The sequence below is a fragment of the Homalodisca vitripennis genome, chromosome 6 (assembly GCF_021130785.1).
Source record: "Homalodisca vitripennis isolate AUS2020 chromosome 6, UT_GWSS_2.1, whole genome shotgun sequence".
Taxonomy (NCBI): Eukaryota; Metazoa; Arthropoda; class Insecta; order Hemiptera; family Cicadellidae; genus Homalodisca; species Homalodisca vitripennis.
In genome coordinates, this window is record NC_060212.1 from 19,141,438 (window position 1) to 19,213,526 (window position 72,089).

Consider the following 72,089-nt stretch of genomic DNA (forward strand, 5'->3'; position numbering starts at 1 on the left):
CCTATGTGTGTGTATTCACAGAAACACTAAATTTGCAGTCAAACACAAACACGATAAAGTTAAGTTTGCTACAAGTTTAAAATATTACTTCGAGTGAATAAAACTGTTTTTATCTCCTCTCTATTAAAAATTGAATAGGGCCAATACTTAGTCAATGAGACGCACGTTTTAGCTGGAGAAATATTTTATTGTTGCATTACCTGCAGTCTTTGAATCAAGCACGGTCCGGGAAGGCTTGGGTTTTGTATGACTGGCAATATTTGCAACCCGTTTGTACTGAGTGAACAAAACCAAATCAAGATTCTTATCGCGAGCTTTCCCAGTAGAAGAGGTTCTCCGGGAGTTTTTGGACGTTTACGCTCTATTTATAAAACGCTGCTGCCGATCTCGAAGTAAAAGTTTTCCCGACTTTTACTCCGATCGGTGGAGATTCAAATCTCGTTGTCTTTGACGGGCAGACTGAGTGGGCCATCAAACTTGGATGTGAGAACAGCGACTTTATCGGAATAGAAACTATTTTGGTTGTATTTCATAATTTATCTCACATATACCAGTCAAGTATGCAAAGTATAGACTCAGTATAGAGTAATTACAAAGAGACAGTGAAGACGCTGTGTTCTTCAATAACTGGCCTTGTCATAAACATTTGAGCCAAATTTGGTATAATTTAATTTATTGGTTTTTAAGATATTAATCGTTTAGTAAAAAAACACATACAGACAGACAGATGGCAAACTAACCATGTTCATATGGTGAAATATGTTTGTCAACCCGAGAAATAATGAGAAATTATACCTTGGTCCAGAGAGTTACGGGACAATATATTATATATTAAGGCTTACTTATATTTGAATACTTAATATTATGCCTTTTTTTATAACTTAAGAGGACTCTTAACTATCAAAACTAAGTGTCCGTACGGATCAGCCGTATTCAATAATAAGCCTTATACGAAGAACCTTTAGTCACCAATCCATATTACAATGTTTGGTCGTGGAATATTCAAATGTTGTATTATTCACCACAGGAAGCCAGCTGGACACTCGCAACATATTGACAGATCAGTGAAACAGCCCATACAACAGTCCGGCATTTCCAGGAATTCCAGGCATATATCAGACATTCAGAGGAAACTTTTAGCATTGTACGAGAAATTTGAGAGCATTAATTAATATAAGCAGATATTTATGCTTCAGTGAATGTATCTCTTCCTGTTAAATATATAAAAAATGTAATGTAAAAAACATATTGTATAATGCGTGTGTATCATTTATATTGCTTTCACGAAGAATTGCGTTTCGTACACATTTAAAATAAAAAATAAATTTTCCCAGTAATTAAATATTTAAAAATAAAATCTGTGTTGATAATGATTACCACTGAGGCACAAGTAACAGTTAATTTTCAATGGTCGTAACTGGAAATTAACCCTCTCATTTCAGTAAACAGTCGTTTAACAGAAACTGTGACTGTGTTAAAATGAGCTATGTAATAGGATTGGTTTAACTTGTTTGTAATTTTGACAGAGTCATAATTTATTTTTTGTTTCTTATTTCTTGGATTGAAGGTAGTTGAGCATTACACAAAAAGGTCAGTTAAACTATCAATTTAAATACGGATTAAATGAGACAGAACCGTTTAATTTGTTCCATCCACTTTCAAGAAACAGGAAATTGGGAAAAATTCACGAAGGGCGTTATGGAGTGATAGCAATTAAATTATGCGTCATACATTCAGTATGGTGGTCAAAAATTTATAGTAACATAGAGAATAAGATGGAATCTTGTTTACCTTGGCAAATTCAACTTATCACAAAATATTAATCATAAACAACATAACATGAATAGAAGAAACATACAAAGTTAAACGAAATAATGAGAGATCAATTTGTTTAGTACAATTGAAATACATTTTGTGTGGGAGGTGTTTAACAAATGTATTTTAGATTATGATAATACTGCAAACTCGAGGATATTATACTGATACAAATAATACTATATAAATTATGTATACGAACATATTTCATCATCAATTTAGTGACTCAGGTACATATTTTGTGACTAGTGCAACTCAAATTCCTAGGAAGGACATTATTCTCTAAGAACCATTTTGTTCAAGAGAGCACTTTCAAAACGTTATTCAGGATAAAGGTTACCTAAACAATCTTGAGCTCTAAAGAACAAGTTAATTTGTAATTTTCCTTTAAAAAGACCCCATTATAAACAAAGTTAATGAGGTAAGGAGGCAGATTTCAAGATGCTGAAAGGGATTCCCTTTGCAAGTGAGCTCTTTTGTACTCGTGTAGGCAGTATGACTTAATAGAGAATGAAATGAGACAAGCTTTTTAATCTTACCTCAGGCTTAAAAGCATGAAATGCAGTTTAATACAGGTGGCATGCTGTTTGACATGCCAGGGCTACAGATATTAACAAGTCAGCCGCACACTGTGACATTTTTAATAAATAATATCATCTAAGGATAATAGTAAAAATTCAAAAAATAAATAAACAACTGATTTACTTCACTAAATCTACGAAATGTCTTCTCCAAGTTATAAACACTATATACAAAAACTTAAATAAAAATATTACGTGTATATACAATTTATTTTTGAAACCTAAAAGTAACTCTTGTCCAGGAAAAACATTACGCTCTTAGTCTGAAAACAAAAAGGTAGAAAAATACACCAACCATATACTCTAAGATTCGTTTCACTAGGTGTTCTTGCTATTAAAAATCGTAAAAATAATTTGAAGAAAAAAAATTAACTTTTAACTTTTTTAACGTTTTAACTTACAACAAGTGTTGGAAATTTGTTGACTCTTTTAGGAGTTCAAAAACTCAAAACAAGTAGTAAGTTTTATAAGTGTCTAGACTTATAATAACACGTGCGTTGATCCTTTTAATAATTTCATTCTCACAGGATTGAAAACATTGTAAATTAAATATAATATATAGACTACTTTGGCATTGATGATGAAAGTAAAGAATACAAAGGTATAAAAAAGTTATAAAACTCTAAGATCTATCGTAACAAAATACAACTCATAAGTAAATGCAAATGTTGAGTTTAGCTCTAGTTCACCTTCCTCTTACGTGCAACAACTGCTGTTAAACTCAACATTCACATTGAATCAAACCTTCCCACTACAGCTGCGTCCTAAGTAAGAGTTTCAAATCTTATTTTAGTGTGAGAAATATCATTGATCTTACTCATAATTGAATTTTTTTTACGCCACTGAATGCCAACGTCATTCAGTACGTTTTATGTAAAGCTGGACTCTTTGCTTTAATGTATTATACTTTATATAATTATTGTTTAAACTCTTAATACTTATACATTTTGTTCTATTCTTACTTGTCCATATACTGGATGATTGGGCAGTATATTTGCCTAAGAGGTATTATACTAAAGCCTTGTAAAATAAATAAATCATTATTATAACTTGAGTATAAAATGCCTTTTCTCTTAATAAATCGTAACTACTTGATCTAAAGTTTATCGAGCTAAAAGAGTAAAACGTTGAAGTATTATTTTGTACCTATATAACTCCTTTCTAATTGAGGAAACTTGCAATGCTGATGATTAACATAACTCAACGCGCTTTCAGATGAAGGACCCTTAAAGCGCCAAACAAGAATTTTCAGCACGTAATGTCTATCCTGGTAAGCCTCTAGCATATGCAAGGATCTTATCAAATATAATGCGGGAATTTACATCCTATAACACATTCATCTTCGTATATACTGTGGTCAGACAAACAAACGAGTAGAAAAGATATTATGACACCCCTCATATAGGAGGACTAACAGATAGAAGATATATTTGGAAAGCTACCCAAATCAAAATATCTGCTGGTGCTGATCCAAATTCGATAGGGGGAACATTTACCATCATCAATTAGTTCACTTAATATCCTAATAGGACAGACAGAAGGGAAATTTTCAAGGCTGACTTTCAGATACAATTTGCCAGAAAAGATCAGGTCATTTACAATTATTTAATTAACAGACAGGATGATCATTTTCTTTTAATAACTTCCATAATCCGAAAACTTAGACCGGGCGGCCATCGGATCTCGTTATGATATGTGTAAATAATATCGCTATTTTAAATTACTTAAACGGGGTTTTCATGTGTTGTATTTGAATAGTATTTCTTGACGTTGTAATCTAAAGATTATAATTCCGGTCTCTACAGCCATGTCGACAAACATTTCAAACCGTTTGCGACCAGTGCTTGTTAACCCCATCATCGGTTTATAAGAAGCTATTGTGCATTGACAAAAGATTTCTGGTAAACCGCCGTTGTGCCTGTGACTTCGACGTGTATTATAATCATTGAGCATTATCCAGAAAGTAAATTGGGCCAAGGGTTCTCGAGTCGATAAGTTTACAAGACAGCTAAGGATATGAACATGTTTATGGTCCACTAACTTTGCTGAGTTTCATTTCAAGTATACCTGTATAACTAATTTCATTACAATATTGTGTTACTGTTTTCGCATTTTCGCCAATTTGTTATCAAATTTATTTATTCCCGATTCGGTATACTTTACACGGTATATATAAAAACATAAAACCAATGTAAAAATGTTCGCTAATGCTTAGCCAAATCCAATTGACAGAAGTGCACCATTATATAACTCTAATAAAGATATCATAAATACATACAGATAGGGATTAAATATTTTCAGCCCGTCAATGAACATGCTTAGCTAACACACAGCTGATAATATTTTAGTGTATATTTGTAATCAAGAACAAAGATGATCTTTTTATTGTTGGGCATAGACTGTTTTGTTTTTTAATTTTTTATTTTAACAAGAAGCAGAAACTATTAAAAAGAGTTACCTTGGATTTATACATGCTAAGTAAGACTAATGTACTTTTATTTCCACAGCATCCAAAAGGTTATAAGATGCACCCTATTTAACGTAACTCTAGAAAATTCAGTCTTTTGAATTTTTTTGTAAAATCATGAGAACTTTGATTAATCAATTTCCTCACATAGTCCTCTAACGTTGTTTCTGAAAAAATATTGACATTAATTTTGAACACAATTCATTTTATCAGTTACATATACCATTAAAAAATAAAGTAATAGTTGTAGTTCAAGAATAATTAAGTGTTCTCCTTATTTAATAAATTACTAAGTATTGGTACGAAAATGTGGGAGAATGTTCGAGATAAACAGGCCAATCTCTAATAGAAGGGTATGTGACCGAAAATTCGAGATCCCTGACAATAAAAAAGGCATAATAGATGAATAGGTTCGTTGGAGAGAGAGCGCTCCGTGGGTTGGGTCAGTTCCTTCGATCGGGCTCGTCACCGCCCATGCAACATGAGTTGTGGGTGGGCAGTGTTTACCTTCCAGTACTTGACTAGTAAGTTCTCTAATTTTGAATGTCCTTTAAGTGCCAATATAAGGGATTTTAGAAACGCAGCGAGTGAGTTTGAGCTCCAGAAGTGAACATGATAGCAGCGACAGAATTAGTGGTAATACTCGAGATCAAGACAGTGAAAAGTGTGCTAATAATTTTTTTACTATAGTTTTTATAATTTTTTATACTATATATTTTTTATATTGTTTTTATTTTTTAAATAGACTCGTATAAATAGACATACTATATAGTTTAATAGTAGTATTGTGAACGTGTAAATTAGTGACAGATTTATATATAAATTATTGTTTTAAAGCCAGACTAGGTTTAAGTTTGTACATTTTAATGTTTATATGTATTTAATAATATAAATAAATATTTAGTGAATTCAATATTCACTGAGAGTTTAATTTAGGTAAACTTTTAACAGTATAGTATTGGAAAGTTTCAAACCCCATATGAATACTCACAGATTGTGCAAAGTTCAATATGTTCATTCCATTTCACAGAATCTAATCGTAATTAATACTATCCAATTTAAAACAAATTTCACAAATAATGCATGAGGTGGCATACCGTCCTAGAATGTAATTAATTTCAATATACTTTCAACCAAAAGCTCTTTAATCTACATAACATTTTAGAGTGTTTCTATCTTTTATACGAGAAATAAACTTTTAATTGTGGTAGGCAATTCGTGTAGGCATGTTTATTGGGGATTTAAATCCTTGAATTCCTACTATTAGAGTCTAGTTATTTCATAATATACAACTTCATTAGCTGGAGTGGGTAGCAAACTATGTGGTACCAGAACTGGAAATATGACTAGTCTTTTCCATATATGATCTCAGATGATTAAACAGCCATTTAGAATGAGAATTTAATTCTTGACATGATATTGTTTTGAACACATTACAATGTGACGGTAAAAAAGTATTTTTGTAATTGCCTATTAGCCCATGCGCTCGCTCATGTTGGGTTATGTACTAAAAAAAAGTAGAAAATTCGACTTTTTGTTTATTGTTAAGAAGCCGCCAGTGAGGGTAAAATCATTTACGTTAATTTATTAATCTAATTAAAAATCACGAGGACTGATAGTTCTTATAGAGTTTAAAAAGTAAAATTAATTACATTGTGTCTATCTGTAAGCTATACGAATAGTATGGAAAGCTGTGCAGTTAAAAAAATGTTAAAAGCTCTGAAATTGATTTGGTTAATATTTACTCAGTATACTAGTGATGAGATTACAAAGACTTATTCCAGCTTGTGTAAGGCAAACATCAAGAATGCACACGACAATAAAAAAGAACAGCTACGTAAAAGGAAATCCAATTTCTTGAATGCGTTCCATATAGTAAAATTGTAGCAAAAATTGGGCCATGACTAGACCCTTTTTTCGAATCAGGCAAGAACTTCTACCTAATATTTGTAAGCGGATCGTTCGCTGGATCGTATAATTATAGTCAATGTGTAACGTAAGTCTTTGATTCCGGGAGAGCGTTGTAATTAATTTTTTTTAACCTTTTAATTTTAAACGTTTTGGATCTTTTCGGTTTTGAATTCGTTGAACTTTTAAAACGTTTACATTTGACCTTTTGAGTGAATTTTATAGTTTTATAAAATAATGTTGTTAACATTTTCACAAGTATTTTAATTTTGAATAAATTTAAATTTTATTATATTATCTTTTGAAAGCAAATTTAAATAGAAATTACAGTCTTTTATCAAGATTTGTAAAGGATTTGAAGTAATTTGTCAGTATTGTTGAATGTTTTTATTTTTTATTTTGGAATATAGCCAGACGCTTTATACTTTTTTTATGTGTGAATAAATTTTATATTTAAAACTTGAAGAATTGTAAACATTTGTATATTTGGTAAATAAGTCAGAAATAAATACAAAATTAAAGTAAATTTAGAATGGATTTAATCTCCGGAATTTGTAATTATATTTGAATTAAATCAAAATTCCTGTTTAACGTAATCAATGAAGAACGCGGTACAAAGGAATACCTATCGTTGGCGAACTTACAGTTTATTTTGAAATAGCAAGTTGTTACACGCAAGGCCATTATCGTCGGGAACTGTTACAACGCTAGGTCACTGTCGTCGGGCACTGTTACACGCTAGGTCACTGCCGTCGGGCAATGTTACACGCTAGTTCACTGCCGTCGGGCACGGTTACACGCTAGGTCACTGCCGTCGGGCAATGTTACACGCTAGGCCACTGCCGATGGGCAATGTTACACGCTAGGCCACTGCCGTCGGGCAATGTTACACGCTACTTCACTGCCGTCGGGCAATGTTACACGCTAGGCCACTGCCGTCGGGCAATGTTACACGCTAAGCCACTGCCGTCGGGCAATGTTACACGCTAACTTCACTGTCGTCGGGCAATGTTACACGCTAGGCCCACTGCCGTCGGGCAATGTTTACACGCTAGGCCACTGCCGTCGGGCAATGTTACACGCTAGGCCGCTGCCGTCAGGGAATGTTACACGCTAGTTCACTGCCGTCGGGCAATGTTACAACGCTAGGCCACTGCCGTCGGGGAATGTTACACGCTAGGCCACTGCAGTCGGGCAATGTTACACGCTAGGCCACTGCCGTCGGGGAATGTTACACGCTAGGCCACTGCCGTCGGGCAATGTTACACGCTTGGCCACTGCCGTCTGGCAATGTTACACGCTAGGCCACTGCCGTCGGGCAATGTTACAACGCTAGGCCACTGCCGTCGGGGAATGTTACACGCTAGGCCACTGCCGTCGGGGAATGTTACACGCTAGGCCACTGCCGTCGGGGAATGTTACACGCTAGGCCACTGCCGTCGGGGAATGTTACACGCTAGGCCACTGCCGTCGGGCAATGTTACACGCTACTTCACTGTCGTCGGGCAATGTTACACGCTAGTTCACTGCCGTCAGGCAATGTTACACGCTACTTCACTGTCGTCGGGCAATTTTACACGCTAGTTCACTGCTATCGGACATTGTAACACACAAGTTCACTGCTGCCGGGTTGTAACACGCAAGGCCATTTATCGTCGGGAACTGTTACACGCTAGGTCACTGTCGTCGGGCACTGTTACAACGCTAGGTCACTGCCATCGGACAATGTTACACGCTAGTTCACTGCCGTCGGGCAATGTTACACGTTAGGGCCACTGCCGTCGGGCAATGTTATACGCTAGGCCACTGCTGTCGGGCAATGTTAACACGCTAGGCCACTGCAGTCGGGCAATGTTACACGCTAGTTCACTGCCGTCGGGCAATGTTACACGCTAGTTCACTGTCGTCAGGCAATGTTACACGCTAGTTCACTGCTATCGGACATTGTAACACACAAGTTCACTGCTGCCGGGTTGTAACACGCAAGGCCATTATCGTCGGGAACTGTTACACGCTAGGTCACTGTCGTCGGGCACTGTTACACGCTAGGTCACTGCCATCGGGCAATGTTACACGCTAGTCCAATTCCGTCGGGCAATTTTACACGCTAGTTCACTGCCGTCGGGCAATGTTACACGCTATGTCACTGCCATCGGGCAATGTTACACGCTAGGCCACTGCCGTCGGGCAATGTTACACGCTAGGTCACTGCCATCGGGCAATGTTACATGCTAGTTCACTGCCGTCGGGCAATGTTACACGCTAGGCCACTGCCGTCGGGCAATGTTACACGCTAGGTCACTGCCATCGGGCAATGTTACATGCTAGTTCACTGCCGTCGGGCAATGTTACACGCTAGGCCACTGCCGTCGGGCAATGTTACAACGCTAGGCCACTGCCGTCGGGGAATGTTACACGCTAGGCCACTGCCGTCGGGGAATGTTACACGCTAGGCCACTGCCGTCGGGGAATGTTACACGCTAGGCCACTGCCGTCGGGGAATGTTACACGCTAGGCCACTGCCGTCGGGCAATGTTACACGCTAGGCCACTGCCGTCGGGCAATGTTACACGCTACTTCACTGTCGTCGGGCAATGTTACACGCTAGTTCACTGCCGTCAGGCAATGTTACACGCTACTTCACTGTCGTCGGGCAATTTTACACGCTAGTTCACTGCTATCGGACATTGTAACACACAAGTTCACTGCTGCCGGGTTGTAACACGCAAGGCCATTATCGTCGGAACTGTTACACGCTAGGTCACTGTCGTCGGGCACTGTTACACGCTAGGTCACTGCCATCGGACAATGTTACACGCTAGTTCACTGCCGTCGGGCAATGTTACACGTTAGGCCACTGCCGTCGGGCAATGTTATACGCTAGGCCACTGCTGTCGGGCAATGTTACACGCTAGGCCACTGCAGTCGGGCAATGTTACACGCTAGTTCACTGCCGTCGGGCAATGTTACACGCTAGTTCACTGTCGTCAGGCAATGTTACACGCTAGTTCACTGCTATCGGACATTGTAACACACAAGTTCACTGCTGCCGGGTTGTAACACGCAAGGCCATTATCGTCGGGAACTGTTACACGCTAGGTCACTGTCGTCGGGCACTGTTACACGCTAGGTCACTGCCATCGGGCAATGTTACACACGCTAGTCCAATTCCGTCGGGCAATTTTACACGCTAGTTCACTGCCGTCGGGCAATGTTACACGCTATGTCACTGCCATCGGGCAATGTTACACGCTAGGCCACTGCCGTCGGGCAATGTTACACGCTAGGTCACTGCCATCGGGCAATGTTACATGCTAGTTCACTGCCGTCGGGCAATGTTACACGCTAGGCCACTGCCGTCGGGCAATGTTACACGCTAGGCCACTGCCGTCGGGCACTGTTACACGCTAGGTCACTGCCATCGGGCAATGTTACACGCTAGTTTCAATTCCGTCGGGCAATGTTACACGCTAGTTCACTGCCATCGGGGACTGTTACACGCTAGGCCACTGCCGACGGGCAATGTTACACGCTAGTTCAATTCCGTCGGGCAATGTTACACGCTAGTTCACTGCCGTCGGGCACTGTTACACGCTAGGTCACTGTCATCGGGCAATGTTACACGCTAGTTCAATTCCGTCGGGCAATGTTACATGCTAGTTCACTGCCGTCGGGCACTGTTACACGCTAGATCACTGCCATCGGGCAATGTTACACGCTAGTTCAATTCTGTCGGGCAATGTTACACGCTAGTTCACTGCCGTCGGGCAATGTTACATGCTAGTTCACTGCCGTCGGGCAATGTTACACGCTAGGCCACTGCCGTCGGGCAATGTTACACGCTAGGCCACTGCCGTCGGGCAATGTTACACGCTAGGCCACTGCCGTCGGGCAATGTTACACGCTAGGCCACTGCCGTCGGGCAATGTTACACGCTACTTCACTGCTATCGGGCAATGTTACACGCTATTTCACTGCCATCGGGCAATGTTACACGCTAGTTCACTGCAGTCGGGCAATGTTACACGCTAGTTCACTGCAGTCGGGCAATGTTACACGCTAGTTCACTGCCGTCGGGCAATGTTACACAGTAATGACATATCTATTTTAAAAGGTAAGAAAGTATTTTAAAATTGCTTACTAATGGTCGGTAGCGATAAAAACACTTTCCTGTAGTAGGATTTGTTGTAAATCAAAAGGTTCTGTATTATTTTATTAGGGTTTATATATGTATAAAAGAGGTTAAGATGTGAAAATGTGTGTTTTTTTAAGTAATTTAATTATATTTTTAATTTAGTACTAACGTATTATAATAAAATTTTGCCATCGAACATTTCTGAAAGTCCAAATATGTATACATTATAAAATATTTAAACTCGATTCTTGTCAAAATAAATACTGAGACACCAGCAGTTGCGATACAATCAAATTAATTAAATGAAAACAACAAGAAGTGAATAAAAACGAATATAAAGTGGATGAAAAACCCTCTCTGTAATATTTTTATAGACTTTAATAATAACAAAACTGACCTAAAACGTATTTAATTTGTCCATTTTATTTACATGAAGCATTTATTGCTATTCACCTAATTCTAAACAATATGCACAAAACCTTGATATAATCAATATAATCAATATATTCAAATTTCAATAATTTGATGTACCAGAAGTACAAGATTCTCAGTTAAAATAATTACATGACATATACGTAAACATACTGCCAATGTTTCAGTGAGCCTCTCTGAAATACAAAATATATTGGATATAGTAATTCCATTACAGACAACTCAACTGTCATGTTAGGAGCAAGTTGTGTAAATTTAATAAACTGTTTTCCTTGAGACAGTAATGGTCCTCAATTTACAGTCACTTTGAGTCGAGTCCTAAACACATTTCAACAAACAGTCTAGTGTAAGTAATATTTAGTTTATTGTCGTTTCGCATTGAACAGCACAGACAATTTAATTAACATCAATATACCTGTAATTTAGACTGAAACTGTTGTTAATTCTAGTCTGTACTTAAAAATATGTTGATCAATGCGTGTTTCTCAATGTTAGTAAATAGAGTTTCTCTTAGCATATAATAAACTAGCTCTAGCTTTGTCACGTGATCCTCTTTGCAATACATTGATCACTTGTACCGAATGACTATAACACATGGAGGTAGTGACTTCTGAGGTCGTAGTAATAAATACTCGAATTGCAAAGTTTACTTATAAGTTTAATTTATTCCATGAAACTTACAAGCACCACTTTTAGTTGGTAAATTAAATGTATGCCTTGCCACGTTGCTGCCAATTAGAGTACAAGAACTAAAAATGTATATCTGATAGGTGGGCCTAAAATATTCAATGTTCTGTGGAATTATGCCTATGATGTTTTACTTTATAAAACATTAAGATTTTACTTCCCTTCGCAATGTGTAGACTCTCAACCCGGGTGTCGGCGTCTTGGCTCGATACATTGAAGCTGTAGTCTAGGAACGGTTATTTCTAGTCGGTGATTACTAGAAGAGGAGTAGAAGTTATGAAACTGGTAGCCATCTACTCAAATAATACGTGAGAACGTGAGACACGTGAGATACGTGAGATATGTGAGATCCGTGAGATCACCTAAAACAAATTCGCGACTGTATTAGCCATTTAATGATACAAAAAAACTTATTACAACAACGTGCTCATCAGAAGGGACAACGCCACAACTTGTATCTTTTTAAATTAAGCAAATAAAAGATCTTCAACGGTAAGTTACTTTACTAATTACAACTTTACTTTACGTTACATTCATTTTTATATGTTTGGCATCAAAGGGTTAATTTAATAATACGAAAAGATAAATTTTACTTACGGACAAAGCGCGAGGTCTAATCGGTCACATAGTTGGGCTGCTACAAAGGGTTAGAATAAAATATTCATACGCGTGCCAATTAGGTAGTTATTCCGCCGATAATTTAGTTCCGGAACATTGGATAAAAAAATAATATTAAATTATACTGGCTGACTAGGTTGTGAAATTTACATTATATAAAATCTAATTAACTAATTACCGGTACACACTGTATTGCAGCCCCTTTCGTTCAGTCTCGCTTCCTCCTAATCCCTTTGTGTTCTACAAAGCTTACGTCTGCTTTCTGAGAATTCAATCACAATCAATGGTCTGATTCAATCACAATCAGAGGATTGATCCATCACAATTCAGACAATTCTCACACTGCTTACAATTGTCAAGTCCTAAAGCAAGCTGTTCAATACTCGGAACATTAATCTGGTCCTTACAAGGATTATCTTTATCCTGCTTTTAAATCATAACAACTTACTCAAGTCCATACTTCCACTTCTTAGAACCTGGAAAGCCAATTAAGGTTTTCTCGTTATTTTTATACTTCCCATTGTTATGCCACCAATTTTCACAAACACTCGAACAAGTCTGCACTAACCACAAACACTTCTAGTCTTCCACTTCCTTTTCTCTCAACATCCCTCGAATTTCCCCCCGAATTTCCTCCTGCGTCTCTGTACACCACGACACATGTCCAGAGCTCTCTTCCTTACTGCACCACGAACATTCAATTTCCTTGCTCAACCCATATTTCGCCAATTCCAAACTGATATTGCCATGGCCAGAGATCTCTTCATCCCTCAAATAAGGCCGAAATTCAGATTTTCATCTACCCTGCCTCTCTTCCAGGATTCCCCGACGTCTCCTTTCCTGTACCATACTCATTTTATCTTGCCAAAAACTATCTCTTTTTTAAGTCCCATGAAATGTCTTCAACCTCCATTCTGATCGCACTATGCGACATAACTAAGTAAGTCTTGTCCACACTGAGAAGTATTGTGCTCTGCACAGCTATTTTCACCCTCTCTCTTTTTAACACAACTCCACACAACTCGGACACAAGCTGCAATATTGGCATCATTACTCAGTTTTGTGCTAACATTGCAAACTTGTCCGGTACAATTTTCTTCTTGACGTCAGAAACACCGACTAGAGACGTTCATTTTGGTGTGCTAATATTGGAAACTTGTCTCGTAAAGTGTTCTTCTTGACATCAGAAACACCGACTAGTGACATTCAGTTGCGTTCTAACATTGCAAACTTGTCTGGTAAAGTGTTCTTCTTGACCTCATAAACACCGACTAGAGACATTTAGTTGTGTACTAACATTGCAAACTTGTCTGGTAAAGTGTTCTTCTTGACATCTGAATCACCGACTGTAGCAATACTGTAGGAATCTATCTGATCCAATACTGTATTTACATTTGGTTAAAATGTATTTCATAACAAATAAACATGAATATGTAAAAAATAATATTAGACTATGTAGTATATTTTCAAAGTGTTCAATATATTTTGAAAACACTACTTGCTGGCTGAAAATTCATTATATCAATTTCGAATGATTTGTAACATGCATTAATGATATCCGAAGGTGGTTTAATTTTGATTGATAATTGGTTTGGTCCAGTATAATAAACGTGCCCTCAGCCACACATAAACAATTATAAACTGCAAATGACGCACTGAAAACACGTAAAAAACATGTACTGATGTATGATAGTTATATTCTGGAGTGTTTCATTGCAAATTGTTTGAATAACTATCACATCACCGATGAGACTAGACCTCTTGTGTACATCGTCCTGTCTTATCTGATTGCTTGTTTCGGCCTGCTCAGTTGAAGTTAAACCTGCCGTAAATATATTTTTATATTGAGATCTTTATAAACCTTTTTTATTACAATTTCGGAAAGGAGTGAAACAGTTTTCCTTGCTAATTACATTATTCGTTAGCGTTCGTAGCATAAAGGAAAACATGTCTTGGAAGTACGACTCATGTCTTTGTCTTCTGCTCGTAGAAATGGGCATGAAGAAATACATGACCAAACCCATTCAGTCACTCAGGATTCATGAATAAAAACACAGATGAAAGAATCAATACGGTTTTAGATTATGTTAAATGTGTATTGCTGAAGCTGAAACACTTGCAGTGTTGGGTGACTGAGTCCCCGATTCTCACCAAAAGAAGGGAAACCGCTGCAGCGATCTCGAAAAATGAGCAGCAAGTTAAACGAGGAGACCGCAACGCCAAACAGCCAAAGTTTTACTACAAAATTATAATCTGACAGCTATCAGAACTTTCGCTGTGAGCAACAAAGTTTATATGTGGTGGTTTAGTTTACTGGTGCCAAACGGATGTCGTTAGTTGCTTTAGTTTGATTCATACGGTAAAACCGCTTCAGATAGTTGAGTATAACCACATCCGGTGATATCTACTACAACAGTTTGATTCCAATTTCAAGGGAGAATTGGTTATAATATGTGCAGTTTTCTTTAATAAAACTAAATTAGATTAGTTTAAAATTCTAAAATCCAAATCGTATTACCTTCCTTTATCCACCCATTTGTGAGTTGCATGAACTGCTATACGGCTGCCAATATATCAGAATTTGTTTCTGGGTGTCAAAATAAAAATATAAAATGGATCCTATACCAGAAAATGCTTTTTTGTGCTTCTTTTTCTGTTTATGTTAGGGGAAATTACTTTAGACACACTCATTGGGATTACCATTGTATAGAACAGTGAATTTGCGTAGATATATATTACATCATGTATTTTCAAAGTGGCGGGGATTTTTGATACATTTTATGGCCTCTTTATACATTTTCCTAATTTAAATTAAATTTAATCAGGGTCAATGTTTAGAGAAAGCAAGAATATAAAATTTAACAAAATATGTTAAGGATTGACAGAATTACGACTTCCTATATAATTAATACTAATTTATTGGAGTACCAATATCCTAATAATATGTTAAATACGAAAATGTCTTTATTTGTTTGTTTTTGTGTTCATGCGTAATCTACTCAACCGATTGTACTGAAATTTCCAATGGCGATTTTTGAGGATCCTTGCATGAATATATTCCTATGCTTATTTCGAAAATCCAATAGGGTTACGCTATTCTTTTAATTAGCAAAAATCCCATTACGGTCTCTTATTTTTTTTTTCCTTTGGGATATTGGGGTGGATTCATAGATCCTCACACGTCAACCTGAGCTTATTGTGTGCCCCTTTGATGTTAGAGGGGTAAGCCTATCTTCGTGCCCTTAATTAGGCTAAGAAGCTTTTCCCCGATACTAGCATCTGGTTCGTCGCCTGGTTGTTTGTCACCGAAAAGAGCCCTTCTCCTTGCTCCCAGTCTCTCACAGTCCAGTATTATGTGTTTTGCAGTCTCTTCAGACTTATTGCAGAGTCTACACTCCGAGGCCTCATTTCGTAAACCTAGAGTGTTTAGGTGTTTCCTGAAGTGGCCGTGTCCAGTGATCAAGGCAATCACTTGCTTAACCCGATCCCTGCCCAGCCCCATCAGCCATCTGGTGAATCCGGAGCTAGAATCGGCAAGCAGTCTTTTGCCGAGTGCTTGTCCTTGGTGACTCTGCCACCGCACGCGGTGTGTCTTCCTGGACCATTTGTTTATACTTTGGTAAGCGGCTGACTTGCTTATACCACAACTCGGTTCTGGACCGGTGTATGGCATGCTTGCTCCGCTTTTGGCAAGCCTGTCGGCGCATTCGTTGCCACCTATGCCTGTGTGGCCCGGTACCCAACCAAGACGCACACAGTTGCGTGATCCAAGCTTGCAGAGAGTGTTAAAGCACTCCCACACAAGCCTGGATGAAATGCTGTTGGAGTCAAGAGCTTTAAGAGCTGCCTGACTGTCTGACATTATACAGATGTTCATTCCCTGGTACCTTCTGGTGAGGCCTAGGTTGGCACAGGCTAGGATACCATAGATTTCGGCTTGAAATATGGAGCAGTTCCGACCCAAACTGCCGCTAAGGGCAGTTCTAGGGGATTGACTAAACACTCCATATCCAGTTCTACCCTTAATAAGCGAGCCATCCGTGTACCAGACAAAGCTCTTTCTTATTGTTGGGATGTTATCTTGCGATTTCCACTCATCTCTGGAGTAGAAGTCAACAGAGAATGGCTTATTGAATACGAACTCCGTTCTCATTGTGTCGGAGACCATTTCGAGAATAGCGCTTGGGTTTACAGCTTCAGTGATGGCGCCATGGCTCGCGTTAGACGCGCCATTCCTCCACAAGCCAGCAACCATCAGCCGATAGGCTGACTTACGCGCTTCAGCTTTTATATGGACATCAAGAGGTAGAAGTCCTAAAGCCACCTCGAGGGTCGCTGAGGGACTGCTCCTGAATGCTCCGGTTACAAAGATTGTGCCAAGCCTTTGTAAGCTTTCAAGCTTGGCTTTGGCAGTTACCTGATTCACCTTTGTCCACCAGACTAATGAACCATAAGTGATTTGAGGCCTTACAACTGCTTTGTAAAGCCATAGTGCTATGTGGGGTTTTACGCCCCATGAGAATCCTGCAAGTCTCCTGGACGTCATGAGCGCCCACTTTGCTTTGTGCAGGATATTATTAAGATGATCATTCCACGTAAGCTTATGATCTAAAGTCAGTCCTAAATATTTGACTGTCTTTGACCACTCCAGCTGAGTGGATGCGAGTTTCAGCCTAGAAAGAGACTCTAGGTTCTTTTTTCTAGTGAATGGTACAACTACTGTCTTAGAGGGATTTACTTTCAGTCCCTCTCCCTGACACCAGTTGTGTACATGTTGAAGGTTGGTATTCATGATATCAACAACAACATTTGTATATTTTTCCCTGTACCATAAGGACTATGTCGTCTGCATATCCTTGGACATAGATTCCGTTGTTAGTAAGGTCCTCAAGTAGACCATCTACTACTAGGTTCCACAGTAGAGGTGACAGGATGCCTCCTTGAGGACATCCCCTTGTGGGTGCGATCACAAGCGATACTTCATTAAGATCGGCCCTGATCCGTCTGGAGCACAGCATGGCCCTAAGCCACCGGCACAGAGCTGGCTCGAGGCCACGTCGCTGTGCTCCACTTACCATTGCAGTGAATTTGGCATTGTCGAAAGCTCCTTCAATGTCTATGAAGGTGCACAATGCCAATTCCTTGGCGGACAGGCTATCCTCAATCCTACTGACTAGTTGGTGCAGTGCTGATTCACAGGATTTGCCTTGCTGGTATGCATGTTGGTTGCGATGAAGGGGAGTGTCTGAGAGAACTCCCTTTCTCAGGTGCCTCTCCACCAGTCTTTCTAATGTTTTCAGTAGAAACGAAGATAAACTGATGGGACGAAAAGATTTAGGGACAGAGTAGTCCGCTCTCCCTTTTTTAGGGATGAAGACCACCCTGTTGAGACGCCAGACTTGTGGTATGTACCCATAGGCTAGGCTCGCCCTGAATAGTTCACATAGAAGGGTAAGGAGATTCTCCGGCCCTTGTTGAAGCAGGGCCGGAAAGATTCCATCCCCTCCTGCAGATTTGAAAGGGGCAAATTTATAAATTGCCCATTTGGCTTTAGAGAGAGTGACAATCCTTCTGGCAATGGCCCAGCTACCACGACAAGCTCTTGGCCGTGAGCCTGCCTCGCGGTTACCAGACGTTCCAGTGTCGTCATTCTCAAAGATACAGTCAGGGAAGTGAGTCTCAAGGAGAAGTTTGAGGCTATCACTAGACCCGGAAGTGTGTTGACCTCCCTGGGACCTTAAAGATCCCAAGTGACCGGTTGGACTTGAGGCTAGTAAGCGTTGCAGTCTAGCTGCCGCGCTTAACTCATTTACCTTCTGTGTAAACTGCCTCCAGGAACTTTGTTTTGCTTTTTTAATCGCTAGGCTGTATTCTGTAAGAGCTCTATGATAGGACTCCCAGATACGGCTCCTTTTGCATTGATTGTACAGCTTCCTGACATTAGCCCTTTTGCGAGCGAGGTCCGCAGTCCACCACTTAGTATTGGTTCGACTCTTCCCCCGTCGCAATGGGCAATTGTCGTGGAAGCTATTGATTATAGCATTCTGCAGGTCAGAAGCTATCTGATCTATGTCTGTGAAGCATCGCACCCTTCCGCCTACCGATCCCAACTGTGACTGAAGGTCAGACTTATATCCCAACCAGTCAGTCCTCCTGGGATTGCGATAGAGGACCTCTGCAGCCTCATCTTGCAGGTTAAATCGGATATACCTGTGATCCGATAATGAGGCCTCTTCGCTTACGTGCCACTTATCAACCATTCCAAGTATACCTTGTGTGCAGATTTTTATGTCAATAACTTCTTGTCTAATTCGTGTTGCGAACGTAGGGCGGTTACCTTTATTACATATAAATAGGTCCCTACTTAGAAGAAATTGTAAAAGTGCCTCACCTCTGGGGTTAGTGTTGGTGCTGCCCCATCCAGCAGAGTGATGGGCGTTGGCGTCACAACCTAGAAGAAGTTGTTGACGTCTGGCTTGTGCTTCTTCCACCAGGAGCTCTAGGTCTCTTGATGGAGGGAGTTCCCTGGCATCATATGGCAGGTATACGGAGCCTACAATTGTGCTCTGCACTGTGCCTCTATTCTTCCAGGTCAGTGTGCCCACAGTAAGATCTCTGGAGCAGAATTCGTTGAGGGTTAGAAAATCCAAGCCTCTCCTCAACAGGATGCAGGTTCTGACATTCCTTAGAGAGGTGCAGTAAATTAACTTACCTTTGGTTTCATTTAGGCCCGCCACTCTCCCTTGGTGAAGCCATGGTTCTTGTATCAATGCCAGATCAAATCCCTCCTGGAGGAAGAACTGGCAGAAAGCTGCCGAGGCAGCTCTACTGTGCTGGAGGTTGATTTGTAGAACTCGTGGCATTGTCCTTGACTGTCGAGGAGACAATTGAGACCTGCCAGAGTCCTAAGTTGGCTCTACAGTTGGAAGCCTTCACAGCCTTGTAGCAGACCTCGTCCAGGAAGCAGACGAATCCGTAACCTTTCGGGTCTGGCTTGGATGGAAGGATTTTCCACTCGTTTACATTCAGGTTGGGGTTCTGCTTATTAAACATCTCAAGTACCTTTTCAGGTGTCTTCTTCAGAAGCTTCGGGTGAGCTCTGAAAAACACCCTAGTGGACCTCAAGATGTCCTTACGCAGTCCCACTCTCAGAGAGATGTCATCTCCCAGAGGTTTTATCCTTTGAATAACTTCTTCCAGCCAACGTTTGGTGTGTTCGTTGATGCAGGAAGCAATTAAAACACCTTTCTCTAGGTAGGTGCCCGCAAACGATGGAACGGAACCATCCTCCAGGGGTTGGATTTCTTCCATAATTGCGTCCTCGGTGGCTTCTCCTTGCTCTGCACTTAGCTTCGCTTCCGGGTAGCCTTCGAGGGCTATGGCCATTTTGATTGCTGCGACCTCTCTGTAGGTAGCCTTGGGTGTGCTACCAGAGGCCTCGGGATCGTGGGCTTCGGGCTTTTGGGTTTCCCTCCTAGCCTTCTTTGCGGGTCCCTCCGCGGAGGGCGGGGTGACCAAAGTGCCTCTGGGGCGCTTGGCCGACCCCACCCCCGCCTTGGCACCCGCAGTTGGGCCCGGAGTTGAGACCTCCTGCCGTTCTTGATTCTTTTTCTTCTTCTTTTTCCCCCTCCTCCACTTGGAAGGGTCAAAAGCTTCACCCTTTTCGAGAAGTTTAGCCTTTAGTGCTTCTCTTCTTTGAGCAGTGGTGAGATTGGGCCTCTTCATTCTGAGGTTGCCGAGTTGCTCTGTGGCATCATCCAGCGTACCTGTAGACTTGGGAGTGCTTGGGCTGTTGAGGAGCTGATCTTCTATATCTTGAAGGGATTTTGCTTCCTCAGCGCTTGTGCTGCCTTCCTCAGATAAAGCCTTGCCATGTATGGGAGCTTCAGTGTGCAATGGAACCTCCTGTGTTCCTAAGGCACTTTGTTGAGGAGAAGGTAGGGATGTTGGCATAACAACCTCTTGAGTTGTGTTGCCAGGTGGTGGTATGTGCGAGGTAGCTTCAGGAGCTACCTCAGCAGGAAGAGGTAAGTTTGAAACAGCTTCAGGAACTGTTTCAAGGGTTGGTTTGTTTTGATTTTTGTGTTTGTTTTTTTCCATGTTGTTCCCACGAGAAGCTAGGGAATGGAAGGTCCACCCAGACAGAGCCCCGCATGCCTGGGTAAGCTGCTTTTAAACTGGAGGGTCGCCGGTGTCCAGAGTCCGCATAGTAAAGACTGGTTTGCCACCAGCCATTCAGCCCTGGCCTACGCTGTTCCACCGTGGCTTGGCCCCTAGTGGGAGAAATGAAAGGGAAACTAGATCGAAGAGTTGAGGAACTTTACCTCAGATAGAAGAGAGTGAAGAAGAGAGATAGGCTGACACATAGAAAAGTGTGCCAGCCATAGGCCTCCAGAACAAGAAGAGAAGGGATCTGGAGCATTAGCTAGGGTACCTCGGGGTCGCCACTACCCGTACGGCCTTGAAAGTAAGACCGCCCCTGAGGGCACGGTCTCTTAAGTTATGTAATACTATTTGAATGAGCTTATCAAATTTAATCAACTGTTCTGTGTAAACAATGTCTATCATTTTAATTTGTTTACATTTATAGTAAATAAATGTTCTATTAAGCAACCGTAATTTTGGACGCTGTTTTAGATTTCAGCGATTAAGCGAAAAACTAATTTACCTTAGGAAATGTCTTGAAAGATAGGTAAGAATTTAACACCGAAGACTCCCTTTGAAGCAGTAGGCAAGAATTGTGTTGCATGGAAGTTTACTGGACTGTTATTTTGAATTAATGTACCAATTATAGCTCTAAATGTAACAGGAAATAAAAGTAAATATATTTTAAATGAAAAAACCCCATTCAGTTGCTAATTAAATATAATCAGTGTGTATACTAATGTAATTTTCAACCAATCAGGAGGGTTCTTTCTGGCTGGTTTATACCTCCAAGTTGAAAATAAACTGCGAACAGTAAAATACTATGTACATCTGGGTAACTCTATGGATTTCCAGGATTACGAAATTGCTAACTGCAAGTTTCTAGATATCAATCCCGTTTATCAGCCTCTGGAATGTTCTGATAATCTGATAAAAAGGGAACTTACCTTATCAATCCTTGTTTTTTATCTTTGAATTCGGTTTAGAGGTCAAAATATCATTATTAAGATTACGGAAACTTCAGTTTTCCTTAAAATATGAATAATTACACGTTTAAGCGTTTTTTGCAGTAGAGAATTAAACGGGGAATTCTAGAAATTCGGAGGGAGGGAGAGTGGAAGTGTTTCACATGAAATGATTTATGATTTTGTAAGATCCACTTGTTAAACTGCAATATGCAATCTCACGAAAATCGATGTTTGTATTTGACGTACTGAAGGGATTTCCAGTACGTGTATTATGTTATTAAAAGCAAATACGAATAAAGTGGAAGACCCAGACTAGCTGAGTCATTGTGAATAAGAAGCCCTATCTGCTTCAAAATGAGATTAGTTGTCAAGTAAGGTACGACGTAATACGTAATTTTATTTAACGATGGCATAGAAAACCGTGGCTTTGATGAAATAGAAGTAAACCCATTATTTATACATCGTATTGAAATCTCTGTTGTATATTTAAAGATTTAAGCAATAGCCTGAGTAAATTAAATATGCATACAGCCACGTTATGGTTTATGGTTCCTTATTTGTGCGCATTGATTTTAAATGTTCTCAGCGCACTGTTTGTAAATTAATCTTTATGAAAAATATAAAATATATGTTAAAGATAATATTCATTGCTATACTAGAAATGTGCACGATCGAGAACTGAACGTATAGATAAAAACGAGAGGATTCAACGAGATGCAACAACATCGTTAACTGAAACGGAAGATGATACATTTTTCGGCCGATAGATATGGAATCAATTCTCGGTTAATCTTTGACAGGGGGGGGGGCAGGTGTTTGTACAACTGTATTTAATAAGAAATGACGATAAATTTTCTATACAGTCACGAATATAATAGTATATAGTTCTGCTGATATAAAACATATGGGGTTTCAACCTTCTTGAAAGGGATGCCACTATTGTAAAAGAAAGAAAAAAGAAACAAATGCAGAATTTATTTTCTTTTTCGACGGAATAATGAAATTTTTTAATTAAATGCCTATACCCACGTAATGTCGAATGTTATTTTTTATTTTAATATATATATATAATTATATATATATATATATATAATATATATATATATATATACGTTAAATTGTATACATGGCAATAGCCTTATTTAATTTCGATAAACATTGACTCACAAAAAGTATATATATATATATATATATATATATATATATATAATATTTTTATACTTACAAACACACTCAATAATCTAAGTCATGCGAGTTTTCAAGTGTAAAAGCTGCATTTTAACATTTTAAACTTTAATAGACCTTTGTACATTTTAATTTATCATTTCGTGGTTGAAAAATATAAAAAAATGTGTAATAAACCTTTGATAAGTATAGCGACAATAGTGCCTTCTGCTGTACTTAGCTTATTCTAATCTGTAGTCTATTATTTATTTCACAAAAGTTACAACTACAATAACTGAAAAGTTTAAGAACTTAGTAGACAAAGACTTAAAAGGGGTAATGTATCGAAATGTCGGAACGTACGTCTATTTTTTAAGACTTTGAGATTAGACATTAAAATAATTTAGTTCGTTATTAGCTAGATTGGTCTTGGATTTATATGTCCTTTCAGATAGACCACGCCTTATATAATTACTCTTTTACCAATATAAAATAGCCTTACCACACGTGGCTGTCAATAAATAATTATGTCACAGCAATATGTAATTAATATAGTTTAAAAACTTGAAAAACTGTTCTTCAAATTATAATACTTTACTGTTATTATTAATATCTATTGTGTGTCAGTCCTCTCTGACTTCCTTACAAAAAAGCACACGTGTCTCGTTAACCAGAAAATGCTTCTATCAAATTATAAAGAATAAACTTATAAAAGTTACACATCCTTGTTTACCTTAAATAACATTTTTGATTTTCTTAAAACTTAATCGTATTTTTTTCAGCAAGCAACCATTTAACGGCTATTATATCTAGTTTATGTTAATTTCGATTGTGTGCGATTCATAACACACAACGCTCATTGTAGTATTATCTGGTATAGTTTTTTCCCCTTAAGATTATGATAATTTGATATTTATATAGATTTAGGATCTAATTTGTATGTATTGAGACATACATCCCTGAAGTTTTCCATAACATCTGCAAGAAGCAAGACATCGGTTTCGTTATATAGCATTGTATATTCTTTCATGTTCTGAATGTTAAAGGCGGTCCATACATCGCACGCATGTTTGTAATCTTCATTTGTGTTGTTATGTGTTGTTTATTCACTCTATTGTAAAATTCTTCTTGACTAGGTAGTGATGTTTCACTATATTTTTCTATACTGTCCATGTAGTCGTAAGGGTACACTCCTTTTCGTAGCAATAAATTGAGGTCCTTACCATTGTAATATGTTGACATGTGTTTGAATAGTCAGATTCTTTGCCAACCTATCGAAACATTGTGACATGAACTTGAATGAATCGATGAATTGTAGTTCAATTCCACCTTCCACACTGACCGTAAAGGAAATGTACCGCTCCTCGTTTTTGGGTATCAATGATATGCGATTTTTGAACTTACCAAACTCTTTAATGAATAGGTGAGTGTCGTAACCTGCTAAATTATGAATGAAAACAGGAATGAACCTAGGTTTTTGAAATTGATGTTACACTTGTTGTGAGCTGCTCCTCTAAAAAACCCGTCAAATGGTTATGGTCTCTAACACGATCATCACCAAGAAAATTTCCACAGATATGACACGTAGTAGTAGATTCAAACATTTCCTGTTGCTCTTTTGTCATCAACTGCATGGGGACTATTGCTTCACTCTTGTAAAGTTCATTAATCCTTATCGACTCCTCCATCAATGATTTTACAAATACATTTGCAGCATCGTCTCCAAAGTATTTAATCGGTGGTTTGGAAAAGTCGTCCTCTGACACCCTCTGATACATACAGAAGGAAATGGCATTATGTTTCTGATATTTAATAGTGAACGACTGGTGATTACCATTACAATCCACTTTACATCGTTGACATGTTGGAATGGGTGCTAAAGTGTTGCAAACACCTATTGCATATCCACATCTTATGTCCATTTCGTGAGATCTGTGAACTAACCAAACGGGACATATCTTTGATCCAGTAGTAGTGAGTGTTTGTTTTTTCTCTGATAAACAGTAGATTAACATGTTTTTTCCATCTCGTTATCAGTTATTCTCAGCGGGAATATATCGAACTTGTCATCATAAGCATAGACATTAACAGTAATTCCACTACGTCTTTCAAACTTTGCTATATCATCAAGTTTCATGGGGAATTCGCAAGTTGCTAGTGCATGAAGCAGCTCTCGTGTGAAAGGTTCGTAATTGCTGATTCTTTCTGGATGAACCTTAACTAGATGTAAAGCTGCCAGAATAGACCACATAAAACATTTCTGATCTTCGTTTTTTACATTAATAACAGCCTTTTTGGATTGAATCTGTTTTGGTAGAACCACATAGCTGGATCCGTGAAAAGGAACGTATCGGTTGACTCTGATCTCCAAGTCTTTCACAATTTTTAGTGACCATTGAGAACCGTTTGCCTCAAACTCCTCCATCTCAACCAACATCTTAAGTTTTGCTGAGTTATAATAGTCAGACAGAGACGTTGTTGAGTAAAGAATTTCATTTTTTGTTTTAAAGTTCATGACTTGAGGGGAGATGTACGCCTATATTGTAAAAAAATCAATATTTTTTTTATATTTTTATCTTAAAGTATAGATTTTTCTGAGTTCAGTGATATATAATACATATATATTTGGGTTATATTTATATGCTAAAAAAAATTATAAACATGCTAGTCGGGCGCACGGATCCGTGGTCAGACGTATCGAAGACGTTCTGAACGATAGGATATTGTTCTGAGCATTTTAATATACATAACTTGCACTTTTTAATATTACTCTTTTTCTTTTTACTCTTTGGTTTAGTTTACTTCTTATATTTGTTGGCTTTGGGTAGCTTGTTAGTTGTTTGTAACCTTTAGTGTGTTTTGTCAGCTGGTATTTGTTTTGTTTAGTGTTTTGTTTACATTTGAAATAGATCTCAGTTATTGATACCATTTGTGTTTTAGAATAACAAATATGCCTCGATCAACTAATTTAACAAAGAAAAAAACATTTCCGGGGTAATCAGTATGCTCGGATATCGTCGGGTAATGTAAATAGTTCAGCTGCAGTTAGTGAATTACGTGAAAGTGATGTGTTGGAAGTGCCTCGTCCTACTACTTTTTCTGCCTCAAGAAGGAAAACAAGTACCGGTATATTACCAAACACTTTAGACACAGTTGGTCACAATAATGTAATTGTAAGTATGAATATTTTGTGTCAAGCTTTGGTTCATGCTACTGTGTGTAAATATTGTAAAGTAGAAAATTCTTTGAGCTTGAAAGAAGACGAAGCTGCAAGAGAAGGCCTAGCTTGCAAACTGTTTGTTGAATGTAGTAACTGTAATAATAAGTATTATTTTTGGTCATCAGAAAAAACTAATGGCTTTTATGACGTGAACGTCAGATCAGTATATGGTCTGAGATCAATAGGGAAAGGATCAATATCCGGAAAACCGCTTTTCGGTATCCTTGATTTACCTAACACTCCTAAGAGATTTGAACGCTACAATCCTTTGTTTATTAGGTCAGTAGAGAAAGTAGCAACACAATCAATGATTGATGCTACAGAAGAGGCAGTGGCATTGAATGAGTCTGAAGATGGAAGTGTGAGCAGAGACATAAGTGTTGGTTTAGACGGTACATGGCAAAGACGTGGGTTTTCGTCTTTGAACGGTGTAGTGTCGGTTTCAAGTTTTGACTCTAGTAAAATTTTATATACAGAAGTACTTACCAAATACTGCCATACATGTAAATCAATCAAAATCCCAAAACCTCATTTTTGTGATAAGAATTTTGACGGGTCAAGTGGAGCTATGGAAGTTGCAGAAGCTAAGGCTGTGTTTGCTCGTAAAGGGTTTCAAACAGTAGTAACTTCTGAACCATATGGCCCAAATTTTCATATTGAAAAACTGGAATGTGTTGGGCACGTTCAGAAAAGAATGGGGGGTCGACTTAGAAAGTTACGGAGAGAAATGAAGGGGAAAGTATTGAGTGATGGATTGAAAATTGGTGGAAAGAAAGGAAGATTGACTGATGCAGCTATAGACTCCCTCCAAAATTATTATGGCCTAGCAATAAGAAGAAATACAGACAATTTAGAGAAGATGAAAAAAGATATATGGGCCATATACTTTCACAAATTGTCAACTGACGAGAATCCACAACATAATCTCTGCGATGACTCGTGGTGTAAATATAAGAAATGCATAAAAGAAAATGAAACTTATGAGCATAAAAATTCATTAGATAAAGCTGTGATGGATGCCATCAAACCAACTTTCCAAGCATTGGCTTCTCCAGACCTGCTTAAAAAATGTCTCCATGGTCAAACACAGAATGTAAACGAAAGTTTTAATTCTGTGTTGTGGACGAGTATACCTAAATTAAATTTTGTAGGCCTGCAAACACTAAAATTTGGTGTTTTTGACAGTATTATTACTTTTAATAAAGGAAGTCAAGGCAGAATAAAAGTGCTTAATGATCTAGGTATAAAGCTAGGCCAAAACTGTGTTTATACCCTACGTCAGATTGATGAGGACCGAGTGAGGAAAGCCGAAAAAGCTGGTGAAGAAGAGACAAAGCAAGCTAGGAAACGGGCAAGAATGGTGAGGAAGAAACTAATTGATGATGATAAGGCCAAGGAACAAGACTATGAAGCAGGAATGTTTTAAAAGGTACTTTTCAATCATATTTTTGTATACATAAAAGTGTTTTGTGAATTACCGAAAATTTACTTTTTTGACATAAATGTTCATTTTTCTCAGGAACTAGTTGTCCAATCTTCATGAAATATATATATAATATATAACGTACCTATTCATACAAGCCCTGCCACTTTCATAAGTCTAGGTCAAAATAAAAAAAAAATAATTTTTTTTTAAAAACAAATAATTGAAAAAAATATTGAGTATCCTTAAAAAATTTCTAAAGCCAAAAATATTGATTGGAAATCTTTAAAAGTGGCAGGGCTTGTGTATAATAGTATGTTTTAGAAGTGCTAAAAATTTCAATTCGTTAGATATCATAGTTCTTGAGAAAAAGGAACATAAATATTTGAAAATTAACATGAGCTGGTATAGGGCGTACATCTCCCCTTGAGTCACCTCCACATCGTTTATTATTTTCTTGAATTCAGCATGATAAACCATGTTTACCTTAAGATTTTTTTCTTTTACAGCTTCCTGAAGTTTTTCAACAACGAGTGGTTTGCATATCTCAAGAAACATTTTTGGATCTTTGATCCCCCATTTTTTCATAATCACATACGTTTTCAATCTTTCCGTGAATGCCGACTGGACTTCTGATATTTCATCAAGTATTGTCTGTGACTCCTCTGGAGTACGTACCGGAACCAGATGAGGTGTTGAAGGTGATTCTGTTTCAGACAGAAGCTGTCTCTCTTCCATGGCAGGACTAATCAAATTCTCACTATTAATTGTACTAGTCGGTGTCTTACTAATAATCTCTTTCATTATTGTATACAGGACTATATGGTATATGCAGTGAATAGTCTGACTTATCCGGAACTTCAAATGGTGGTGGACCAAGTATTGATTTAATTTTCGATGAATCGGGGTGTATCCTTTTTACTGGTGGTTCAAACTTTGGAGCGTCAGCTGTAGATGGGCCAATTATAGTTCTAATTTTGGAATAGAAATCTGGAGTGTCTAACATAGACAAATCAAAATCAGCAATCGCGTTTTGTTCTTCAGGTCTGAGATTTGAATAGGACTCTGGCAACATAGACATATCAAAATCCAGAGTTTGTCTGTCTAACGTGGACATGCATTTCTTTGTTTTTTTATGGCGGGACATGGAGGAATTCCTGACTTCAGCACCACACCTTGAACATACTTGTTTCATCGAAGGAGGTCTTTCAATGAATCCGTTGGAAGAAGCATGAGCTGGTGGATTTGACGCTGACATACACTTCTTTGTTTTTTGGTGGCGGGATAGGTTAGATGCAGTAACCTCTGCTCCACAATTCGGACATTTCTTGACTGATGATCTTCGAGACCATCCATAGCATTGAGAAATGCTGTTTGCTTGCTTGCAGTAGAAAACACCATTATTATAGAGCTGGTTACTCTCTTATTGTATGGGCGATTAACGATGGAAAAGGATGAGGTACGGATGGATGAGAATAGGAAGAGGTGTAGGAAGAGGGTGGGTGAGTAGGATGATTGGAAGGAGGGATGAGAGTATTATTAATACATTTGACTCTAAAAGGAAGAGGAGTAGGAAGAGGGTGGGTGAGTGGCATGAGTGGAAGGAAGGATGAGCATTATTAATACATATGACTCTGAACTAGAACATAGTTTTTTGTAACTCTTTTTCATAAAACGATCCTATTATTTCCTCACCAGACTGGTCTGCGATTTTGTAGGTAACAGGGCAAGTTTTTGTTGACAGCCACAATCCAAAAAATTTCTCTTGTCCAATTTCTGCGGTATTTATTTGCAAATACATCTTTCTTTATAGTAAATCTTACGCGGTCTCCAACCGAAAGTCTGGGTCTGAATACTAGACATCGTCCAGTGTTTGCGTACATGTTTCTTAAAGTTTGTTCATTGCTTGAATTTACTTCTGATGGGCTCATCTTTATAGTGGTATGAAATTTACTATTATATTGACGTAGAAGCTTCTGTAAATGTGACACCCATCTAAAAGAGTTTTAAATTTCAAAGTGCAATTTCATTTTTTCAGTGAGAGTTCTATGGAAACGCCTTATAATGGCACTTTTTTCCTCATTTTCAGTATGGTATAACTTTATTTGATTTTTGTGTAAAACCTCTCTAAATTCCTTATTAACAAATTCTCGTCCTTTATCCGTGTGAAGAAGGTTCGGGGGTTTGTGAACAACCAATTTCGCTCTTCTTAATATTTTACCAAATGATTTAGTAACCTCTTGTGAGCCTTTAGTTTTTAATGGTTCTGACCACGCATATTTTGAAAACGTATCAATTACATTAAGTATGTATCTGAATCCATCATTTTCCTTTGAAAACCTAATCATTACAAGGTCTGCAGCCCACAAATCATCAATACCCAAAGTTACAATTTTTCTCTTAGGTAATCGCATAACCACGGGTTTATGAAACTCTAATGCTCGAAGCAGGATTTCTTTCCGACTTTTCTGCTTCATTAATTCCTGATACTATCCACAATACACTTACAGTATACCAAACTAGTAATTTATAAGGTGCGGTGTCTCGCGCGGCGTGGCGGTGACTGGACAGTGACGAGGCGCGTGCCGATTGCTTGTATACTGAGTAACAACGCGTGGTGTCTGCGCGGTGGCGGTGACAGGACGCGATGACATGCGTGGTGATTCGCGCGGCGCGGTTCTGACCACCCATTCTCACACTCTTAGTCGCTGAGCCGCTCTCTAACAATTCTGTCCCAGATTCGGTCTCACACGGTTTGTCCCAGAACCGGTATCAGGTGCTTTGTCCCAGAAACGGCCATAGTATACTACTCATCAAATTATTGAAATTTGAATATATTGATTTTATCAAGGTTTTTTGCATATTGTGTAGAATTAGGTGAATAGCAATAAATGCTTCATGTAAATATAATGGACAAATTAAATACGTTTTAGGTCAGTTTTGTTATTATTAAACCCTAGAAACACATTACAGAGAGAGTTCTTCTTCCTACCATATTCACTTCACGTTGTTTTTATTTAATTAATTTGATTATATCGCAACTTCTGGTGTCTCAGTATTTATTTTGACAAGAATCGACTGTAAATATTTTATAATGTATACATATTTGGACTTTCAGAAATGTTCGATGGCAAAATTTTATTATTATACGTTATTATTAAATTAACAATATAATTGTATTACTTAAACACACATTTTCACACCTTAAACTCTTTAATACATATACATATATATATATATATATATCCTAATAAAATAATATAGAACCTCTTGATTTACAACAAAAACTACTAAAGGGAAGTGTTTTTATCGCTACCGACCATTAGTAAGCAATTTTAAAATACTTTTTTTATCTTTTAAAATACGTATGTCATTAGATCTACTGTTGTATTTACTTGCTATTTCAAAATAAACTATAAGTTCGCCAACCATAGTATCCGTTAGTTGGTATTCCTTTGTACCGTGTTCTTCATTAATTACGTTAAACAGGAATTTTGGTTTAATTAAAATATAATCACAAATTCTGGAGTTTAAATCCACTTAAAGTTTACTTTAATTTTGTATTTATTTCTGACTTATTTACCAAATATACAAACTTTTACAATTCTTCAAGTTTTAAATATAAAATTCATTCACACATAAAAACCGTTTAAAGCGTCTAGCTATATTCCAAAATAAAAAATAAAAACATTCAATTAAAAGTTTTTGACAAACTACTTCTCAATCTGCTTTACAAATCTTGATCACAGACTGTAATTTATATTTAAATTTACTTTGAAAAAATAAAATAATAAAATTTAAATTGATTTAAAATTAAATACTTGTGAAAATTTTAAACAAATTTATAAAAACTATAAAATTCACTCAAAAGTCAAAAGTAAAAGTTTAACGAATTCAAAACCGAAAATATCCACAAAACGTTTAAAATCAACAGGTTAAAAAAATTAATTACAACGCTCTCCCGGAATCAAAGAGATACGTTACACATTGACTTATTATACGATCCAGCGAACGATCCGCATACAAATACTAGGTAGAAGTCCTTGCCTGATTCGAAGAAAAGGTTCTAGTCATGGCCCAATTTTCGCTACAATTTTACTATATGGAACGCATTCAAGAAATTGACTTTCCTTTTACGTAGCTGTCCTTTTTTATTGTCTTATGCATTCTTGATGTTTGCCTTGTACAAGCTGGAATAAGTCTTTGTAATCTCATCACTAGTATACTGAGTAAATATTACCCAAATCAATTTCAGAGCTTTAACATATTTTTAACTGCACAGCTTTCCATACTACTCGTATAGCTTACAGATAGAGACAATGTAATTAATTTTACTTTTTTAACTCTATAATAAATATCAGTCCTCTTGTGATTTTTAATAAATATTTATTAATCTTTGCTAACTTTAGTATATTTATGCAGTACACAAATGAACAAATTAAGATAAGTATTCCAATAGTACTACTTCACTAATTGTAACTAGTTCAATTTATGTTGCGGGTCTGTTGAGTTTTCTTTGAAAACGAAAGGCCTAAAAAAATAATAATTGTGTTATTAGAGCGTTTATCGTTTAATTTATTTAAATTCCAGTAAGAACGGATCTTCTGCAATGTACTTCATAAATCTTTGCAGAAATAACCCTATGAAGTAATGTGTAGCCGCATTAGCCTATAATGTGGAGAATTTTATTTAAATTATTTAATATCAAGAACCGGTTCTGGTGAATATTAAAATTTTAGTTTAGTGAATTCTGTTCAGTAAATCTGTTGCCGTACACATTTCTCTTAATTTCCTGTACTTTTTCCTGAATATTTAAATTGATAAATAAATCAATACGTTATAGTAATATTTTTAGAAAAAAATGTGTTTCTTTGCAACATTTCTCTATCACATCAGAACCAGGAAAAAATCTTGCATGATGCTAAAAGAAAGAACAAACGGTTGTTACTTTTTTTAATGTGCTGTAAGATAAAAGAAATAATAAATATTGAGGTATATTATAAAAAGTATGCGAATTTCAGTTTCGTGATTCAATGTGTTCTAAACACAAAGGCAAAGGGGTTTAAACTAAATTTTATTTGGAAAATAATAACAAAGCTAAAAGATTGGTTGTTTTAGTCAATGTTGACCAATATTTAGTGGGTGCGTGATGGTTGGTTATGGGATTATTTTTGAAGCCGCTTTAAATACTTATTTATTTCTTAGGAAATATTTTACTAGCTAACGCTCGTGTTAGAATAAAATATGATATAATAATATATCAAAGTACATTTTGCTCTGTCATGAATAATTAGCGAGATATGAGTGATTTTCCAAATTGTGTTTCTCGCAAATTTAACCCCAACCCCTCCCATTATACGTTGTAGACCATCTAAAGGACAATAATATAAATGGTTTTACCCTCACTGGCGGCCCCTTTACAATAAACAAAAGTCGAATTTTCTACTTCTTTTAATACATACTCAACATAAGCTAGCGCCTGGGCTAATAGGCAATTATACTTTTTTATCGTCACATTCTAATGTATTCTAAACAATATCATGTCAAAAAATAAATTCTCATTCAAAATGGCTGCTTAATCATGTGAGATGCATTTATGGAAAAGACTAGTCATATTTTCAGTTCTGTTTTTATGTGTAGTTTAATTCCTAATAAACATCACAAGGTTTGTTGATCAACTCCATCTAATGAAGTAGTATATTATGAAATAACTAGACTCTAATAGTAGGAAGTCAAGGATTTAAATCCCCAATAAATACTCTACACGAATAAATTACCAAAATTAAAAGAGTATTTATCGAATAAAAGATAGTGACACTCTAAAATGTTATTTAGATAAAAGACCTTTGGTTGAAGTATATTAAAATTAATTAAATTCTAGGATGGTATGCCACATCATGTATTACTTGTGAAATTGGTTTGAAATTGGATAGTATAAATCCGATTATGTTTTGTGAAATGGAATGACGTGTTGAACATTGCACATTCTGTGAGAATTCATATGGGTTTGAAATTTTCCAATACTATTCTGTTAAAGCTCTACCTAAATGAAACACTCGAAATATTGAATCCAGTAAATATTTATTTATATTGTAAATAAATATAATTATTGAAATATAAAAACTGAAAACTAGGTTGGCTTTCAATAAAATAATTGGATATAAATCTGTAACTAATTTATACTGTCACAATACCACTGTTAACTATATAGTATGTCTATTTACACACGAGTCTATTTAAAACTGACAAAGTCAACAATTATTATTAAAAGGTTCATTGTCGCGATCACGGGTATTACCACTAATTCTGTCGCTTAACTAGTTCACTTCTGGAGCTCAGCTCACTCTATGCGTCGCTAAAAAATCCTTATTGGCTCTTCAAGGTCATTCAAATTAGACAACTTACTAGGCAAGTATTGAAAGGTAACAGTGTCCATCCACCAGTCATTTAGCAGGAGCGCTGACGGGCCAGATCAAAGGAACTGACCCAACCCACTGAGCGCTCTCTCTCCAACGAGCTATTCGTCTATTATCCTTTTTTTAATGTCAAGGATCTTGAATTTTCGGTCAAATTCCGTTGGATCTCAGGTTGACCTGTTTATCTAAAACATTCTCTTACATTTTCGTACCAATACTTAATAATTTATTAAATGAGGTTATTCTTGAACTAAAACTATTACTGGACTTATTAATGGTATTTGTAAATAAAAAAATTATTGTATGCAAAATTAACGTCAATATTCTTTCAGAAACAACGTTAGAGAACTATGTGAGGAAAGTGATTAATCAAACTCTCATTCTTTTCGTAACTTTTCTAGTCCTAGAGTTACGTTAAATCTTTGTAATATTTTTGTTGCTGTGGAAATAAAAGTACATTAATTTTACTTAGCATGCATAAATCCAAGTTCAACTATTTTTAGTAGTTTTCTACTTCTTGTTATAACAAATTTAAAAAACAGTCTATGCTCAAAAATAAAAAGATCATCTATTTTGTGTTGATTACAAATACACTCTAAATTATTATTAGCTGTGTGTTAGCGAAGAATATTCATTGGCGGACTGAAAATATTCAATCTCTATCTGTCTGTATGTACGATATCTTTATTGCTATGTAAGCAACACTGGGCTATATAATGGTGCACGTCTGTCAATTGGATTTGGCTAAACATTAACGAACATTTTTACATTGGTTTTATGTTTTTATATACATATACCGAATCGGGAATAATTAAATTTATAAACAAATTAATTAAAATCATATGACACAATATTGTAAAGTTATATACTTGACATTTCCTATGAAACTCAGTGAAGGCATTGGACCATAAACATGTTCAAATCCTTAGCCGTAAATTTACCGACTCGTGAACCATTGGCCCAATTTACTTCCTGGATAATGCTCGATGATTATAATACTCGTCGAAGTAACAGGCAAAACGGTGGTTTGCCAGAAATATTTTGTCAGTGTACAATAGCTTCTTATAAACCGATGCTGGGTTAACAAGCACTGGTCGCAAACGGTTTGATATGTTTGTCAACATGGCTGTAGAGACCGGAATTATAATCTTTAGATTACACCGTCAAGAAATAATATTCAAATACGACACATGAAAAACCACGTTTAAAGTGATTTAAAATAGCGATATTATTTCTATATATACATCATAACCAGATCCGATGGCCGCTCGGTCTGTCTTCGGATTATGGATATAAGTTATTTAAAGAAAATGTTCATCCTGTCTGTTAATGAAATAATTTTAATTGACTGATCGTTTTTTTGGCAAATGGTATCTCAAAGTCAGCCTTGAAAATTGCCCTTCTGTCTGTCCTGCTTATTCGCAGGATATTAAGTGAATTAATAACCAGCAGATATTTTGATTTGGGTAGTTTTCCAAATATATCTTCTATCTGTTAGTCCTTCTATATCAGGGTGTCATAATTTCTTTTCTACTTGTTTGTTTGTCTCACCTCAGTATATACGAAGATGTGTTATAGGATGTAAAATTCTCGCATTATTATTGATAAGATACTAGCATATACCAGAGGCTTACCAGGACAGACATTACGTGCTGAGAGTTCTTGTTTGGCGCTTTAAGGGTCCTTCATCTGAAAACGCGTTGAGTTATGTATCATCAGCATTGCAAGTTTCCTCGGTAAGAAAGGAGTTATATTGGTACAAAATGATACTTCAACGTTTTACTCTTTTAGCTCGATAAACTTTAGAGTAAGTAGTTACGGACTATTTAGAGTAAAAGGCATATTAAACACAATTGATAATAATGATTTATTTTCTTTGAAGGTCTATAACACAGTACCTGTTAGGAAAAATACTGCCCAATTATCCAGTATATGGACAGCAAGAAGAGACAAATTTATAAGTATTACAGTTTAAATAGAATTAAATGAAACATAATACACTAAAGCAAAGGGCCCAGCTGCATATTAAAAATAATGAATTGCATGGCGTTCGGTGGCGTCAAAAATTCAGTTACGAATTCAAATATCAATGGTATTTCTAAAAAAAATGAGATTTGAGTTTAACACCAATTCTAGCTCAACATGCAACACGTAAGAGAAAGGTGAATTTGAGCTAAACCTAACATTCGCATTTACCTATGAGTTGTATTTTGTTACGATGGATCTTAGCTTTTATAACTTTTTTATACTTTTGCATCCTTACTTTTGCATCATCAATGCCAGAGTAGTTCGTATATTATATTTAAGTGAAATTTTCAATCCTGCGAGAATTAAATTATCAAAATGATCAACGCACGTGTATTATAAGTCTAGACACATAAAAAACTTACTACTTGTTTTGAGTTTTTGAACTCCTAAAAGAGTCATCAAATTTCCAACACTTGTTGTAAGTTAAAAACGTTAAAAAAGTTAAAAGTTAATTTTTTTTCTTCAAATTATTTTTACGATTTTTAATAGCAAGAACACCTAGTGAAACGAATCTTAGAGTATATGGTTAGCGTATTTTTCTACCTTTTTGTTTTCAGACTAAGAGCGTAATGTTTTCCTGGACAAGAGTTACTTTTAGGTTTCAAAAATAAACTGTATATAAACGTAATATATTTATTTAAGTTTTTGTATATAGTGTTTATAACTTGGAGAAGACATTTAGTAAATTTAGTGAAGTAAATCAGTTGTTTATTTATTTTTTGAATTTTTCTATTCCATCTTATTCTCTATGTCACTATCTATTTTTGACCACCATACTGAATGTATTACGCATAATTTAATTGCTATCCCTCCATAACACCCTTCGTGAATTTTACCCAATTTCCTGTTTTTTCAAATTGGATGGAACAAATTAAACAGTTCTGTCTCATTTAAACCGTATTTTAAATTGATAGTTTAATTGTTTTCTCAGGGGAAAGAAAGATGAAATCTTCAAATACGTGTCTCTTTTCAGCCCATCCCCTCTCTCAACAAGCAATAATTTTTTTGACATTGGATAGAGTATAATTAGCCTTTCTAGCATGTTACCAACAATTAATCTAGATCAAATTTTATGTATAAGTATGTTATGTTTGATTTATGATATTAGAATCCTCTTTTTCAAAGCTGGAGGTTACAGTTTGTAGAGCTAGAATTAGCCAAGACAGCGCGTCTGCTGTTGAATTACTGCTTCCTGGAGTACACTTGATACCGCAATCAAAAGCACTCAAAGCTATACATAATCTGTTTAACCTTGAGGCAAAACATTTTGGAAGTTCATGCTTATCAAGAAATATATAGTCCTAAGATTTGTGGTGGCAGAAAAGTTTAAGATTTGTACCATATAAAAACTGGTAGATACATCTTATCTACTCCAAACATTATGAAAAAAAGCTTTTTTTTCAATTACAGAATAATTTTTATATCAACCGATGATAAAGTTCTCGATGCCACTGCTATGGGCTTCTGACTGCCATGTTTACACGCGTCCATTATTATCCCTGCAATACCATGGTCTTATGTAAGTGAAAGTGATACGTCAATTTGTACTGTGAGCCTCGACCTTCTTTATACTGGTGGGAGGGGGGGTTTAGCAATAAAACAAAACTAATTTAACAAAATGTAAATATGCGCCATGTCATTGAGATCTAGAACTAAAACATAGGTCCGGATACGGCTGTCCTTACAACCCCCCCCCCCCCCACCTTCCTGTTTTATTGTTTCAAATGACATGCTGAGATACCACAGGAAATGCCGACATTGGTGATCCTGTTAGTGATTTTCTTATTGACTTTCGCTTCCGATGGTGTGACGTGTGTGTCTGCTATTGAGTTCTGTGCAGTGACCTCACCTGCGTGCCTTGGTTTTTTTTACGTGTTCATTATGTTTATGTATTAATTTCTGATACAACTGAAGAAGGGGGTTGATTTAAACCTTCGAAACGCAGTGTTTTACATTTTGTAACATATAATTACGGCATCCAAAATCCTATTACGGAATACTGTCTAACCCCCCGTGGCCAATATCAAACTTTAAATCAAAGAAATTGAGATTGTTATATCTATTGGAACAGCAAATGTTGGGCCAAAGGCTTTTTAAGACTTTGCTGATTTCTCGCAACAAAATTTACCTCGACTCATTACGCCAATTAGGTAGTTTCTTTCTTCCCAATTGGGGCAGTCTATTTAATGGTCGAGTAATCATAATTGGAATTGCTTGCTCGATGTGGATTCATTTCAATAAAATTACATACGTTGTGTAAATAATAAAAGTATCTTTTATTGAAATTCACATTCGATCATACTGTTCATAATTCATAATGTCCTTATAGAACAGAGTATCAAAGAATCCGTCAGAGCGTAACCAAATACTTATCAAACCTTTGATCTTTTTGACCCCAAAACCAATAGGGTTCTTTCTAGGACTAAGAGGAAAACATATAACAAGTAAGTCCATTATATCAAGAGTTCTAAAATGGTCAATTGTCTTTTTATTATATAAAAATTCTAATATAACTTGTTTTCACTCAATTATGAGTAGTGCCAGTAGGATAAAAGAAATTTGAGAGACAATTTATGTAAAAAATTCCAGGTTAGCAATACATAAAATATGCAAATGAATAATTATGGAAATGTGAATATGTCACGTAATAGCAGTCTAATTGTGAAATTAATAAGAAAATTCATAGCAATTTAATTATTCATCTCAGCTGATACTTTGATTTTATAGTACCATCAGCCAAGCAAAAACTAGGTACTTTAACCTGCAGACCTTTCTGTGTAATAATCAACTACCTTTAATCCAAGAAATAAGAAACAAATTATGACTCTGTCAAAATTACAAACAAGTTAACCAATCCTATTAACATAGCTCATCTTAACACAGTCACAGTTTCTGTTAAACGGCTGTTTATTCAAATGAGAGGGTTAATTTCCAGTTACAACCATTACAAATTAACTGTTACTTGTGCCTCAGTGGTAATCATTATCAACACAGATGGTATTTTTAAATATGTAATTACTGGGAAATTTTATTTTTATTTAAATGTGTTCGAAACGCAATTCTTCGTGAAAGCAATATAAATGATACACACGCATTATGCAATATATTTTACATTACATTTTTTATATTTTTAACAAAAAGAGATACATTCACTGAAGCATAAATATCTGAGTATATTAATAATGCTCTCACATTCCTCGTAAAATGCTGAAAGTTTCCTCTGAATATCTGATATATGCCTGGAATTCCTGGAAATGCCGGACTGTGTATGGGCTGTCTCACTGATCTGTCAATATGTTGCGAATGTCCAGCTGGCGTCCTGTGGTGAATAATACAACATTTGAATATTCCACGACCAAACTTTGTAATATGGACTGGTGACTAAAGTTTCTTAATATAAAGTTTATTATTGAATATGGATGATCTGTACGGATGGTTTAAGTAATTTACAACGCTAATATTCCAAAATAAAAAACACTTAGTTTTGATATTTAAGAGTCCTCTTCAGTTATCAAAAAGGCACAATGTTAAGTATTAAAATATAAGTAAGTCTTGATATATAATATATAAACGGTATCCGGTAACTCTCTGGACAAAGGTATACCACGTTATTGCTCAGGTCAACCCGAACATATTTCACCATATGAACATGGGTCTCCATCTGTCTGTAGGTGTTTTTTTTTTTTTTTATTAACAAGTTAATATCTTAATAACCAATAAATAAAATTATACCAAATTTGGCTCAGATGTTTATGACAACAAGGCCAGTTATTGAAAAACACAACCTCTTCACGGTCTCTTTGTAATTACTCTATACTGAGTATATACTGTGCCTACTTGACTGGTATATATGATATAATTTATGAAATACACCCAAAATCGTTCTATTCCGATAAATTAGCCGATCTCACATCCAAGGTTGATGGCCTACTCGGTCTGCCCGTCAAAGTCAAAGAGATTCAAAGAGAAGTAATAACACAACAAATAATATTGCTAGAAGAAAAATGTGCTTGGATTCAGTCCGTCTTAAGTATTTTGAATCTCCAGCGATTATTCGGGAAATCTCTTACTTCGAGATCGGCAGGGGTGTTTCAGATATATAGCGTAAACGTCCAAAGACTCCCGGAGAACCTCTTCTACTAGGAAAGCTCACGATCAGAACCTTGATTCGGTTTTGTTCACTCAGTACAGACGGGTTGCAATTATTGCCAGTCATAAGAAACCCAAGCCTTCCCGTGTCGTGCTTGATTCAAAGACTGCAGATGATGCAATAATAAAAGATTTCTCCAGCTAAAATGTGCGCCTCATTGACCAAGTATCAACGCTATTCAATTTTTAATATAGATGAGATAAACAGTCACTCGATGTACTATTTTAAAACTTGTAGCAAACTTAAATTGATCGTGTTTGTGTGTTCGACTGCAAATTTAGTGTTTTTGTAAACATCTACAAATCGTATATTGGAATTTATCGTCCTTGACGTTGTAGGACCACTTGTTCACACAGAAATAACGAAGAGACAGACACTGGCGTGCCCTAATGAACCGTACTTCCTTAGGTTATGGCCTGAACTGGCAAGACAGAACGCGTGTATATTGCAAAATTTGTTGTAGTAAATAATGAAGTAATAATAATGTTCCTAACCTGGAAAACTTTTGTCCCTAAGCCCTCAGGGTGCTATCTGGCCTTCGCAGACCTAATGTCTAGGCCGCGTGACGGTCTTGATCAGCCTTTTTTGCGTAGAGGATGTCCTTGACAAAGTGCGACAAACAGGTCGAGTGTTTTTGATCCTCGAGCATCACTTGGCAGACCGAGTCTACCGAAAAAGCTCCAACAGTGTGTGTTGCCTCGTGGCGGGGGCTTTCCCAACTCGAGCAGAGGAAGAAAGTGTGTTCCGCGATGTCGGGAACGCCCGGGCAATAGATGCAGTCTGGTAACTTGGTGTGGCCCACACGAAGCAAGTAAACCTGGAAGTACGCATGTCCACTCAAGAATTAGGTGAGGTAGTAGTCCACCTCACCTTGCAGCTGTTCCACCCAAGGTTGAACCTGCGGGGTGACCCTTGCGGTCCATCTTCCCAGGGATGAAAGTTAAGGATGAATAAAGGGTTGCTCATTCCGCTTCAAGTGTGCTGCTCCGTATTAAAGGATAATACACTAGCTATTTCCATCTGTAAAAGTCTATTATAAATTTAAGGCGTCAAAATAAAAGTTAAGGATGACCAAAGGGTTGCTCATTCCGATTCAATGTGGTGCTCCTTATTAAAGGTTAATACACTAGCTATTTTTATATGTAAAAGTCTATATTATAAATTTAAGGCTTCAAAATAAAATTAATGATGAATCAACCCAAATAATAATACTAACAAAAAACAACCATTTGTTATTTATTTGTATGAATATAATAGAGATATTAGCCGATTCTTGAATTATTTGGTTCTTCTTCACGATTTTTAAAGTCATAAAACAAGTAGAACGACAAATTTATTGAGGTTTCAAATGTTTCTCCTTGAATGAAATTCAAGGAACTCAACCTGGGAATTTCTGGATTCTTCACAATCGTACACTGATACCCACACCCCGAGAGAGATTCACGTTTCGTTCGTTTAAAAGTGGTGAATATTTAAAACCTGTATTTTCTCCTCAGTTTTTCTTGGAGATGCGTGATAAAAGCACACAGCATGTCTAAAATTAACAATATTTAAATAGCCTATGAGTCAAACGATATTCTTTGTAAAAACGTGATGTGAACGAATATGCAAAAACCTGTTTTTTCAGTTTAATCTGAATGAGTTGATATGTTTACTGATAAAAACTCGTGGTTCAGGAAATTGACAATTGAAAGCGTGCTACACATTCGCTCACATTTCTCGTTAAATGATAAAGTTTCTGCTTGAAAATGTATTGGATGCCTGAAATTTCAGGAAATGAGCTGAATATCCCCATCGCCAATATGTTATGTTATCCAGCTGAATTCCTGTGGGACGAAGCATACAGATATTGAATCTGAACATTCTTCCTGGGAACTTCAACGGAATGGAAATCCAAACTATGGTCGAAAACTCATACTAACTTATTATTAACTTAATTTACCTTAATTAACCTCATTTTTACTAATTTGTTTTTCTAATGAATAGGCGACGTAGTGCATGTGGAATGATAGTGAACGAAAAGATAACGATTATTAATTTATTGAAATATTTACATTTAAAAAAATAGTCTATTCTGAAATTTTATCAACTTTAAAATCAAAAGAATTGATTTTGAGACTCAAAATATTTTAAGTAAACTTTAACACCATACAATGTTTCTTTAATGTCAAAGTTTTTATGTTGGTGTGACAATATAAAACCTAGATCGCACAATTCAGTTTTGAAAAATAACCAATTCTAACCCAAGGGAATAAAAAAACATATAACTTTCAAGAATTTATATTAAAAACCCCGCAATGATTAGAACGTAATTTGAACCGTCGTTTGCTGTGTGACAGGTTTTAGATGAAAATTATACAAATATTTAAACATTTTTACGCTTCAAATCAAAATTTATGAATAAAATCGTTAGATTTATGGCTGAGTGTTAGCAAAGCCTTAATTGATTTGATAAGTTTAATTTCTGTCTGTCAATCCGTCAGCACATCTTTAGAAATTTTGCATGAAGTTTCAATTGTATATAAGCAGCATCGAGTGATGATGATGCACGTCATTCCATTAAATTTGATTAATCAAGAAAAAATATGAAAATGCTTCAAATGTAAATGAAAATAGAGTACCACAATAAAATCAAGTGTTTACAGGGAAGTGATACTTACAAGATTATAACTATTAATTTCTTAAAATTGGTTTTGTTATATATAGGTTTACAGATGGTGATGCTATTCGGTTTTGGGCAGAACAGTTCTGACTGAGGAGATTGTGCGCAAACTGTCAATAGTAGTGTCTTCACGTCTCGTTATTATTAATCAATAAATCGATATAAACGGATTATCAAAGGAATAAAAGAACGTAACGAAAAGAGTTTCGCACAGAAGTACACCCTTTTCCTTTTCAACCCCAAAGTAAATAGTGTTCTTTGACCAAGAATATCCTACGTAACAAGTTTCAAATCTCTATGATCATTCTTGCACAACTAGACAAACGTATGAAAAAACTACACTATTTTTTTAATGACTTATCGGGTTATTATATTATGTGGTTGGTCGGGGAATGCACACCTATTGTGACCTGTATTATGTAGTTCAGTTTTAATAATCGATGTCGTGTTTTGCTTTTTATTAAGTGCATTTTTTAGAGTTAGAAAATCTGATAAATGACAAAGTGGTAGTGATTCCTGACGTATGCATGTCACAACGCTCTAATATGATTTGTTTATTATAGCCTAGTTTGTAAATTATGTGTTAGGTTAGTTATTTACCTAAAGAAGAGATTAGATTGCAGATCTCGAAACTTACTGTTACTGGATTTTTTTATCACTGAACGATGGAAAATGTCCGGAAAAATCTTGTTTCCTTCATAATCCTTCCATAGTCAAAAACAAACTTGAAACAAAGAAAGGTGGTGAGGTTGCTGGAATAATTACCTACATACCCGCGTTAATGGCCGTCAATTGAATATTATTTCCATCTCTGTTGTACAAGAGTCATTTGTTCAGAAAGTGTGAACATTATTACCTATTGCTGGGCAGACACGTTGTTCGTCGCCACAGCTTCATCATTACGTGAAAGCTTCTGTAGTGAGCTTTGCCTCAGATTTACGGTGCCTTTGTATCCAATCAAAGAGAATACAATTCCATATGTTTTACAGCTCGCAGAGTATGTGCTTTCAATGTGAAAATTTAGTTTTAATTCTCTGTTTCATAAACCAAATAATAAAAGCTATCTAGTTTCCTTTTCTTCGAGAGTCATGAAGGAGGAGAAGGTCTCCATTCAGTTCCATTCACATTGGAACTCTTATTCAGTTCCATAAGAGTTCCATTCACCTTGATTGCAGTCTCTTGCTATTCTCAAATAACTTAACCTCGTATTATTCACGTATGCTATTCGACTAATTTAATCAGAAAATACAGTTTCTTACTTTGACTAGCATCATTCGTGGCTTTTAATATTTTATTACGATTGAGATTCCAAAAGAAAATTTGGTATATTTGTGTCTGTTGAGTACATTGAATCATTTTTCAGCAGAATATATTACTCCTTGAAGTTCAAAATTTAAATCACGTGTCCCATTATAATTAGAGAATGATAAAGGTAAAAACGATAATTTAATTTGTATATGTATATCATTCTTAAAACACTATGCTTATAAGTTAAATCATGAAGTTGAGATCTTTTATTGAATGGAATCGTGTGCCCCAGTCACCTCATCTATATAGAGAAACTTTATCTGCGCTCCTTTTTTAAGTCTAAAAAGATATAACAAAAGGGTGTTGCAAATATCTCAAGAACTGTATAACACCGATTTGATTTTTGACACTTACCGTTACATTTCATCATATTTTAATTCCTAATGGAAGGTGGCTTTTTGAAATTCCACATATTTCAACTGAAATTAACATTTTTCTTTTGATGATTCAAGGCAAAATTATTGGATATCCCTCACCTCACTGAAGCCAGATTACCTCGGTCATTCAAAAACTACTAACTACTGTTGAATCGTAGTAAACTAAAAGTGGCTTTGCTGTTTTAATTTGGTGTTGTATCTTCCCAGAAATCGGGACTTAATAACAGGATTCCTCTCTAACAGAGTTACTCTTTTGAAAAATACATTTACGCTTAGTTCATCTTTGCACTGGTTAACTCCTCCCTCAGTGATCACTGGAATGCAGTTTCAAGTCTCTTATTCAACCTCATTCTTAACCATAGTAGCTTCACTAATCTCGAGGCTTCCATATCACTAACTCGCGAAATTAGGAGTTTGGGCAGCACGAGTTTCGAGAATCCGCGATGACTATTGAGTTCCCTGTTTGTGAAGTTCGACCTTAAGGTTCGTTTTGAAGTAGTAAGCGGCGGTTGTATATTCCAGTTTAGAATTAAAATCGGCGTAATATGCATGACGTTCTCTTTTTGTACAAGTTGCTCAACTCCAAATTTTACTATCAGGATCTTCTTGCCTCGGTGCATATTAGATGCTCCTGTCACACCCGTACGCAGCATCTTTTCGAGAGCTGTCATTGCTCTACATCCTACATACCAATGGCGCAGTGTAGAGGGTACAACAGTTATCGCAAGATAACTGGATCAAGCAACGTTGATCATGGCTGCTGCTTGGATGGATGACAGCTGAGCGATCCTGTCCTTGCAGGCAGACCGCCTGCCCGGCTGTTGGTGGTGGTTCGGAATTCACCTTTAAGCCGTTGGTCCCCAGGTTAAGGGTTTCTCAGCCCTAACTCCGTTATAAACATTGATTGATTGATTGATTTATGGTTAAACACTGGAAGTGATGAATCCATTCCAAATATGTATTTATGTATAATTAATAAAATGCTGCTTACTATTGCATATCAAATGACAAATTTTTGAAATTTCTTCTGCCAATAAAGTGTTTATTTTAATAAATTTTAATCTAAAACCTTTTCGAGCATGTTAACAGAATGTGTATTTTGAACTTCACAGAATAATACCTTAGATATTACGTTGCAAAGGTTTGTCCCACGTTTGCGTCACACATGTGTATAGTGACCCAAGCATATGCATACATTGCTGAGATAAGTTCTAGAGACGTTGTTTATATTAAAACACAACGGGATCCTGTATTTTCCCTACGACCGTTCCGAGAGGTAAAATAAATTCCACACGGTGGATATCAATAACGTTAAAACGAGTTAAGTCCCCACATAAGAGGCTTTGGTCACAGCGGAACTGTTCCACCAAATCTACATCATTCCAACATTTTAATCAAAATTTTACACATTGAATGTCTTCTTAAAACCAAAATATGTACTTATTTATCCATGCACTTAAAAGTAAGTTTTTAATTTTTCAGATAGAAAGCCATAAAATGGTCTTACTTCATGATTTGTTTAAAGTGAAAAAATACCCTCTAATTTAAAATTGGCACAACCCAGGATAACATGGAAAATCATTTGACGTTTTCATTTTTTAGATCTGATAAAATGTTAAAAACATTGTGCCAACATTGGAGGAAAACTGCAATCAATGGGTTATTGATATATATATATGGGTTACTGCAATAATGGGGGTACGAAGATTCATGAAATTGTCAAGCAAAATAAAAGGAAAATTCAAACATATGTGTTGTGTGTACTTTTGTTTGTCCAAACTTCATATCCACAATTTAAATTATTCTCGTCGTACTCAATCAAATCTCACAGAGGAAAATTATCAAACACGACGTTACCTTGAGGAAGTTATTTTATATTCAAAAGTACCTAGATTTTTCGTTTTGAGATATCCAGCGGAAAACAGATACAAAGGCAGACAGACAGACAGCAGAAATGAAAATTTTCTAGCCTAATTCTAGTGATAGGCTTCGCTAACGCTCAGACGATAAATTTCCGGGTGGTATTTCCAAGTGATGTTTGAAGGTCTTGATCGGTTTGGATATGCAGAACATTTCCGAAATTTCTATCATAACTCCAATTGCTGTAATCTAATCTGTAAATGAAAATATACCAAAAACATGATTTATTTCAAATCAGTAGATCAAGTTTTATGCAGATAATATGGTGTATATGTCATCAAATACTGACAGAGCTGTCGATTGCTGATATCGAGGTGACGAAGTAGAAGCTCACACAATCACAACAGTTCAATGACAACGTCACAATAGAAGGCTCAACGTGTCACATGGCTTATTGAAACTGTTTCTGTAATTGCTTGATGAACTGTTGATTCAAACATGGGTACTGGTGTTAAAGTGCTTTTAAAGAACTTAAAGTGCTTTGAAACAAAAATCGCTCGTGTCAGAACCTTGAATTGGGATACAATCATTACGAGTTCTCAACAAATTCTTCAATACTATTTAAATCTATAATTGACTGTATGGTTTCGTTTACAAGTCCCACCATACTTCATTAAAATGTTGAATTCTATTCAAAAAAGGTACCAAAACCTATAAAGTATACAACAGAGTCTTTCTCTTTTGTAACAAATTGAGATACGGACTTAAAATTTTTATTTTCTTGAATCTTACACGTTTGAATATACAGTGTTAGTTAAAAGTATGGATACACTTTGTTCAGTTTTTGATGGATAAATATGGAGGGATGGAACTCGGGAAACCTTTCTAGGAAATAAAAGTGAACTTTTCAGTCACTGATACAACTTCGACTATTTCCAAATCAAAGCTTATTTTGGAGAAATGGTTAGCTTTGTTTCCTAGAGGGCGTCTCCACTGGGACACCTAGATAGCTCTAGTTTCCACAGTTCTTTATCAAGCAAGACCTTTCAATATATATCAATATAGCTACCAGTGCATTCAAATACTTAGAATTTGAGAACCAACGATTTTTCCATAAAAGTAAAAAATATATTTGAAAATTGACCAAAAATATATAGGTCGAATAGTTTGTCAGTGCTGAATCAATACAGGAGTTTCTGAAATCCGTGTTACCCTATACAGGGTGACAATTAAGTCTGGAACCCCCTTTTTAATTTTTGAACCACAATAGAAAGAAATACCAAAGTTCAAACGTGCTTACTGGTGATAGTAACGCACACATCTGCCCAATTACCGACCAGATATTCCCTTTGGGGGACGGTCCACAAGGAGTCAGACAAAATTCTTAAATAGCAGCATAGTTCAAGTTTGGTATCAAATTAAAGGTCTCACTTAGCAGAGTACAATGCCGCAAACCGGACTTCAAAAGGTGGATTCATTCAGTAGTTATAGCTATTTGAATTTTATAACAATTTAACAATGTAAATTATTAAGTATTACAAGTAAACACCAATTTTTAAGTACCTGTGATCAAAGTAAGTGTTCAAAATGTTCCCCTCCCATCATCTAACAATGTAGTAATCAAAGCCAGGAATCAATAATTATTACCAATAACACAATTACTGTTAGAATGTGAAAGTGGCAGATTGAGTCATACACAGCATCCACAGAAACTTAACGTTTGGGCAGGTATTATAGGAAATCAAATTATGGGCCCATTATTTATCAATGGTAATTTAAATGGTGACTCGTATCTAGCAATGCTTCAAAATGAGATAATTCCTGCACTACAAGCTGCTCTTGGTCGACAATTTCAAAGAATTTATTTCCAACAAGATGGCGCGCCACCACACTTTGCTCTCCTTGTTAGAGAATACTTGGATACAATATTCCATCACAGATGGATTGGAAGACGTGGTGCAGTAGAGTGGCCTGCTCGTTCCCCTGCTTTATCTCCGCTGGATTCTTTTCTTTGGGGATACCTCAAAGATAAAGTTTAGCGTACTAAGCCTCGAGATTTGGCGCACCTAAGAAATCTCATAGTCCAAGAAGCTCAAGATATTCCTCGTGACTACCTTCAAAATGCATTGGATGGTTTTAAAACCGCCTAGGGACATTGCCAGACGATGGGAGGGGAACATTTTGAACACTTACTTTGATCACAGGTACTTAAAAATTGGTGTTTACTTGTAATACTTAATAATTTACATTGTTAAATTGTTATAAAATTCAAATAGCTATAACTACTGAATGAATCCACCTTTTGAAGTCCGGTTTGCGGCATTGTACTCTGCTAAGTGAGACCTTTAATTTGATACCAAACTTGACCTATGCTGCTATTTAAGAATTTTGTCTGACTCCTTGTGGACCGTCCCCCAAAGGGAATATCTGGTCGGTAATTGGGCAGATGTGTGCGTTACTATCACCAGTAAGCACGTTTGAACTTTGGTATTTCTTTCTATTGTGGTTCAAAAATTAAAAAAGGGGGTTCCAGACTTAATTGTCACCCTGTATGTAACCAACATAAGATTCAACGGTATGGTTCATTTCTTATAGTTACTTACAGAGAAATTGTTTTTCTTAGTTTTCAACACTTTCTATCAGTTTTTCAGTGAAAGTATTTCATTTTTATTTAGAAAGTGTTTTGACAACTTGGCAATGAACCAAACAAACTTTAATAAAAGCAAACATTTTTCCCACAGATTTTGGAACCTGGAATTTAAGAGATCTATGTTATCCCATATTAAAACATAAGATAACATTAACACAGTGTATATTTTATTTTTACTTGAAAACGTTTTGGTTTTATTTTTTTTTCAGTCTGTGCTAGCAGCTAAAATACATTTATAAATGTATTGTACTGTAATTTTATAAATGTATTTTGATAGCTTCGTAAAGAAATAAGCATTTTATCTACGTAAAATTTAAACTTTAAAAATTTCACAGAAATCATTAATTAAACAAGAGCAGTATGCATATCTACACCGCAGATTATGCTATTGCTTGCACAATTCAAGTTTCTAAAATCTTAAAATGTCCCATTTATGTAACATTAAATGTGTTCTTCCATCCAAATCAACACGCACTTAGCATTTCCCAAATAAAACTAGAATACAAATAAATACCTAATAGAATACCAAACCCCCCTCCCCCAGCCATAAATACCAATATCAATCACGAAGAGCACGTAGTTTGAGGGCTCTCATGAACCGTTGATCCCAGCGTATATTCTCTGTAAGCTCTGTCTCTGGCACTCCTGATTATAATCTCATGAAGCTTATTTCAGCTGGAAACACAGCATATGTATCAGCGACAAGAATTTGATCACGTTTCCTGTAATTTACAATTTATTAAAAAAAATATGTATAATAATTAACACTTTTAATCCCAATTCATTTCTTTCATTATAGTAAGTTTTTATTTCTATTCTTACTTTGAAATTTATTTTAATTAATACGCTCTAAATTATTAAGATACTGTGTATTTGAACAAATAAAATCATATACAGAGGATTGGAATGCATCATCTTCTTCTCGTGTTCGAAATACCATATTTTCCTATGATTTTACATCTGATAAGGATGCATTTCAATTCTACAAACAGTGTTTTTGTTACTTAAACGATGACAATGTCAGAAATGTGGTGTACCCTTTAAAATGATCCATTATTGTTCATACATTTTAAATACGTAATTATAAAATTCACTTGTTTCATCCATATATGTGTACAATGTTTACTTAACATCGAGCAAAAATTTGTTTAATGGGATCAGTTAAACCAAAAATTCGTATCGTCCCTTAAAATAACTTATTGAATCGAAACGTTTCCTATGAAGACAAACAGGATTGTTTTGAATTTCAATAAATTACATTGTGGGTGACGAACAAACACCCCCTTATCTGAGTCACGTGACAATGTACTGTGCGGATCAAATAGATTAAAAAAACAGGATATTACGATCTGATCCTTTGTGTCAGGATCGTATACTGGTGAAGTAAAAAAATCGTTCACAGAGTTTTAAAACCATTAATCTATAGGGGTTTTTTATATAAGGTGTCTCAATCAATATTGTGACATTAAATATAATCCTACAATAGACATAAAATGCATCGCATATTTAAAATAATTAGAAATATTTTTTATAAATTTTTAAAAAGAGAATATGCTGAAATTCTAATGTAAGGGTTTATAAATCTAACATGTATAATGTTATGCATAATTTTAAGCCTTTGTAAGCCAAATTATTTTATGAGAACAAATCTCAATTATTATTTTCTTTAAAAATGGCGGCCGAAAATCGGGGAAATACAGTAGATATCACACCATATTGATAGTAGATGCAAAGATAATTAGTTTAGACCGTTATTTTATGATAAAATACAGTTTATTTTTTAATAAGTATTACAATTTTACTTTGACAACTTTATTACCTAGGACCCGACTGCATTATTGTAATGGTACCGATGTACGTCTGATTATAACTCGATTACAGGTGTAAGAGATTTGAAAAATTAAACATAGATTCCTCCCGTTACGAGAAAGTTCCCACTGATTTTTGAGCCAGAGCTGAAATGACAATTCGTCAGTATGTCTGTATATCTATGTGATACCTCTTCATATAAAGGTCATATATACTTGAAACTTAAAACATACATTCCTCTTGATCTCTAATGATTCTCCCTACTGGGATCTAAAGTTTCATATTTCGTAGATATACTGGAAGGGGTTGGGCAATGCAGATGTTGAGTTTAGCTCTTTTTTCAATTTCCTCTCGCATGAAGCAACGTTTAAAATTTGACGCTGTCACAGACTTCTGGAATCTGGAGTTCACGTCCTGAAGAGATTCGAACAGATCAAGAAGGCATGCACATGAACAGCTAACGTATTCATGACCCCAGAATATCTAGAGCTGGCCTACAAAAGATATATATCTGAATTATCCAGTAGTCATCCATTGTAATCTAATGGAAGAGGTATTCTCATTACCTCTGCATCAGATGCACAATCGAGTGCACTATGAAACAAAACCTTACAATAATAGTTGCACAGAAGCAGATGCATTCACGTCTTTGAATGCATCAGTCCATAGAGTCTCTAATGTATAAAACATTGATTCACAAATAACAAAAAAAGACTTAAAGCAACAGGAAAGTACAGTACAACAAAGGATGAACCAGAAAAGAGAGAAAATAAACCACCTCCCTTTCTACTATCTACTGCAAATGTTACAACGCGTATGTAACATAGTAATATTGTAATTGCGAAAGTGTCTTTGTTTGTTGCTCACGCGCAAACTGTTCAACTGATTGTACTGTACTAACCAATATTGGCCTATACTATTTCGAAAGTCCCTCTGGTCTACGACCCTCTTGTCTTTCAAGTAGTAAAAACGCCATCTTCGTTCCTAAAGTTGTGAAATATTAAATGAAAGTGCCTGTCTAGTGTAGTCAACTGTTCTGTGTAAATTGTTATATAAGAGCACAAACACATATTTTTAATTAGTATTAACCACTATTTTCAATTTGTTTACATTTATAGTGTGTAAATTCCGTACGGAGTAACCATTAGTTTTCACATCGTTTCTAGATTTCAGCAGTTTGATAAGTACTCATGCACCTTATAAAATGTCCTAAAACATAAGGTCTGAATTTGACATCTAGACTCTGATGATGGAAATGAAAGTTCTCTGGGCTCTGTTTTTGAACTAATGTACCAATTCAAGCTCTAAATGTTCTGAAATATTTAAAACGTCCTTCAGTTAAACAAGAAACAAACACCTTAGAACACCTTAGTCATTGTTTAAATACGTTTAAATGTAATAACAAATATTAAGTATGTAACACCAATTTACAATAAATTGTACTATAAATTTTAAGACTTTTATACAAACTATCTTAGTGTCTTTTTACAAACGTAGAGTTATCAGATATGTGTATATATGTATATTTTGTTGATCGGGAAACAAGGCAAAATCAAGTATGCAACAAGAAATATTAAAAAAATAATTAAATTAAAATAGCCATAAGTAAACACCTTTTCAAGTATTTTTTTATCTTAGCAACAATGCAAAATCAACATTGGTTTCTGAAATATAACTCACTCGAATCAGAAGTGCTCCTACAGGCACAAAACCTACGAATTTGGGTGGGAAGCTGCGAGTAACTGATATTACATTATAAATGAGCATTTATTATACATGAATTATAAATTTAACCTCTGACGTTCCTTATTATAGCGACGCGACGGTACTACCTCTGGCATCCACGCATCAGCGTTTCTTTGTTAGGACAAGATAAGCAGGGCTGTAATCAGTGACTTAATAAATCTCAGCAAAAACCGGACGAGGATAATTTTAACAGCAGCAGGTTTATAAAATACAGTGTAGTGTTTCTGCCAAGCACTGTCTAGGACAAACGGGTAGACCAGTCAGAACTCTTCTTAAAGAACACTTTTTATATAGTACTGCTCCAGTTGCTTATACAATGTGGACAAAAATGCTGCAGTAAAATTCAAAACATAGAAATAATACAAAAGTCAAATAAACACTTCCTCTTTTATTGTAGATGGTTGCTTTCTGTTGTTTTGTACTAGAGTCTTTCCCCTTGTGTTGTATGAGTGCCTGTTTGTTTGCATTAGTACCTGCTATGATCTTTCACATCCCTAGCTGATCGAATAAGGTGCAGCCCATATACGGTCTTTACTTTTTAGTCCTAATATAACTCTAATTGCTATTTTTTTTAAAGAAGACGATTCTTATTTAATTTAAATAAAATTTATTAATATAATGAATATTTTATGTACCACGTAAGAGGAAATACCATAAGAAATATGTGAGTAAATATGTGAAAACATGTTCTCTAGATAGTTGCAGTATTAAATAAATATGACATTCTCTTAAGAGCATAAAAACCTGAACTTATTTACAAACATAAAATTTCTTGAAAAATATTCCTGTATAAGTTTGTTGATATCCGTTAGGCTAATTGGTTTGTCTCAGCCACGAAGCCAAATTGCCGCGATTTATATCCCTAAGGATTAATTATGCATACGATAATAATAATTAATCCGAGAACTTCCAGGAATTATTAATTTTAATGAATAATACAGTTCATAATGAAAGATATTTAGTTAATTCCTTTCAATTTCCGATAAATAAAACTATTGTAAAGTTCCACGTGCACTTCTTGTGAAGCAGTTTTTATTTTATTATTTAATTATTGTCTCGTCTCAAGGCTGACTAGGTTAGGATTGTTTAAGATGGGTTTGTGGTAAAAGATTATCAGAAACAATAATTTGTGCCTGTCTCGTCATAGTCAAGATCATTTTGAGCTTATCAGCTAACAAGGTCATCAGCAGTTAAAGTATAGGAAAGTATTTTTTTTTTTTTTTAGTTTTAGCATTCTACCATTTTTAACACGGAATTGTTCAGGATTAGGACTGTAGGAACATGGTTTCAAAAGGCTGTTTAAGTCTAATCTCAGTTCAGAGATATATTTTCTATGGCATAGGTCGGAACACTGGATTGTTATAATACATGATTATTATCAGCTCTGAAGGCTAAGATTTATTAAATAAAATACAAATAAAGTTATACTAATAAATTTTATTAGTATAACTTTACTTCGGTATAATAACAATCACGTTAACTTAAACAAAGGAGTCCAGGACATAGCTGACACAGGACAGCTGGCATAATATTGCATAAGGCACAAAATGAAATTTTTGTGACGTCACGAGAAGTGAAAAAATGTATTTGAGAGGTACAATAGCTTTTGCTGACAATACAATCCGAGCTCTATTCATCAATACACAAATCTTCTTATATCACAATAACCGAGGATAAATTTATATTTTATAAGGAAATGCCTATTTCTACACGAATTCGATGGAGAATTCTTTCTTGAAAAATAGATCAATACAGTTAAGATTTGGTGGGTCATTGAAATGGGAGGGTGCAAAACTCTCCTTGAAGTTCAGGAGATATTTATTTACTAGGGGAAACTCTTCTATTTTATTCAGGAAAAACTAAGTGCTCGCAATTTGTTTTGTCAGAAGTAACCACACTATATCTTAAATAGCATGTTGCAGTACTCTGAGAATCCTTTCAAAAATACTGCTACCTAAGTACCTACTCAAAGTACAGTAGATAAAAATTCCAGGTCGTTAAAATCCCTTCTAGAAAAGCATTCTACAATCTCTTTACTCTAATATTCTATTTTGTTCTAACACTAATGTTATCAAAATTCCTTTCTTTGGTTATGATTGATCGTGTGGAGTAGCTATATAACATTTTTATATATTTCTCAGTTTCATTTTATTTGCAGTAATTTGTTCTATATTTATTACTTATAAAGAATATCAATGCCGAATAGAATATGTTAAGTAAAATCGTCAATTACTCCGTGATTTTTAGAGACACGAAAGGGCTCTAAGTTGTTTGAGCTCAGTAAACACAGTCTCCTCTTGGGTTCCGAGAAATTCTTATTTACCCGCATTCTATGAATGGTGCACTATAGTACTGCAACATCAGTAGCATTATTGCCCGGCCCTCACGTGTCCTGATCATCACTTTGTGCGTTTGTCAAAAGCAGCGTGGTCTCAGTATTTGCATCACACGACTGGTTCAATCATAACTTTTCCCTACATAAGTATGTATAATTACATACATAAACAAAGAATTAATGTTTTCTGGTACATAATATTTTATTTGGTACACTTTAATATCAGGGAACACTCAACCATTTTAACACGAACTACCAAGAAGACAAAATTGTATCCAAAAATAAAATTGTGTCCAAAATATACAAAATAAAAGGGTTTTAGTTACTTTTCATTACATTAATAATATATTATATATATATATATAATATATATATTATGGAAAAATAAAATGCAATATTTATATACTAAATTAAAACGCTTAAAAATATTATAGCAGCGGACAGATTTTTTGAAATTATTCCAAATGACGATATTATGATTTAGGCTTTAATAAAATACAAAGCAACGAATATGCTAAACTTACGAAGCTAAGTAGAAAGTGATATTTGGATGCAATTTAAATCCTCCAAATGGCAATAAGAAACTCCCAGAGAGATACTTTTTGTCTTCTTATTTTTTCAGATATTTTTTATAACACACATGCTAAATGGAGAGTAATACGTTTTTAGAAACCAGAAAAAATTACAATAATTAATAATAATAAACTTAGCTGGGTATGGTTTTTATTTATTTGTACATAAATTGAAACATATGCATTGCTTGTTTTTGTTTTTGTTTTTCAAAAAGCTTTCACTTGACCTAAGGTAGTAAGATACTTTTACAAAATATACACAGCTTTGTATTTAAACTAAAAGATCATAACATATATATATATAATATATATATATATATATATATATATATATATATATATATTATATACATATATACAATTATTCACAAAACAAAGAAGTCTCTTTATATAAATTTAAAGTATGTACTGCGTAGTTAGTACGCGTATCCATATTAGTGTTTTGGTGAATTCCTTGACCAAGAGGAATATCAGATAATGATGAATTGTTGTCACTATCACTATTGGTCTGTTCACAACCCAACTCATATTCCTCTAGTTCATAATCATCCGTGCTACTTGACAAAACTAATCTTCATTGTATTGTACCGAATGGGTACATTACGTCACTGTTATCATTATAACTAATATTTTCATCATCGATAATGTGATAATGATTCATGTATATCACTTGAACAGCAAGGGTTACCTATTTCGTAACATAACAATAAATCATAAACAACTAGCCTACATACTAACCTAGCAACAAAGAACGTCAAGGCCGTGCAGCGCGTCACCAGCTGCATAGTCCGTCAGCTGTATGCCGTGCGGTCTGTCAGCTGACAACGAGTAATACTACGAATATAAACTATTAATAAATAAATTATTGGTATTTATAAGTAGAGTATTCGAATGGTGCAAGTTATGTCTTTATAACTTATAAACAGTTTTTGCGTAATAATTGTAAAAAATTTGAGACCAAAGTCTTTTATCAGTTCACAAACGATATTGATGAACTTCGGTCATCGGTCAGAAGGCTAAATGCAACAATACAACTTACAAAATCAATGTGTTACATGAATTTCCATGTAAAATCACATAAAATTCACATAGTAGAATGTAGCTGATTCCATTATCATTGAATGAATCATTAACGTGACTGGAAATTTGAGGAGCTTGACTGTCCCATTTCGATAGAGATGTTCCACACAATACTCAATTACAGATGGAACATGGATGTAAAGCCATGTGTTGGGCTACGATCTATTATCGACCAAATCATTCTGCTAACCACGGTTTGTCATGCACGCGAGGGACTGGTGACGTAATGAATTTCACCATTGTCAAACAAATAATGTGAATTTCATTAAATGCACGAACAGTGAATATTGAAATGTGTCGTAATACCGTCTTAGTTCTCTTCACAGAAGACTGTCTACTGGCATTACCTGAGCATACATTTTGGCCCTGATTATATCTAAACATGCAGCAAAATTCCGAATAAGTTTGGATCATAAGTACAGCTTTTACTGTTGAAAATTCATTTTTGCATAATATAATCATGCGTTTTAAATTGTAAAATGGTATTAGGACATCACAGGGTAAAATATTTGAATCCTTGAAACAAATTGTGTTATAAAAGATTTCTTAAATTATATTTAGTTACTAACAACTTTAACTTTAAAGGAACGTCCTTTAAATACTTAAGGTTTAAAAAGTTCAAACTTTAGAAAGATCCTAAAAACTTTGATATCCTACAACAAGTAATAACTCCGAAATCCACTGCAAATTCCTCAGGAAACTGCTAACGAGTTTGTTTGCACACAAAACACAATACAAATAGAAATTTTAAACAAATTCCAATGTTTTCTGTACAGCCAGGTTCATAGAACTCATTTATGAATCCTTCAAAATCATTAATAAGTCCGAGCAGATTTTCCATTGTGATTTTATTTATGAGCATTGCTGAATTATTCACAAAACATATTGAAAGTACAGCCTGTGTAATAAAACGAGATCTGAATTATAGAATGTAAATAGAACGTCAACATGTTAGTGTTCAACCTAAACAGAAAACTGTCTCTTGCCATTCCCAAGTTAATTTAACATACAATGAGTCACGTGGGTGCAAATGGGTTTTTAAAAATGGTGTGCAATGTGTGTTTTGTCAGATTTTTTATTTTTTAAATATTTTAGTCACAGTTTTCTAGGGCAGAAAACGAAAATATATTTCATACCATGAGGAGTTATTGGTGTTCAAAATAGTATTTTAGGGCAAACTTTCGCTCTAAAATAATAATTAGGAATAAAGGCAAAACTGATTATCATTATAGTATCAGGTTTACGGCATGTATAAGAAAGATGACAAAAAGAGAGAAAATGGGTTCCTTTTGTATTATTTTATAAAAAAAATCCGTTTCCAAATAAAATTAATGAAATATTTGCAGTTTCCCTGAAACTAATAGTGTATGAATGTTGTACAAGGTTTAATTAATGATGTGAAATGAAACGAAATGAAAATGTCTTTATTTGAGGCGGATTTAGGACTATAAAGTCCTCTCTACCACTTAACCTCGTAAAAAATTAAGCTAACATATATAACTAAAAATAAATCTATTTATTTACCTTGTACGTTTAAAAGAATCTTAGCTTTAAAAAAAATCTATAATTAATGTAACTATGTACATATTTACAATACTATAATAAGAAAAGCCTTAAGTACCACAATCCAAAGCCGCCAACCGCTATACCCCCGGAGCCCCCAGCATCAAGGCCCTGACCTCCGCCCCAAAGCGAGCGCGCTTATCAATGGCTCTTATTTTTATAGGTAAGGCATTCCACAATCGACAGGCAGAAACTGGTAAACGACTTACTAAAGGTAGTTGTTCGATGAATTGGGATAGATAATAAGAATGTACCCCTCCTTGTACTTCGTTCACTTATTTCAGTCATAAATTGAAAGTTTTTTGAAAGATAACTGGGATAATTTGTATTTTAAAAGAGCGTGCAACAGAATGAGTGAGTGATAGTCTCGAAGATCTTGTAATTTTAAGATAGATAATTGTTTGAAGTAGGGCGTTACGTGATCATCACGTCTGAGATTGAAAATGAACCTAATGAAAAAGTTCTGAGCACGCTGGAGTCTATTTGAAAGCTCCACAGTCATGTCAGTAACATGGTAGAAATGGTAAGTAGACCTCGCCCGGATCTAGCCCCGCGCTCTGATTGGTCGAGAGGGGGTCACGTGATCCAAGATGGCGGCGCCCATGTATCACGTGATCAAAAAATAGTGGTGTGGGAGAAATTCCCTCATGTGCGGGAGAAATTCCCTGCTCACACTCTTATCCTAGTGTTTTGGGGTGATTTGGGGTGTCAAAACCTGTGTTTTTCTGTAAAATCGGTGATTTTGGTGTGTGAAAATCGGTGTTTTTCGGTAAAATCGGTGATTTGTTGGGTCCGGTTGAGGGAGAAACGAGGGACGGAGGGAATTCCAATATGGCTGCGGCCTAGTTGGCGGGAACAGGGGAACCTAACCTCACTTTCTTGGTTTCCCGCGTATTCAATATGGCTGCGCCCAGTTGGCGGGAACAGGTAGAACATAACCTCAATTGTGAAATTGGCGGGAACAGTAGAACATAACCTCAATTGTGAAATTGGCGGGAACAGTAGAACATAACCTCAATTGTGAAATTGGCGGGAACAGGGGAAACATAACCTCAAATGTAAAAAGGGCGGGAAAGTAAACTAAACAAGAGAAATAAAGACGAATCGTACCTTATTGTGTGATGCGGTGAGTCGATGTGGGCCTGGATGTGGTTTCGGAACATCCGCACTACGTATATAGTACCCAGGTTAAACATTATCCAGTATAAGAATCGGTCCAGAGAACTGGTAGACATCCTACGACTGGATAATGTCCCGTCCCTTTGGAATTTGGAATATAAATTTTGAATGTGAAGCCAATTGAATAATTAAGATAGAGGTAAGAGAGAGATCTACCTGGGGAGATATATTGTGAATCTTCCCACAATCAGCTCACGGCACGTGGGGCATCTATCCCCCACTCTGTTGGAGCATGGACGGCAGAGTGTATGCCCACACAGTCGAAGAGCGATTGTTGGTAGATTCGCAAAGCAAACGGGGCAGGGACACTTCGCGGGGTTGAGTGGCAGGGGTTGATCCGTTGGACGGCACAGCGGGGTTTGTTTCTACGTCGGGAGTCCTCCTCCATGCGGGTAAGCTGTCTCGTATAGGAAATCCGCGAGGATGCTACGGATTTCCTCCCAAGCGGCTGGAGCGACGGCACGGAACTCCTCCTCGGGTCTCCGCACCATCCACACGTTCGCGGGTTTCCTCCCAAGCGGCTGGAGCGGCGGCACGGAACTCCTCCTCCTCGGGTCTCCGCACCATCCACCGTTTCGGTGTCGTAGACGGCCCCCTCACTGATTGCCCTGCACCTGAGCGACTATACTCAGGGACCTTGGACACCGCCCTCATTGCCTCCCATTGGGGATCTATGTCCTGTAACATAGGTAACGAAATTAAACAGATGAAACACTACGTAGTGGCAATGGATAATGTAGGGAATGAAACGTACTGCAGATGGTGAGAGGAGGGGTGGGCGAGCCGGCAGCCACTTCCATGGATATGAGGGACTCCTGTGAGGTGGGGGTCGGGGGAGAAACCAGAGTGGAAGGAGCCACTACTGATGGGCGAGACTGTTGGTGGAGTAGACTGATTCAACCTCCGATAGGAACTGAGAGAGATCCTCAGAGGACTGTCTCCGGGTCGAGGGGTTGCGTTCGGAAGTCCCAAGAAGTACTCAAACTGTCAACAAGAAATATCCATTTTTTGATTCTGTAAACAGAGCGAAACCTGCAATAATAATATGAATGCCCTATATACTAACCGAAACCCCCCCCCCCCCCCACCCCCCCCCCCCCCCACCCCCCCCCCCCCCCACCCCCCCCCCCCCCCACCCCCCCCCCCCCCCACCCCCCCCCCCCCCCACCCACCACTACAAACTTCAACTATATTGATGCAGGTATTTTTTCCTAAAACGATAGGTATGGTTTAACTTTTTAAATCTTAAATCTATTATTATGATTATAATTGAATAAATGCCTTGCAAAACGTTCAATGGTACGAAAATGCTTGTGAAACCCTACGTCTATAACTTAATTGCAATTTATAATCATCCGCCCACATCATCCCCATCGTCCAAGAGCCGGTCTCCGGTCTAAAATATCGTGTCATGTGTAGGACGTAACCCCCCCCCCCCCCAAAGACCAATACCTGATTCTACCATTGCTTATTTAATATTGTACACGTTAATTCTGAAATGTAAATTAGTTTGCTTTCTAATCTTGTTACTTTCACAAGAGCAGCCATTTATTTATAAACAAAAAATAAACTATACCAAAGTGGAAAATTAAGAAAGCTTAACTACCGTACCTTACAACTTTGCCATTACTTACTTGTGTCCAAAGTTAAAAAAACTTACTGTGGTGGAAGACGCTGTGGGAAGATGAGGTAATGACAGACGCTGTGTCTTCTGAGTTAGCTGCTGTCACTAATGCCAATGACAAGAGAACTTTATAAAACGTTTAGAAAGGTTACTCTCCAAGTTCTTGTGAGACCCGTGCTTTAATAGAACGCTTTTTCATAATATATGCATCATTAGTTCATGAAACGTTATAATTACTAAGTACGTAGTTTATTGTCAATTTTATTGAGACAAAGTTCGGAGTACGCTACACTATAAGTGGTACGTAACAGGCTTCGATGACGTCAAATGCAAAATTTCAATATATACAGCTCATTTAATTCCAGACAGACAAGAGATCATACAGAAAAAAATGTCCACCTCTTTGGCATGCAAATGATAAATGTGTCAGCCAACTGAGAGATAACGCTTCAAGGCTGTAATTTGAATAAGTATAACTACACAAAACATAATATTGTTGTGTAGTTGTAAACGTAGAGTTTAACGAATTGGAATTGATCAACTAACTCAGAATTCCTCAGGAAGGTTCACTCCTGGATGGTTTATACCTTATTTCTATGGAACCCAAAAGATGTGTCCAAGACATATCACTATGCCCAAAATCTCGAGATGTTGGGGTAGAAGTGTAAATCAATACGTCTAGTCCACTTCAGAGGATGATTGTTGGAGTGAGTGAAGTTTCTTAGTGTTAAAGGCCAATCTGGAAATTAAATTATGTTCCCCTCCCTGCTTTGTTTGGAGATCCTGTAGCAGAACTGGCCTTTTATTAATTTAAGGTATGTCACTGTACTTCTAAATGGGATATAGCCCACTTTTCCTCCTCATGAAATGTAAGAAAGACGCGACCCCTACCCCAACCTCGACAATCTTGAACATCCTGTCACTCCGGAAGTAAGCACAAAGGTCCATTAGGTATTAAGGGAATTAAGAGGATTCTCAACATCCTGTCCTAAGTGTACAAAGAAACAAAAACAACAAAGGCAACAATATCTTTGTAAGGATAATAAGATTTCGGACGTTGCCAAACGCCCGAAATCCTATTATCCTTTCAAACCCTTCACTGTTACAGTAACAAACGTTAACCAATGAATATCTTTTTACACTTTGTTAAATTTTATATTGCCTCTTTGTAAAATGTTCTACTACATTTCAGTTTGACTAAGATTAAGCTATATAGTGATAATCGATATAGTGGTTGTGTAGTAACGAAAGTTTATTGTTATATAGCTATGTGTACCGTATTTTATAGATTTATATATATAGGTTACTGAGAGGAGTGAATTGATTTAGATGTTTTAAATATGTGTATTGGTAATGGCTCAATATTAATCCGATGCCATTCTAATACGTATAACCTCACTAAGCGAAGCGCTGCTTGTGTGTTAGTGTTTCACTTTCATCTGTGCTGGTGTGATGAGTATTGTTGCACGTGTATTCTCTCTCTCTCGTTCTTGTGACTTGTGCTTGAGACTTGCATCTTGTGCAGTGACAGCGTCTGGACTGGACTCCAAGTAGCTTTCGGGTATGTTTGAACCCTTTTCTTTCCCTTCGTTTCTTCATTCTGATTGTTTTATTTTTGTGTGTATTAATACCTTCCCCAACCTGACGAAGAGGGTAGACTCCAATCCTCGAAATGTTGTGTTATACCTTTTGTAACGTGTAACAATGGCAAATGTGCGAAAACCTGTTATCCTGAAAAGATTTTTATACTTGTGATTTTTACAAACTCAAATTTCAATCCTATCAAAAATTCATATTTTATTTAAAAAAATATCATATGCTTTAAGGTGTGATCTTTACATTATAAAAGTATTCTTCGGGGAATAGTCGTGGATTTTTCTTTACAGATATTGGAAATCATATATAAGCATATCAATATAAATGAGAACATATTCCACATCTGTTTTCATTATAGGTTTACGTATTTCGAAACAGTGCTTGTATAATTCAAGTCTTTAAATATTTCGGTTTCTTCGTGGACAACAGTATTCTCAGACAACATATGAAACTACCAATAATGCACAGCCATCTGTACAGATAAGCTAAAGGGGGGGGGGAAGTAAGTAACGCGATCGGCTGAAGCTTAACCAACAAATAACCCATATGACTCACAGTGATCATTATTGTTCATTATCAAAGACTGTAAGCCTGCTAAGTTACGGATGTTGATTAAAAAGGCAAGTTCAAAACAAAATATCTAATACCAACAATGGTTGAAGAGAGGGATGCTGAAGAAAATGTGTTTGAAAATTCTCCGATATGGATAGGCCTACGCTTTATTCAACCACATTACTTAAATCAATCACAAAGAAACTACTCTTTTATTGTAATGTACAACCGGTTTTGGCAGTTTAAAGACACTATAAACTGCATTTCCTTAGCGTCATTCATACAGGAATAAGGGCGACGGAAAAACACTGTGAAGTAATGTTTTCTCGTGTTATTAAATGAATTTTACGCTAGTTTTTCACGCCCTGTGAAATTATTACACCATCATTATGTTTTATTAGTTGACGAACACGAATAAACATTGTTCTTCAGTTGGACATGATTTGTATAACGGTTTTATTTGTGTTCTTAACGAATACATTTATGGGTAGTTCTCGGAACACAAGTATAATGTTATGTCTAAATAAAACAGCATACATGCTTTACACATACAAACCTCTATTGTGGGATATATTATACGGGTTTTAACTGTTGTGCCGCTCACCACGTAGATGTAGTGCTAGCCCGGTTATTAGAAACTTTATCTCGGCAGCAATTTCGTGTTTCCGTGGGCATCTCACTTTTAAAACTGGCCTCCTAACCGAGGAACTGTGCTGGAAGTAAAAACCTCCAATGTCCTTTTCGTAGATACTTTTAACTGCGTTTTGACTATCATCCTGGTGTTGAATGAAGAGTCTTGTAGTATTGATTCCGAAAGGCCTTGCAGTAAAGAAATACATATTGGAAAATGTATTTATTTACCAGTGATAGTCATCCTGGTGTTGTTTAAAATTAAAATAAGTTGTCTATATTTCATAGGTTGCCTACGAGTCTATTCGCTTACACAACTTTTAAGCTCTGATTTTAATCAAATAGCCACTTTACTATCAATTCCAATTCAAAGATCAACAAATTTTAATAGGTCGTTTACTGTTCAGGCTTGTCGCCTTTGGAAAGCTCTCCCTGAGGATATTAGAAGTATTGAGGGTCGTGCGTGCTTCCGGGCAAAGGTCATGAACTAATGCTGGGGAGAGGAGGGATCTCTGGGGGTGACAGGCGGTGTATGTGAGGTCAGAACAGTGTTTTCGGAGCTGTTGTATATATTTATTGTTTATTTTATTTTCTCCTTTACATTGTTAGATTCTTTTTCCTTATCTTTTTATTAATAATTATATTTTTAAGTCCATGAGTTATTTTATGTGAAGCAATTTTGTTTACATTTTATTGTAAAGTATAAGTATAATATAGTATAAGTATAAATAGGTTAACAGTTCACATGTTTACGTACTCAATTATTGTAAATTTACTGTAGACAATGGTTGAGTGGTCGGAGTGGCCCAAACTCCGCCTCTTTAATAAAGGCATTTTTCATCTCATTTCAATAGTTAGTAGCAACAAAGGTCAACCACAGGGACACAAGCGAAGAATACAGTGACTGATCTGGACATATCATTGGACAAATCTTATCCAGATTGGGAATGGTTACATTGTGTCCACAAAGTGATGTCACACTTTAAAGTAAGTTATACAACACAAGAATGAGATTGACATATGATTAAAGAATACTTTAAACAGTTTTATGTCTGTTATTTCAGATCGACATGAGTACCATGGATCGGCGTCCAGGTGAACTTTGACCTCAGGATACCTTAATCAGGATTTCTAGAGTAACTGGTTCAATCACAATTCTGATTCGTCGCCTTAGGGGTCAATATTTTGTATTTGTTCACTACAAATTTCCTTTATAGCTTCATAAATTAAAATCTAAAGGGATGAGGTCAACTGAGCACGATGGGAAAGGCCTACACCCACCTCAACCAATCCAAATTTTAAGCAATTTCATGTTTAAAAATTCAATAACTGTTTCCGTAATGGGGAGGTGCTCATCGTGTTGAAAACTCGCATTTCCATTTTTAATTTGTGGGAAGTATTGGAGTTAATAAAAACGCTTCAGATTGGTTTAACAGTTATTTTTAACAATAGAAGGCAAATGGTTTCAATCAACAACATTAATACTGACACCGTACCTGTGAGTTATGGTGTACTCCAAGGCAGTACCTTAGGCCCACTTATATTTAATGTTTACATAAACAGCGTTGTCAGAATTTATTTAAAAAGAATTTTAGTATTCTAGCATATAAAAATAAATCAATATGTTAATAGTGTTTCAGTAAAAGAAAAATGGAGCAATAAAACGGTATCGCGAAAGAACACACCAAATATATATATTTTAAGTAGATGAACATTACTGCTGTTAGAAAACACGTTACCACACATAACTATAGACGATAACTGTTGTTGACCAAGTTGATGAAAACAAAACTGCATAAACAGCTGTTTTAATTTACATCTGTTTCATACATTTGTGATCAATAATAAGTAATTGTAAACAATTAAAAGTGTGACATAACTTTGCTAACGTACTTTGCATACTTGTATGTTAAGCGAGCATTGATACTGACCACTATTAAATCCAAGGGGAAACCAAACAATATGTTCTGGAAATACTGCAAGGAATTAAATATAAAACTTGAAATACTTTTAAGGCACTATTGAAAGTAATTCATTCAGACCTTTCGTGGTTCACAAAGCGCATGCAATATGCTATGCAATACTAATTTCATATTTCATAATTTCCTATTCTGATTTCATATTTCCTTGTTTTCCACCAATTTCGGAAAGCACTTTAAGTAATACATTTTTTTGAAATACAAAGTGAAAATGTTATCCTAGAACGAAGAAAAAAAGCTTCAAACCTCTATATTATTGCCGCTAACCTGGCACAATAAATATTTAAATAAAATTTAACAATTGTTAGATTTAAAACATTTTCAACTTTTGTATTTATGAATTACAAAAATAAATGGTACTGTATATATTGAGTTTAAATATTTCAGTGCCCATCCTCCAAAGGCATAAATTTGTGATAAATGATTCAGTAAAGTTAGAAATTACATTAATTTATTCTGGCACATCCGTTCAAATCATAACCATGCAAGGCATGGTGCTGTATATATACAGGGTGTACATAAAGTCCTGCACGGGTATAATATTTTCTGAACGATAACAGATAAATAAACAAGATTTGGTACATCAATACTACACCTAAAAATCTACTTTTTGAGGGAACTATCAGTTTTCTGTAATATCATGGGGACGTCCCGCAAGGAGTCAGAAGGAAATCTTAAATAGGAGCATAGGTCAATATGGTTTAATGAGTTAATGCCGCAAAACCGCACTCAAAAAGATTGATCCAGTACAAAATGGCGGCTGTTCAAAGATTTTACTTGGTTACATTTTATTAGTAGCCATAACCCCAGTAAAGCAAAACTGCAACCAAACAAATACTGCAGCTAACTACTACATTATGCTTGTCAGTTGTACAGAAGTGAATTATGACATTAGTTATCCTCAAGGGTTACAAATTTGGTCCTAATATATTGATAACGGGGTTTTCCGGGTTCTTTTTGAGTGTGGTTTGCGGCATTAAACTCTGCTAGATAAGCCCTTTAAAATGATGTCCATATTGACCTATGCTCATATTTAAGATTTCCTTCTGACTCCTTGCGGGACGTCCCCATGATATTACAGAAAAACTGATAGTTCCTTCAAAAAGTAGATTTTTAGGTGTAGTATTGATGTACCAAATCTTGTTTATTTATCTGTTATCGTTCAGAAAATATTATACCCGTGCAGGACTTTATGTACACCCTGTATATATATATATATATATATATATATATATTATATATATATATATATATATATATGACATTGTAACAGCACTAAAATTGAATTCCAAACGATATATCCGACTTTTAAAACATTCCCGTCTAGTCGAATGCAACACGAAATAAACCTAAAGCGTTTGTTATATTTCTGTTATGCAGTAGCGCATTTTCCAATGAATAGGTATTTCATAACGTCGGTGAAACTAAACCTATTAGTCACAGTAATAATTCTGGTTGGAGGCAATAAAATGTGTTGAAAAAACTATTAGCCTACCAGAAATCAGTTTCAGCTGAAGTGTCATAAGTCCTTTGACGTAAAGTCAATAATAATTAACGATAATCTTTTGGATTGCCTTTTGTATTCATCTGTCAAGTGATTAATAGGATTTAAAGTATTTAAAGAATTATAATTATAGAATTGAACTCTGGTAACTTTAATATTCAAATTTGAGTTTTCTGAATCTAACCGATTAGCACTAAGAACCAATTTTCTTTTCCTGCAGTAAGATCGTGGCCCTTCCTCCAAGAGGGTTCAATTTTGGTTGGTTTATTCCTTCCCGTTGAACCCACACTGAGCAAAGCAATAAGCGTCATGTAACTTTGACAACCTTGTGGATGTCCAGGAGCAGCAAATCACTGACCGCAAATGTCGAGATTCCGGGGTACAAGGGCAAGGGTAAATCCATAGGTCTAGTCTATTGCGGAAGATGACTGTTAAAGTTGAAGGGATTAGTTTTCTAAGAGTCTAAAGTTCTTGCTGGCCTAAATATAAGGGTATGCCTGTTTTGACTGGAGAGGCTGGTTCACAGCTGGCTTCCGCTTCCTCTTCTTCCGAGGGGAAATGACTTGAGATTAGTGTCCTAAATTCTTTCTCATGGATCTCAACAGGAGACGGCCCCTTTCCACGAGCTTACCTATCCAGAATGTCCTGTCACTCCGGAAGCAGCGCAAAGGTCCTTTTAGGATGAAGTGTAATTTCTGAGATTCTTGTCCTAAGAGAAAAAAAACACTGATTCGGCGAGTAGCTTCTATTCTAGTACGGGTGCATACTTGTTAGTAAAAGTTTATAGAAATTATCTCAGATTAGTTCATGCCGAGGCATGCCTTCATATTTAACATTTTTTTATATTAAAATATATTTTTTTCTTTTTTGTATTAACTTTCTAATTTTAAAATATACAATAATTATTTGTTTTATTATACATATTGCCACTGACAAACAATCATAAGTCATCTCAAAGAATGAACAATATTATGTTTTCAATCTAGTCTTAAAACGTTGAGCTGTTCCGTTGAATAAAGTGTTAATGATTTATATAACTTCCAAGACTAAACAATGTTTGAATTAACCTCTGTAAAGTTTTTATTGGCACAGAAGGAACTTAACTGAAATTGAAAATGAACAAAGTTTACTTACTTTGTTACTTGTTGCAAATCATTTATTTTCAGGCGGAAGAATTTCCTTACTTTAGGAAGAGCTGTGGGAAGAAGAGGTAATCGTTGATGCAAAGTGTCGTCTCTCCAGTTAACTGTTGTCACAATTTCCAGCAGTACGAGAACCCTTTTCACTTTCTAAAACCCTCTTGGGGTTTAAGTTTTATCACTTTACGGTTCTCAGACCTCGCTCAATTTAAATTTGGATAATTGTAGTAATTGTGTGGCGAAATAAAAAAAAAATACTTTTTGATTTAATCCTTATATTATCAATGTATAAAATGTAAACTATGTGTTTATAATATTTAGAATAGTACATTTTCTTTAATACTTAATATCTCATTATCTTAAATTTAAGTAGATTAGAACTCTTTAGAAGTCAACACAAGATAGATTTAAATATATTTATAATGTACCAGAAATTGATTTTAAAAATCAACCAGTAAAAGTTTTAGAACCATTCGGAAATCTATATAAAATTTGTTGTTAAGGTACAAAACAATGTGTGTATAGGCCTATAACACTTTAAATTTTACGAAAAAATTTAGAAGAAATTTTCTGTGTATATATATGCAGGAAATTTATATTTCGTTTTTCTTAAAATTAAAGGATGAAAAAATAATGAAATAATAATAAAATGTGACAAAATTGTGAAACTAAATATATTTTAATATGTATGAAGAATCGCACAAAGGTAATCAAATTATCCCAAAACACATACAAATCTATGAATATTTATCAAAATGTAATGCAACAGCAACTCTTAAGTAAAAAATTATTTTAATAAATACTCAAATTCGTCCTATATAAAAGGAGCGTTAAAAAGATAACACTGTCGTTACCGCAATCAATATTTTCAATATAGTGTAGCGCCCATGTTACAGTGTAGCGGTTACAACCGATAACCGGATATCGTAAGATAACCGGATCAAGCAACGTTGAGCGGGACTGTTGCTTGGATGGATGTGTCTTTCATATTATTATAGCACTACTCTTGCTCTGATGAAAATAATTCAGAATATAAAAAGCCTCAATCTTCAATTTTTAACGATAATTATTGTTGGGTATTTTACACCTTCCAACTATAAACCTTTAAATATATAAAACAGCTTAAAAAAGAAATGTTGCCTCAAAGACTGGTATGTTTCTACGGACCACATTACTTTTACAATATTTTGAGTTCTTTACCTTATATTGATGTCTTTTGACCACAAACTTAGTTACTTTTACCATAAAGTAAGTTTAAAAATGTGTTTAAGGTTAGATCTTAATAAGAGGAAATTAGGTAAAGGGAGATTTTTAATTTCGTATTTTATTACAAAGAGATGACCATGGACGGGCTGTCCTTTGGCTAACCTTTTGTCTTTGATAGACTAGCCACACGTCAGTGGTTTCGCCCAGCCAATCTCTTTGTGCTATTATGTCAAGCTAGACTTTAAGAGTCGAACGTTTCATTACTCATCTCCCACCCCCGCCCCATTATCATCTTCAGTATATATACACCATTGCAGAGGAGTTCCTTTTTCATTCCAACAGTATGCTTCGAGTTTTTCTTCAAAAGGTTATTACATACCTGTAAATGAACATTAATGTATTCCATGTGACCTGAAATAGTAAAAATCGTAACAGATATTGGGGCCCACTCTTTAGAACTCGATTCTATACTCTAATATAAAATGACCCTACAAAATTAACATTGACATCCAGAGTGTTCCTTATTTTTTTTTTTATTAAATTTTCTTGACCTCTGAAATTAATTGGCGTTATCCTTTACACCAGAACAACTCCTGGTTGTTAGAATTGACGATTCAGTTAGAATATGAGACTAATGGATAACCGTGTTGGCACGGAGTAAGTAAATAGTGTATACGATTAGTACAAAAAATTGCAAACCTACAATAGATAAAACAAACAAAAATAATATAAATACTCAGACTGATGCGTAATCACATGAATATAAATGGTTTGTTTTTAGTTTTTAGTAAGTTGGTAACACATTTCATATTGTTAATTTACGTGATTAAAAGCTCGATAATTTTCTGAGCAAAGCTTTGTCATCTGGTACTATTGCAAATAAATGGACTATTGCCTGTGCCTATAAACTGTTTGTTTACGTTTTTTAGTAAGTTGGTAACACATTAATTTGATGAAGTTAATTCACGTGATTAAAATGCTTGATATTTTTCTGAACATAGCTTCATTAACCTGGTATTGCAAATAGATAGACTATTGCTGTAAGAAATGTATCGTTTCGTAACGCAATAAACTTTTCTTTTTTCATCTCCAGCCAAAAATTTGGCAGGCTGGATTTTATCCTTGAGGTTTCGAAGTTCACTTGCTCTGTTAATTTTGGAAGGTATACATCTTCTCTGCCAGGGGCAGACCAGGCAATGTCTTAACTCGAAAAGGAAAGGCAATGGATGGAAGAACTTAAGACTAAATAAACATTTAGATAAATGCAGACTATTGCCACTTTCCGCCAAATACTCGGTCTGTATATAATCAGCTGATGGTGATATAATTATTATTCTACCATTTCACATCCACCAAAACCAACGCGACTCACGATCGATTTCCTTCTTAGGTCCTTCCGTTGATGACACTGTTAACAATTTGTATTTTCCAAGTAAGAGAATTTTTTGCAATAACGACTCCAAAGTCTTTATCGGCAGTGAATGAACTTTGTGAACCTGAAAGTTAACAAACTTTACTTACATTTAACTTGTTACAATTTAATTACTTAGAAGAAAGAACTCCTGTGGAAAAACGGCGAATACAAATGCCAAGTGTCTTTTCTCACCATTCAACTTCTGTTACGAATTCCAACAAGTCGAGAACACCTTAAAAATTAACATATTTTTTCAGTTTTGTTATTTTAGATCTATTACGGCCCCGCTCACATCAATTTGCTTGCGAATACGGTAACTGTATATCTGAATTGGAAAGTATACGTACTTCCTTGGAATTTAAGAAATTATGAAATAAATTTCTAAAATTTCGTCGATTAAAGTATTAATTTCGTGTATTATTCAATGATATTGCATTGGACATACCTTTTTTAAGCACAAGGGTATTTTTATGTTTATTGCTCTTAAAGTAAGGTGCACAGAGAATACAAAAATAGACACAATCTATGTATTTAAAATTAGCTGTTCTTAATTTGTAGATATTTTTACTTATACTAATACCCATGTAGCATTACAATATTATGATATTCATAAAATATTTTATCTCACATTAGACAAAACATAAATTTACATCAACTAAATGAGTTCGAACATAGCTTGCTACAACTTTAAAGCTTGGGTTGGGCGTGGGCGCGATGAGCTCTGCCAATGTCAATAACAGTTATCGAAGTCGGATTACTGGAATGTTATTAGCAGCACATCATAGATTATCTTTCGAAGTTGATTTCCAAAGTAGTAACTGAAGTCACAGCAGATCACATCCAATCACAACTCAAATCGCAGACGTCTACCCTCAAAGGATAATTCTGTTAACTTTCCCTTTGTGTCTGGAATTGCCGGCCCCCACTCAGTTTGTTTTAAGATCAACTGCGCTCGTCTTCAGTTAGAATTAGGCCTCAGAGTTTATTTTAAATCTCAGCTTTAGAGTATTTTGTCTGCCCAGTAGGAAGAGAGGAACGTGTGAGGGTGCAGAGAAAAGCACAAATGGCTCAAACAAGATTAAACACTAAATATTACGTTCTCAACAATATTGACATTCGATATTACATTTCCAACGAATATTATACT